Genomic DNA, 72089 nt, shown 5'->3' on the forward strand with positions numbered 1-72089 from the left:
AATTACAGAATACAAAGTGCACTCTAACTTTAATATAATAAAACTATTTTATTTTTAAATTGAATATAACATCTAAAAATTTAAACCTAAAAAAACTGAGATAATAATAATTTGAATTAATTTGTTATACATTAGTTATCTATATTTTTCTACATCATTAAAATATTATACATTAAAATATTATACATTAGTTATCCATATTGTGCTATTATCTTCATTTTGGGTATCCATTACACGTGAATTCCATTATGCCTCTTCTCTATCAGGACCATCCTTTGCATGCCAAAATTTGGGAAATTTCCACTAAAATCCTGTTAAGAAACAAAAAAAGAGCTTAATTAGAGAACAACATTCAAATGTAAAATTTGGGTTTCTGTTAAATAAATAAAAAGAAATAAACAAACAAAAAGAATAGACCAGCCCCATCCCAATAAGAATTCAATTCTCAATCCCAATCCTAGCAATAAAAACTTATTAAGTACTCATACATAATTAGAAACTAAGAATACTAAAATTGCCATGAAAAGTTAATACAGTCACAACATTCAAAATCTAAACTCATTTAACACATTAAATAGCCTCTTAGACTAATTGATTACCATACCCACATGAATACAATTAACATACCTCTGCACCTCAAAATGGAGAAGGCCTCCAAATCCAATGGTTTCAGTGGCCAATTTTGAACTTTTTTTCTGTTCTTTAAAAGTTTTTAAAGTTGAAATGTAAGCCTCAACATTATTCTACAGAGCAATATTACCAAAATGTATTAATAAGGAAGCAATCTCATGTGAACTTATACAATTAGTACAGTCACTGGACATCGAATATTTCAATAAGATGCTTTCCTAGTCTTAAATTGATCTTCCCATATGAACCATTAAAGAATCAATCAACATTATTTAAGTAACTATATATAACATGTAACCTTGAGTTCTTGATATGAAATATCCTCAGTTGGATCTTCCTGTAGCATTTATGATCTCAGTGTCACAAACAACTCCACTAAGCGCTTTCTAAAACCAAAGAACAGATTAAGCATGAATTGTTTCACGATCCTTAGAGGAAGAGGGAAAATGGATAATTTATGTGATCTTAAAAACATTATTTTCACAAAACATGGTTGAAATTTCTTGAACATATTGCTCGACTTACTTGCAAAGAGATGACTCCGGTAGATGGCGAAGGAGCTCCATTAGTAGAGGAGCCTTGTAATTCAGTATAAATTTATCTGGACTGTAATTCAGCCACTCACTTGATCATCTCTTGATTCTTAGGACACAACACATTGGAGTACCTTTTACCATTTGAGCATGAAGCAAAAACTTGTATGAAAGTTCAGTATTCATATCAAGAAACCGGAAATGATCTTTGCAACCAAACTTCAAAAAATTTCTAATTACTTTCTTAAATTAATAGTTTTCATCAGTTGCTGTGTTCTTTTTCACCTAACAAAGTAACCAAAATTCAACTATTGACACATATAACTAGCTTTCATTGGACCATCTCAGTCTAATTCCAATAAAAATCTATTAAAACTTACCCACACAAATCAACAAGTTCAAGGCAATAACTGATCAACCATCAAACACAAATCCTAAGTTAGAATCTCAAGACAAACAATAAAAAAATCGATCAAAATTATCATGGAAAAAAGAATTGTACCTATTCAAACAAAAAATTTGGACAAACTAAATCTCCCAGATAATTGCGAAGTACATGAAGAATTGAGTAAGAGAACATAGACCCATACTTCACAATCTCGATCCTACAAAATCCTGATCCTACAAAATGCAACTTTATTTTATATATCAGAATCCCGATCCTACAAAATCCAACTTTATTTTGATTTATTACACCTAGCCCATCACTCTGTTCAAATGCAACTGAATTCCACAAGACATCATTAACATTCAATCACATTTTATAGTATCATAATTCTTTATTTGCACAAAATCGAATCAATAAAATTTCCACTTTAAAACCTACATGTTTAAAGGCCCAAAAACAATCCACAACCACATTAACAACCCAGAATTTTTTTATTTTTTTAAAATAAGAAAATTTGAAACAGTCCATAGAGCAAGGGAATGAACAAATCTACATTTCATAGTATCATAGTTCTTGATTTGCACAAAATTGATTCATGAAATATCCACTTTAAAACCTACATATTTAAAGCTCCAAAAAACAATCCACAACTCCGTATTCAACCCTGATTTTTTTTTTTTTTTTTCAAAATAAGAAAATCTGAAACAGTCCATAGATCAAGGGAATGAACAAAATCTTTCAATTAACTTGTCAAACTTGAGGTCAAATAACTTCAATCGTTCTCAATATCAACCTAAAAAAATAATATAATTAGAAGAAATCAAACGTTTACAGAGATCCAGTATCATAATTTTCTAATTAAACAGAAATCAAGAATAGCTGAAAAGAAATTTCCATACAATAGAAGAAATGAGAAAAAAAAATGAAGAAAACGACATGAAAAATGAAGAAAAAGATAAGAGCAGTTACCATAGAGACCAGAGGAAGTGAGAAATCATTGCATGTCAGGAAAACCAAAACAGAAGAAGACAGAAATCGTTGCATGCCGGAAAAACTGTCACATGGCTTACGAAGTAGAAAAAATGAACAAATAGAAATCACAGATCAAGAATAATTGAAAAAAAAAATTCCTGAGAACAGAAGGAATGAGAAATAAAATGAAAACTACCACATGAAAAATGAAGAAAAAGAGAAGAGCAGTTATCATAGAGAACAGAGGAAGTGAGAAAGCAACTGTAGACACTACAATAAATTGGTTTTTTAGTGGGGAAATAATAGTGGCGAAAACTATTTCCCCACTGAGACAAAAATATTTGCGGGGATTCACAACTTCCCCACAAAAGGTTGCATAATAGTGGCGATTTTTTATTTCCTCACAAAATAAAACATATTTACGGGGATTTTAGAATGTCGCCACTAATGATGCTATGTATTGTGGAGAATTATAGGTGTGCCTCTAAAATATAACATATCAATGGGGAAATATGAAAACTCGTTACTAAAATACAAAATATTAGTGGGGAATTAAAACGTTCCCCACTGAAAACTATTATCTTTCAATTAATTAAAAATTTTAATTACCATTATAAATATATAACCTATAAATTCAAATGACCAAGAAATATTTTTATATTTAAAATTATACATAGAAAATAAAAAAAACTAAGTAATTTAAATTATACTTTTTCCAAAAAATTATTTATGGATATTTACTTAAAATTACATTTTCTAAATTAATTTATTAAAGATTGTCTACTATATATATATATATATATATATAATGAGCATGGATAAATGAACATTATAAGTGCAACCAATTCAATTGAAGCTTATTTCAATTTTTATAAGTTTGGTTTATAATTATATCCTTATGTTTTCAGAATTATCACAGTTCTACTCTCCTCAAAACGACGTAGTATTGGGGTTTTTCTAATGTGTACTTTAACCTATCTCTTACTTTACAACTTCGTTCTTCCTCTAATCTTTTTCGTTATCTTCCTTACCTAGCCGCCAGATAGCCATTTTCTTCTGTTCCTTGCTAATGGTGCGTTAGATGTAAAGACCAGGAGTTATTGATGTCCAGATTTATCTCTTCGTTTTTGTCTTTTTTTTTTCCTGTTTCAGTATCTTTTTTTTTTTCTTTCCTAATTTTCTTATGAGGTAACAGATTTAAACAACCTTTCGACCAGTCGCAGATGCTCTGGATGTAACGACAATTTTTGTTTAGGGTTCCATTAGAGTATATTCAGTCCCTTCAGTTGAAGCTTTTTGAAAAAGCTTATTTACACCATTTTCAAGATCTGTTGGCGGTTAAGTTATATGTAAACTGATTTCGCTTATTTTTTTTAATTTACTCCTTAAATTTTCAAGTTCTAGATAAATTACTGGGTAATTTTGGTTTGATGTGTACAGATCTAAGAAGATGTTGTCAAAGGAAATGTTAGGCTATCTGATACCGTTATTATAGTTGTTTTGTTGTCTTATTCGACAGATTTAGTCGGTATAGAAAAGGTATATGTTGTTTCATGTCTTCAAGAGCTTATATGACATTTCTACATAATTTTTCTTTGAATATGACCTAAAAATTACCTATTTTTGTTGATGATTTCCCTTGAGGGAAATCTTGGATGGGGGTCAAAATTTTTGTTGTATTGTATTGTAATTTTTTTTTAGATTAATTACCATCTTGCTCTTGTTTTAGTAGTTATATTATTTATCTTTTATGGACAAGTTAAGTTCAATTCCAATTTAGCAAGTTAGGTATTTAAGCATAGGTTAGGTTGTAATACACAGACATTGCTGAAAATTTAATTAAATTTCTAGACCTTTTCTGTTTGAATGTACTTGCATTTTTTTCAATAATGTGGACATCCGTTTTCAATGATGAGCTGGACGATTCCTATTCTTATTATTAATTTACGATTAAATTCTAATTATTTTATTATTTTTACAGGTTATTTAAACAAAACCAACTTTTGAGGTATTGAATTTTGCAAATGATCAAATATGAACATATTAATTATAATGTACTATTTTTTTTTAATTAGTTAGTATTTCAATATTTTGGACAACATAATTTCTCATTATGTTGCTTGTTTGTAATGGATATAATTTATAACATTATGGTTAAATATTTTTCTAAAGTTATAGTAATTTTAATTATTAAATGTTTGTTTTTATACATGGAAAATTTGTAAGTAAATACAATATTATAGTGACAAAATTGGCGCCACAAAAGGGTTATACTACAAAAAAAATTTAGAAGAAACCCTGATATTTTAGGTTGTAATGACAAATGATTTGCACAAATGATTAATGCCAGGAACAAATATCCCTACAAAAAGTTCTTTACTATGACGTTATTTTTTCCATAAAATGTATACTTTTGTGGTATTATTGTACGCCAAAAAATACATGCTTTTGTGGTGTATAGGTGCGCCACAAATTACATGCTTTTAAGACGTGATATTCTGCCACAATACTTATATATTTGTGGCGATATTTTTTGCAACAAAAAAACTTATTTAGTGGCGTTAAGATTTTGCCACTATAAATTATTGTTTGTGGCGTTAGTTGTTTCCTCACTATATAATACGAAATTGTGGCAATCAATTTTGTTAGCCACTAAAAGCTTTAGTGTCGTGTTCCTAGTGGCAAGAATAATATCCGCCACAAACTACATTAGTGGCGAATTTATAGTCTTTTGTGGCAAATAATTTTGCCATAAAAAACTGTTTTTCTTTTAGTGAGAAGATGAAGCGATCCAGTTCAAAAAGGAGCACAACGATTTTAGGGGGTAGATTGAGAACGTGGTTTTGGGAACGGTTTATAACCATCAAAGCGAAGGAAAAAGTTATAAAGAAAAGTTAAAATATTAAAAAATTTGACACATCAGCTATAGACAATTATAAGACATGACAACTCAACACTGTTAACTACATTTTTAGTATTATGTATAGATGCCGGAAAAACCGTCACTTGGCTTACGAAGTAGAAAAAATGAACAGATAGAAATCATAGATCAAGAATAATTGAATTTTTTTTCCAGAGAACAGAAGAAGTGAGAAATAAAATGAAGACTACCGCATGAAAAATGAAGAAAAAGAGAAGAGCAATTACCATAGAGAACAAAGGAAGTGAGAAAGCAACTGTAAAAGATGAAGCGATCCAGTTCAAAAAGGAGCACAACGATTTTAGGGGGTAGATTGAGAACGTGGTTTTGGGAACGGTTTATGTAACACCCTGTTCCAATACCATGTAGATATTGTCCGCTCTGGCCCAATTCCAACACATTGGGTCTCACGGCTTTAAAACGCGTCTGCATGTATTGGATTCACATCTTACTAATAAGCCAAATCACTCCCTCTCTATTTTCGATGTGGGATTCAGTTCATTCCTGCCCACATCGCCATCCCTTAGGGCCACTTCTTGCTCAGGCCTTCTTACCCCGGCGCCACTCACTCCGGACCGGGTCGTTACAGTTTATGACCATCAAAGCGAAGGAAAAAGTTATAAAGAAAAGTTAAAATATTAAGAATTTGACACATTAGCTATAGACAATTATAAGACAAGGCAACTCAACACTATTAACTACAGATTTAGTATTATGTATAGATATTGTAACATAAAACGATTATAAAAAAACACAAAGTCAGAAGCCAATTTCATGAATCTTTTAATTTTCATTTTATTTTTTTTAGCTTTTGATTGAACTTATATATATATTCAATATTTAGAAAAAGAATTGATTATTTATTTATTTATTATCTTTCAAAAAGTAATAATGAGATAAATATAAAAACCTTGATCTTTAATTTTTATACAAAATTTAGCTATATCTTATAACTAAAAATTTAGCTAAAGAAACCGTTAATGAGGGATCAATGTGTGTGGAAATTAAAATTAAAGGGTTTAATTGGAAAAATAAATGATTAAAGGCTCAACGTATAAAACCATAAAACTTCAAAGGCTTAATTGTGGGTTTAGCATTTTTAAATGGGTGGAATAGTTTTTTTTTTTTTTTTTTTTTTTTTTAAGAAATGGGTTGAATAGTTAAATTATATGAACTGGATGATTTCTAATGGATTCAATTAAATTTTGAAACAAGCGAAAATACTGAATCCTAAAATGTGTATCACAAAGGTTCAAGTTCACATTATTATTTGTGCATTATTGCTCGAAAAACTTATTGGATAGCTTTTAATTTAATAATTCTATGTAACAAAATAAACTCATTTCCCCTAATTGCAATGAAAAAATGCATCAATTCAGCAACATGAATATAAATTGATACCATCATTGATGTTTAGATTTCTATTAGTATCGCCATTTATTAAACATTGTGATTGAAAAACTGAATTTAAGGCGAGAGTTTTTAGATGTAAGCTCTTAACAATCGATAAATTGGTATATATTAACAATGAATTGTTACTCTTAGGCAATAAAATAAAATAGAAAAATGAGTTTTACAACAAGAAACACAATTATATTTATTGGAATGGAGGAAAGAGAAGCTAGAATTATAATTTTGGAAATAAAAACTTAGCAAATTAGTAGTAGTTACGATATCATGGTCAGAATTTGGCAACTAAAAAGCCAGCACATGTGAATAAATAAGAATTGCAATTAAAATAGGGTGTGGTTACACTTATTTTCGATTGCAGTCTTGTGGTTTAAAAATTTACAAAATGGTACCTTGAGGTTCATTCCGTTAGCAAACACATACCAAATTGACTAACGGTGTTAAAAGTCAAAAAGAAAAGAGTTAATTTGGTCCTTATATTTATTTATTTTATAAATTAATCCCCTTTATTATCTAATTCTTACAAATAAAGCTCAAAATTAAAAATAAAAATCAAATACACCATCTTTTTCGTTTTGTTAATTTCTCCCTCTAAAATCAATTAAATTTCCAATCTCACACCACAAACAACCACTCAAATTACCATTCATCAGAATAATTTCATTCAACGTTTCCCATTTTTCCTATACTCCCCGGAAAACAACCTCCAAAATTATAATTCGCAAGAACAAGCACAGAAACTGGAGAGTTCCTGAGATTCTCCGGGATCGAAACCTGTTATCATTCAAAGCAACACATCAAGCGGTTTGTCAAAGAGTTTCGAAGGTACAGAGCCTTCAAACTCATTGAATCTAAGATCCAAATATTTCAACCACGGTAGATACAGAACAACTCTTGGAAAACCACTGACGAATCGATTATTACTCAAATCAAGCTCATGAAGCAGCTTAAGTTTCCGAAAAATGTTCGGAACAATGCCGCAAAAGCGATTGGAGCTGATATGGAAGAAAAGCCGAGTTCCCGTGGAAGAAAAGCCGCAATATCAGCATGATTAAGAAAACCAAGATATGCTTTTCAGACGAGAAGCCAGGTGATATTCTTGATGATGGTTATCGTTGGAGGAAATATGGCCAAAAAGCTGTCAAGAACAACAAATTCTCTATTTCTGGTATTAAACCAGGAAGACAATTATTTGTTAATTTCAACACATAATTCAAAGTTCCAAGTCCATACTCTCCCATATTATTTCATTTATCTATCAAATTCAACTTTTGATCAAATAGTTTCTCATCATTAATCACAATAAAGCTATTATTCAGTTGATTGGCATGTGGTGATCAAATAATCCTGAGTTCAAATCCAATTGACTCTAATTATTGATAGAATTTAATTGGATATAACATTAAACCCTATTAGGCCAAACTGTATCAAAGAAGAGATTCAATTGGATATAACATTAAACCCATTTGATTTCTTGATAAATTGATTTTAGAGAGAGAAATCAATAAAGAGCAGAAAAAAGAGAGAGAAAGAAAAGAAATTAAAAAAATGGAGAAAATGGTGTATTTGATTTTTATTTTAATTTTGGGCTTTGTTTGTGACAATTAGATGATAATGAGGGTTAATTTATAAATTAAATAAATATAAGGACCAAATTAACTCTTTTCCTTTTAACTTTTAACACCGTTAGTCAATTTGGTATGTGTTTGCTAACGGAATGAACCTAATGGTACCATTTTGTAAATTTTTAAACCACAAGGCTGCAATCGAAAATAGATGTAACCACAAGGTTTATTTTTGCACTTTTCCTATTAAAATATATAGTTATGTTTTTAATGATCCCAATTTGAATGGTTGATCACATGATTCATGATCATTAACTAAACTGAGCACCAATTTAAAAGCTATACATTGCTACCATCCAAACACTACAAACTGCCATACTTTTTAAAAAATCTCAAAAATTATATCTTTAAAAAACTAAGAGGATACTAAAGAGCTATTAATTAAAATTTAACATGATTTGGTACCTTGAACAGAGCACATGATTAGCGTTTGACGCTTGCCATTTATAATTGTTAATTTTAAATAAAAATATGTATATAAGTGTCAGTTTTATCAGTACTTGGATCCAATAAACTTAAACCATTGTAAACTTTTCTACGTACAAAAATCACTTAAATTAATAGTTTAAGTGTGTTTGATAATGGTTTTTTTATTAACCACTTAAATTTTTCTTTTTTTGGTAGAAACAAGAAAGGAAAGAACAAACAGACAAAAAAACACCTAACCTGGAATCAGCCTAGGAAAGTTAACCCCAATCCTATCCTCTAAAAGAAGAGAAGAAAGAAAAAAAGGAGGCTCAAAAAAGGTAGTAACGCCTAGCATCCCCTCATGACCAGCAGCCGCCAAGCGATCTGCAACCCGGTTTTGTTCTCTGAAAATGTGGCTGAATTCTAAGGACTCAAAGGACGAGGAAAGCCGTTTGATAGCTTTGATCAGGTTGCGGCTACTAAGACACATAGCATGATTGTCAGAAATCATATTGATGGCTTCCATGTTATCTGACTCCACATCTAACTTCCTTACACCCAGACTTTTGGCAAGCTTGATACCAGAGAGAATACCCCAAAGCTCTGTAGAGAAGGAAGAGCCCATCCCCAGATTCTGGGTAAACCCAGGCAGCCAGGCGCCCCCCGAATCTCTGAGAACACCTCCGGCAGCAATCTTCCCATTATTAAGGCAGGAGTCATCCGTATTCAACTTAACCACCTCATCATTAGGCCTGCTCCAACCAACTAGGTGGACATCTCTTCTCTGGGTGGATCTGGCAAGAGAATCCCCTTTAAAGCTCTCAGTAATAATAGAGAGTTTTTTGGAGAAGAACTCAGGTAAGTTAGGAGTAAAAACAGATTTATCACCAAAAAGCTCCTCGTTCCTCCACTTCCAAATTTGGTGACAGATGATAGCAAAGAAAATGTCACCATGCTCCATGTTAGCCGATAACTTCCCACTAACCCCCTCAGAGAACCATGCATGCTCCGCATGGGTAAGGAAGGAAGGAAGAATGTGGGGAGGGAGAATTTTCTTCCAAACCTCTTTACTCTTGTGGCAATCCCTAAGAGCATGACACAGAGTTTCATCATGGCCTCTGCATCTACTGCAAGCTCTAGAATCCACCAAATGCCGTCTGTGCCTATCCGAATTAGTAAGCAACCTGTCCTTAACTCCCAGCCACAGGAAACTCCTAATACGGTAAGGGACTCTAAGGGTCCAAATGGACTTCCAAGAAAACGAGAGAGGGTCGGACCTGTTAAGGGTAAAAGCTTCAAAGGCCGATTTACAAGAATAAGCACCATTTCTGGACAGGGCCCAGCAATGCATATCCTTATCATCCTCATGATTACTAATCTTCACTCCCCTAATTCTAAGGAGAGTATCCAGGCTAAAAAAAGGTATCAAATTTCGACCAAATCCAGTCCCCTTTAGAATCAACCACATCAGCTATCCTCCAATTGCGGAAATTATTAGGCGGGGGAAGGCTACACACTTCCAAAAGCGGTTTATCTCCAATTCAGATATCATTCCAGAAACTGATGGACTTGCCATTACCCACCTTAAGGCCAACCCTTGAACAGAACTCGGCAAACACAGCACTATCGCTTATTTTGTTAAGTCAAAATATTTAACTTAACATTTTAAGTTAAACATTATCAACTAATATTTTAATATTCAGCACTTATTTTTAATATTTATCAAACACTTATATCATTTAATAATTTCAGCACTTATAATATTCAACACTTAAAATTCAGTGCTTATTTTTTCAGTACTTAATTTTCAGTTTTATCAAACGACACCTTACTCTATGCATGTGGGCTTCCGGTGTAAATTATGATGTTAAATTAAGGGTGTTACTATTCATAGTCCCAGATTACTTGTTACTGTCCCATTTTGATAATTTTGTCATTGTTATATAATTTTTCAAAACCTTAAAATTGAAACTGTAAAAAAATGGATCCGAGAATTCTGGAAATGGACGATATTGAAGACATGGTAAAGTTCTAAAAAATTGTCCTTTTTCCACTAGGCAGTCGTGAAAACCACCTAAGCGATGGCTATCGGGTAGAAAAAATATGTTAGATCAGTCGGATGGCATGCATGTACCATTTGATCAGTTTTTTACAACCAACCGATCTAATATGGAACTTGAGGAGGTTCTTCATCTACCCTCTCCATATCTCAACAACAACGTATCCATAAAAGCTAGGAATCATGCTATCATCGATCGGACCGTCGGACACTTGCTCCGTCACGAGCCACGCACTCCTCAACGTTCCTAGAACGTTTGCTGCTCCCTAAAATTTTATTACACATATAACATATAAACGATTACAACGTTATAATAATAATTAAGGTAAACTAATAATAAAATAAACAAGAATGTAAATTATGTACTAGTTGACGACTTTGTAGTAACAAAACGGTCGCTTTCTCCCCTTTGTCACCTGGTGAAGTGACCTATCAGCTATCTCATGACTCGAGATACTTTAAAATATTTAACTTATTTTTTTTATAACAAAGTGATTAATTAACTATATTTTACATAAGTTTAAAGTCAATTAAATATTGTATCTAAATTTAAAAAACTATCGAATACTTCCAAAGTTCAGAAGGCCAATTTTTTTTTGTTTGGAGAAGTTCAAATGTCAAATGATATATTAGAACATCTGCAACAGCCTCTTAAGTTGGCTCTTAAGTCAAAATTTGAGGAGGGAGAATGAAAATTCATCTCTAACAGCCTCTTAGTAGCTCCTCAAATCACTAAGAGCCTCTCCATCCTCTCTATTAATAGAGAGCCTCTCTCCATCTCTTAATGCCTCCTAACTTCATTTTTTATTAATAATTTATTATTGATGTGTCTCTCTCCTCACACTATTGGTAATGTAACAATAAGGTCAATTACATGAATATCATAACTAAGTACAAAATTACAATTAAGTCAAATCACCAAACTTAATTCTTAATTTGTCATTATTCTCTATATATTATGATTTTACACCCTAATTTAAACATTGTAGACTCCAATTCATAAATCATAAACCGTAGAAAATATATTCTAGACTTTTAATTTATAAATTCTAATCCTTAAAATATATTAAAAGTACTGATTTTACTAGTTTGACATAAATCAAAATTATGACTTGACATATTTGTAAATAATTGTTAGAATATGAATTTCTGTGTAATTTTTCCTAAAGAATAATCTTAATAATAAAATAATAAATAAGTAGAAAATATAAAAAGCATTATTGGAGATGATATATCTTAGTAAGTCTCAAATCACTAAGGCTCTGTTCTTTATTACTGAAAAAAACTGAACTGAACTGAACTGAACTGAACTGAACTGAATGCTACTGAACTGAACTGAACTGAACTGAATGATACTGAATACTGAACTGAACTGAATTTAACTGAATGCTACTAAACTTAACTGAATGATACCGAACTTAACCGAATTTAATCGAACGTAACAATAATGATGATATTAGACTTTAAAATAATTTAATGATAATATTGGACATTAATAAGCTTATAATAATAATAATAATAATAATAATAATATTTCTACCAAAAAAAATAATATCAATAATAAATAAACATATTATTAAAGATTAAACTAAATTAAATATCAAATAAAATCTAGGCTCGATAAAATCCTATGACATTAAATAAAAATGAGTCTAATTTAAATTAAAAATATAAATTACATACAAACACAAATTTATATATAATTTAAAGCCTATGAAATTAAATACAAATTTTTATATGAATACACACTCTTAACTTTTTATTACAATTAAATATTAAGGTACAAAAATACCTTTAACGTTTTGGGTCCGGGGTTATTTTACTCCTAACGTCTAAATATGAATTTTCATATGAATACAAAATCTTGACTCAATTTATCAATGTTAAGGGTAAAATTGCTATTAGCTTCTAATATTAGGGATAAAATTGCACTATTTGAGATATTAAGGTAGTTGAACCAGTTAATTTTTTAGAGCATTGTAATGTAAACGTATTAATATAATATTTATTTACTTTTCGCAAAATTTGCAAATAAGTTGCACCAAATAATTATAATTATAATAAATAATGATAATATATATAATGACAAAACATAAATTATATATAAATATAATTATAATGAAAATAGATAAATTAATATATAATAAATTATAATAATTATAATAAATTGCTGAAATTATAAATAAATAATGATAATAATAATAAATTATATATAAATAATAATAATATATAATAATTATAATAAATAATGATAAATTATTGAATACTAAAACTGAATACTGAACTGAACTGATCTGAACTGAATTGATTACTACTGAACTGATTATTACTGAAATTAAATAATAAAGAACAGGACCTAAGAGTCAATTTTTTATATTATTTTTAGAGAGCTTACTAGTCAGTTGCAAAGAGTAAAAATGGGAATGATTGTTTTGTGAGAATAAAGAGTTAGATACCAAAATAAGTGAAGGGGGCAACATTTTAGAGTTGATTTAATGGCCCACCATTTCCGACCACCAATATCAGTGTTTCTTGCCAAGTGTCTACTCTATATAAACCTATACTCCTTCGTACCATAACTCCTCCATTATTATAACAACCATAGTCATCACCAACATCTCATAATATATATGTTTCATCATCATCCTCACAAATATTCAACAACACAACCATGGATTCCAAACCCAACTCTCTAAATTACAAACACAAATGCATAACCACACTCAAAAACCCAACACACCTCCAAATAATCAGCTGCTTAGCAATCCACAAATCCTTCCTATACGCAGCTTCCATCAACCAAATCAACGTCTTCGATTTATCCAACTACTCTCACATCAACACTTTCACCACCAACGATCCTACTTCTGGTTCCATCAAATCAATCGCTTTCCACAACTCCAAAATTTTCACAGCCCATCAAGACTTCAAAATCCGAGTCTGGCAAATCTCTCTCTCTCACCCATCTAACCAACCCCACCTCCTCTCCACTCTCCCCACCGTCAAAGACCGACTCCGCCACTTCATGCTTCCCAAAAACTACATCACCGTCCGCCGCCACAAGAAACGCCTCTGGATTCAACATTGCGACACCGTCTCCGGCTTAGCATTGCACGGTGGCTTCATGTACTCAGTCTCCTGGGATAAGAGTTTTAAGCTATGGAATGTGGAGACTAACCGGTGTTTGGAGTCCGTTAAAGCACATCATGACGCGGTTAATACAGTCGCGGTGTCGGGAAACGGCACCGTTTATACAGGCTCCGCCGACGGTTCGATTAGGGTTTGGGAGAGATTTGGGAAGGAAAGACGGCATAGAATGGTTGATGTTTTGGAGAAGCATAAATCTACGGTTAATGCACTTGTATTGAACGGTGATGGATCGGTGCTTTTCTCCGGTGGTTGTGACCGGTCGATTGTGGTTTGGGAGAGGAAGAGAGGCGGTGCTGCTGATGATGATGTAGATCGGATGGTGTTTGCGGAGGTGTTGTGGGGCCATGGAGGGGCTGTGTTGTGCTTGATGAATGTGCATGATATGTTAGTGAGTGGGTCATCTGATCGGACGGTTAGGATTTGGCAACGTGGGGGAGATAATGGGTATTGTTGTACGGTGGTTATGGAAGGACATGAGAAGGCTGTTAAGTCACTTGTTGCAGTTAATAAAAGTGGGTGTAACAGAAATAACAGAAAGATTTCTTGTTTGTCAATTTGTAGTGGGAGTCTTGATGGTGAGATTAAAGTATGGGAGATTTCAAATTAAAATTGATGAACAAGGCTAAGAGTAGTGATCTAGATCTTTAACATGGAGTGTATATAGTGTTGATTGATTAAATTAATAAAGTTTTTGGGAGAAAACAAAAGATTGTCTTATTGATTGATTAATCTAGACCTATATTTCTTTCTTCCTTTGTACCCGTTGTTCACATGGATTTTATATTATATCTACCTATATTAATAGTTATTACTATATCATAAGTATTTATTTCCTATATGACCATGGTTTTTGGGTTGGAGCTTCTGCCTTTTGTTCACTTGAAGTTGCTTTTTTGTTGTGGTTATTGGAAGTATAGTTATGATCTGTTGAGGATTCATTGACGGTAATGTTTAGAATGCTCTCTAGTGATATGTAAGTGACCAATTGATATTTTGTGATTGTTTTTTTTTTTTCTAAAATAATAATTAACGTTTAGTACATCGTGTTTGTATGAAGTTTTAGACATTTTTTGATAACCAACTAGTAGACGAACTAACATCTCATGGCAACAATAGATGAAAAATAGATATGAACAACTAAATCAAATAGACTATAAGTTTTTGGATTTTAAGTTTGATGCGTTGTGTCTTTGATAAATGATAACATCGAGATATTATTTACGGGATCAAAAAGGATATTTACCAAAACGACTGTGTATTCGGTTGATCCGGAAAGCAATGGCGTATCATGCAAGCCATCCGAGTGGCGGATCACCTAGATTCCACCACACGCTATTTGTAGTCAAATCTACGGGAGACCTGCCATCATGCCTCGATCCGTCCATCGAACGGTTGAGCCGATTCCCAATAAAGGCAATTAATAATCCGTTAATGAGCTAACAGTCATACTTGAATGTGATCAGTAACCGCCATTAATGAGGCATTAATGGAGACTTTCTTGTTACTGGGAGTTACGATTACATGACTATAAATAGCTTGCATCCCAAGTTATTGAGGGACACATTCTCGCTCTCCTAAACCCTACTTTTTCATTACAGTTTATTCACTACACATATTCTGACTTTGGCATCGGAGCTTCCCCCGTCGAACCCAACGACGCCCCCGCAAGGAAGGAATCCGGTCGAAAGTTCATCACCAGTTACCAATAAATTATAACTGCATATTTCTCATTCTGTTTGCCTTTTCAGTTTAAAAGGGGAGTATTTAGGTGTTTGGTCAGGGTAAATTATTAGAAGCACCCGGTTCTCCATGTCAAATGGAGAACCTTCCATACATATTTTGATACGTGTAATATTGACCCACACATTTTATAAGTGGTTCCACTATTTTAATTATTACGTGAGGTCACAATATACGTATCCAAATTTGAATTGGGGATCCTCCAAGTGACAGAAGACCCGAGACTTAATATAAGAACTCGTTTGGTTAGACACATGGTTTATCTTTTGTAGTTTAAATTAAAAAACAATACAATTTGTGAAATGAATCATGCAATTTTCAAATTTGAATTGATAATTACAATTATATATTTTGTTAATAAAAGAGTCACATGCATGAGGAATTACAATTAATGGAGTTTTCATATGTGAAATTAAAAATCAGATTTAGGCAGGCAGATGAAGGATTATTTAATAGGTAAGCAAGAACTTGAGGTACCAAATGGCAACACATTCGCCATTCCTTTGGAAGTTCATAGTGATGGCACCATGCTTTTTTTTTTTTTTTTTTTGTTAGAATTTAAAATAGATTAATCTTGCTTTTACTTTTGAGATATTTATTTATTTATTTCTTTTAATGTATGTTTGCGGACATTTTCATTCTATTCTTACATCACACATTCATACCTTGTTTGTCTGAAAAGAAACCTTCACATGCTTTCTAACATATAAAGCATAAATCAGTATGATTGATTGAGGAAGCTACGGTATATGATTAACACCTTAATTTGTAATTAACCTTTTAGCACTTACTTCTAACTAAATAGGAGCATGTGGTATACCACTAAACATAATTAGTGCGAGCATTTTTTCCCTAATTATTTTGTCTTACCCCTTTTGTGTTTGCGTAAGGGCTTACGCAGCTATAAAATTTCAATTATAATAAATATAATAAACTATTTTTTTAGATCAAAATGCATATACCACCCAAAGTTTCTCCACAATTTTTTTCTATACAAATTTCACTCAGTAATATCACAAAAACAAAGCAAAGAAAAACACGTGCAATACCAATTAAATTTTGGCTTGATTGGTTAAGTGTAACGATCCGGTTTGAAGTGGGTGGCGCTGAGGTAGAACACTTCAGCAACGAGCGATCCTAAGGGATGACGATGAAGCAAGAATGAACTGAATCTTACATCGGAAATGTAGAGAAAATGACTGAGGTTTATTAGTAAACTGGGAATCCAATACATGCAAATGCGTTTTAAAGTCGTGAGACCCAAAATGTTGGATTTGGACAAAAGTGGACAATATCTATATGGTATTGGGTAGTATTACATTAAGGCCTTCAAGTCGCTAAAGCTAGATCTTTAGTTCGAAACATAGCATACGAATAAAATTTTAATTGGAAAAAGATCCACCTAAAAGATGATAAATTATATATAAAAAAAACACATGCAATAAGTACATTCAAAATAACAAAAAGTACCTATATCAGTGGCGGAACTAAGGGGGGTTGGGGTGGGCTCGAGCCCCGACAGGCCACCGGAGAATTGAGGATTTTTTTTTTTTTTAGTAATGGTGTCTGATAATATTTTGATGAGAATTATATTGACTCTATATAGTATTATTTCAATGCTTAAAGGTAGATGAGATGGTTAAGAATGCTTATTTCTATTTGAGAGATTCTATGTTCAACTCTCTTTAACCTCATTTTCTTTTAAATTTTTTATATTTATTTTAATTTTATTTTTCAATAATTATAAAAACATGTTACCATTATTAATTAATTTAAATGGACTTTTTATTTTTATTTTGATAATACTTTTGAATTCATTTTTAATATGTCTTTACCATTCAAAAAAAAGTAAGCATATTTAATATTCATTTTGATTATGTTTTTACCATTAAAAAAATAAACATGTTTAATTTTCTATTAGTTCAATGCTAGTTTCTAAAAAATGATAACATTTTTACAGTTTTAACGCGTTGGAGGCTAAATTTTTTTTGTCCAGCCCTAACGGACTAGACTTTGAAAGTTTACCGTCAACTGCACGGTCAAAATTAGCCCCCCAAATTATTGTGTTAAAAATTATTGAATTTTACGTGATAATATTTTTGACGTTATAAAATTTTATTATTAAATATTTAAACCCTGGCTTAGTTTGGGTTCTGGTTCCGCCATTGCCTATATTATAGGGATAAAGTGCATTTTACCCCCCTAATGTTGGCAAGTTGATTTCCAACATTATTATTAGACACGGATATTTTGTTCTTTATTCTACACCAGTTGCCTACAGTTATTTTAAAAAAATCATATTTTTTGTGATTTAATAATGGAATTTGAGATTAATATTTTTAAATTCGATGAAATGTTTGAATTTTTTTTTTGTCAAATTTGTGCAAAACATATACTTTTTTATTTTATTTTTTTCACATCTATTGATATGGTTGTGATCTGTTACGAATAAGTGATAAAATGACGCAAATATGAAGTGTAGATAGCACGATTCATGAATGAGAAGACAATTTGATGAATTATTTCACAAATTAACTCAACTTGCCAACGTTAGGGATAAAATAACATAATTTTAGACATTCGTGATAAAACTGCTCCTAGGTGTCAACACTATAAGAATTTTTACATCTTATCCATATATTATATATAAAAACTTCCTATATTATATGTAAAAACTTCAATTTACCACAATACATATTTCACGGTTCAACAAATTTGAATAATAAAGTAAATTAAAACCCGTCTCTCTCGAAAAACCCTCCTGCGCCGTCGTCGCCTGTTGCTACCCTGGCAGCGCCGCCGCCGCGAGATTTATGCCGATGAGAGGGTCCTTCCATTGCCGGTGAAGGTTAGTCTCAATCTCATTTGAGTGTTGTTGTGATTTCGTTGCTGTTTGGAGTAGGATCGGATAGGTTCGCGATTTGACCTAGAAATCGATCCGTATCGTTTCTTCGTACCTGGAGGCGTAGGAACTTAGGGGAGAGGCAGACGAAGTAGTGTGTTGGGCGTGCCGGTGGGTCTGACTCCGGCGTAGGAGTAATAGGGGTCGGTGATGTGAAGGCTGTAGTTTGGGGATTTATGCTTGTGAACTGCTTGTTGTTTTGGGATTTCACAGTAATTTTGGGATTTATGCTTTGTGAACTGCTGTAGTTTGGGATTTCTGCTTTGTGAACTGCTTGTTGAATCCTTTTCTGTTAAGGGATTTTTGCACAGGTCTCTTGATTCCACCGTTTTGCTAGCGGATTGGGATTGGGGATTGCATTGATACTATTAATCTCTGGGGAATATGGACAGGGAAATGGAAAGATTGAGAATTGAAGGGGAAGAAGGGGGACACATTGATTTGATAGCGACGCCAGTTATAGAAGCAGAGGTGGATGCGGGTCTTCGATTCCTGGGAAGATTTGTGGCAGACAGGCCGCTCAATTTTTTGAGCATGAAAAACAGAATGGCAGTCTTGTGGAGACCGGTTAGAGGAGTAGAAATCCAAGAGGTAAGCTCTAACCTCTATTCTTTTGAATTTTTTCATCCAATTGATAGAGATAGGGTCATTGCTGGAGGTCCTTGGTCGTTTGACAATTATATGTTGATTATGAATGTCTGGAATTTTGGAGTCCATGTGGACGAGGTGAACTTAATGCATTACTCTATTTGGGTTCAAATATATGGGTTACCTGTGGGGACTATGTCTGAAATAGTAGGCAAACAACTAGGCAACTTTCTTGGTATCTTTGAGGAGTATGATATGAATAACAACTCTGGTATGTATAAGCAGTTTATGCGTATCAGAGTTAGACTTGATAGTGAACGACCACTAAAAAGATTTAAAAAACTAAGATGCACAGGAAATATGTGGGCTTTGGCAACCTTCAAATATGAACGTTTGGGGATTTTCTGCTATGTGTGTGGCTGCCTGGGACACACGGAACGATTTTGTGAAAGAATTTTTAACCTGCAGGGGGGAGAAATTCAAAGAGAATGGGGAGATTGGCTGAAGGCCCCAGTAAGGAGAGGAGGGGATCAAAGCGAGGCTAAATGGTTAAGAGAGAGTAATGGAACAGGGAGTCAAAGGGGGATTGGAGGAGGGAGAGGAGGAGGGCTAGAAGTAATGAGGGATATAACCAATATGGGGAGAGGGAGGGGGGTAAGGGGGCAGAATACACTAGTCGGGGGAAGAGAGAGGGAGGTTATGATTTGCCCAATTACAGGGCCATTCTTTAAGGTTACAATAGAGGAAGAGGGAGGGGTGATAAGGGGAGAGGAGAGGAGAGACAATGGGGAGGATACTGAGATGGAATTAAATGACATTCGGAAGAGAAGAAGGGAGGAGCAGGGGAAGGGGAAGGAGGGGGAAGGAGAGAATATACAAGTGGAGGAAATCTCTGTTCTTGGAAAGGATAAGGGGATTTTAACGGAAAATGTTTTGGCGAGCCCTAAAGGACAGGGCCGCCGGGGAGAATGAGTTGTTTAAGCTGGAACTGTCGTGGCTTGGGAAACCACCGGGCAGTTCGCTCCTTGAAGGAGCTTGTTTCTTCCCAAAGCCCTAGTATTGTATTTTTAATTGAAACACTAGTAGAAGATCAGAGAGTTAATGTAATAAAGCAGCAATTGAAATTTGAGGGAGCATTCCCTGTCAGCAGAAGAGGCCGGAGTGGAGGGCTAGCCCTCTTGTGGAGAGCAGGTATTCAAGTGATGGTTAAAAGCTTCTCAGACCATCACATTGAGGCAATTATTACTAATACGGCCCATGGAGATTGGAGATTAGTAGGCTTTTACGGCTTTGCTGACCGTAGTAGACATGGAGAATCGTGGGATTTATTGAGGAGATTGGCTAGGGACTCTTCTCTTCCGTGGGTAGTGATTGGAGACTTCAATTGCATCCTAAACAATTCTGAAAAGGAAGGGGGAGCTAGTTACCCTAATCTTTTAATGCAGGAGTTTGCCAAAGCGATTGAGGAGAGTGGTTTATGTGAGCTGGAATTGAATGGTAACCCTTTTACATGGGAAAGAGGCAGGGGTTCCGAGCTATGGGTTAAAGAAAAACTAGACAGGGCTTTTGCTTCAGCTGAGTGGTTGAACCGTTTTGATAATTTTCAGCTCAAATCCTGTATGTCAGGGTATTCAGATCATCTTCCGCTCTCACTTCACCTAGAGCGGGAAAGAAGTAAAGGCAGAGGAAAAAGATTCTTTTTTGAGGAAGCTTGGCTTAAGGAACATGAGTTCCAAATTCTGGTTCGAAGTCATTGGAAGGGGCAGGGGTGCAAACCAGTTCAAGAGAAGCTTGAGGGGTGTGTACAGAAAATGGCTGTGTGGGGAAAGGGTTTTAATATACGGTTCAAGAGTCAGATCAGAAAATGGAAGACCCAAATGGAGAGATTACATGGCAGCAGTGATAGGGAATCCATTGCCGATTACTTCCTTGCCAAAAGGAAACTTAATGACACCCTTGAGACTGAAGAGGTTTACTGGAGGCAGAGGGCTAAGGCTTTCTAGTTGACTGAAGGGGATAGAAATACACATTTCTTTCACGCTAATGTCAAAGCTAGAAGACAACAAAATGTTATTGCCTCTCTGCTTGATGAGAATGGGGGAGTGATTGAAAACCAGATGGGTTTAATGGACCTTGCGCAGCAATACTTTCAGGAAGTCTTCTCAGCTCCGATTCTGAATAGGGTGGACACGGTCGAGGTTATTGACACACTAATTGATTCCTCCACAAACGAATCACTTATTGCCCCTTTTGCTCAAGAAGAATTTAAACAAGCCCTATTCTCTATGAGTCCTAACAAATCCCCTGGCCCTGATGGGCTTAACCCTGGTTTCTATCAAGCATTTTGGGATACACTAGGGGGTAGAAGTGGGAGCAGCTTGTGCAAGGTGGCTCCGAGAGGGGGAATTTCCCAAGGGTATAAATGACACCACAATTGTCCTTATTCCAAAGATTGAGAATCCTCAAAGGCTCAAGGATTTTCGCCCTATCGCACTGTGTAATGTCATCTATAAGATACTTGCTAAGGCCTTAGCAAATCGTTTGAAAAAGATACTCCCTCAAATTATTGGTGACACAATCTGCTTTTGTCCCAGGCAGGTCCATAATTGACAATGTGCAGGTGGCCTTTGAAAGTATACACTTCATGAAGAGATTAAACAGAGGGAAGAATGGTCAGGTTGCCTTAAAAATTGATATTAGCAAAGCCTATGATAGAGTGGACTGGGAATTTCTGAAAGCAGTGATGATTCGATTGGGATTCCATGAAATCTGGATTGGGTGGATGATGCTCTGTATCACAACTGTGAAATACAAGGTGGCAGTTAATGGGGAATACTCGGACCAAATTGTCCCAGGAAGAGGGTTGAGACAAGGGGACCCTCTATCACCCTACCTTTTTATCCTGTGTGCAGAAGTCTTATCTAAACTAATAAGAAAAGCTGAAGATGAAGGGCTTATCTCAGGGTGTAGGATCTGTAGAAGGGCACCGGCTGTAACTCATCTCTTTTTTGCTGACGACAGCTTCCTATTTTTTGGCGCCACTTCAGTTGAGGCTAGAAAGGTCATGGACATCCTATCAAAATATGAAGTGGCATCGGGCCAGGCAGTAAATTTGAACAAATCAGGGATCTTCTTCAGCTTAAATACGCCTGAGGAGGTAAGAGCTGAGATTAAAACGATCATGGGGGTGAGTACTCCCCTAGACACATGCCGCTACTTGGGATTACCGTCACTTATCGGGAGATCCAAACGCAGAATCTTCACTTTTCTGATTGATAGACTGCGTAAGAGATTTGGAGCATGGGGTCTGAAATTCCTTTCCCAGGCTGGGAAGGAGGTTCTTCTCAAGTCTGTGGCCCAAGCCTTGCCAACTTTCTGTATGAGTACGTTTCTCTTACCCTTATCTATCTGTGATGAGCTGCAAAAATTAATGAACTCTTTTTGGTGGGGAAAGAAACCTGAGGGGAGGAGAAACATTCATTGGTTTGATTGGGGTAGACTGTGTAGATCAAAAGAGTTAGGTGGGATGGGCTTTAAGGACCTACATACGTTTAACCTGGCAATGTTAGGCAAACAGGGGTGGAAATTACTAAAATTCACAAATACTTTAGTGAGTAGAATGTTCAAAGCTAAATATTTTCCAAGGGAGGACTTAGTTATCTCTAAATTAGGCAATAATCCTAGTATGATTTGGAGAAGTATATGGGAAGGTCTTAGTATATTGAAGACAGGAATTAGATGGAAAGTGGGAAATGGTAGATCTATCAGAGCTTGGGAGGATGTATGGGTTCCTAATTTAGATGGGTTCTGCATAAACTCCTTTATGGTACCTGGACTGGAGAACTTAACTGTGGCTGACCTATTAGTTGAGAATGGGCGGGGGTGGGACTTTTAGAAACTAAGCGGGTGCTTTAGTGAAACGGAAGTACATGCCATCAGTGATATCATCCTGCCATACAATGCAGGGGAGGATTTGAGAATCTGGCATTGGTCAAGGGATGGACACTATAATGTCCATTCAGGCTACTTGTCTGGCATGGGTATGGTAGAGGGAGACAGAGTCCATGAAGGGTGGAAGAGGTTGTGGAAGTTGATGATCCCCCCAAAGCTTAAGCAGTTTATTTGGCGCCTCTGTTCGAAATGTATACCCACTAGGGTGCGGTTGACCCAAAGAAGAGTTCCCATTACAACTGAATGCCCTGTATGTGTGGAGCAGGAGGAGTCGGATAACCATTTATTTACTGTTTGTTGTTTCGCAGGTGACATTTGGCGCATTGCAGGAATACCTACTCCGTCCTTGGGAAACATGAATCTTGGTGAGTGGCTCCTACATGTGTTAAAGGACTCAAATCAAGATTTGATCGTCAGAATATGTTGTGCATTGAAAGCAATTTGGGACCACAGAAATAGAGTTCTCTGGCACATGAGATGGTGGCCGGCAGATACCAGTTGGCGTAGCAGTCTGGAAGCAGTCCAGGACTGGAGGGCCTACCAACAGAAGAAGCCGGGCACTAGAGTGGCAGCGGAGATTGGTGTGGCGGGTCAGCAAAACCGAGATGGAGACGACGGTCCATTGCAAGCGCAAGTGATCAGACCCGACCTGCAGACACTGCCGCCATCTGCCTTAAATCGGCAACAGGCCGTGTTGACTGAATTGCGCACCGTGGGGCAGATCGCAGTAACTCAGAGATGGACAACCCCTAGCCCAGGCTTTGTCAAATGCAATATTGACGGGGCAATCTTCAAAGAGCTAAGGAGCAGTGGTATGGGAGCGGTCATTAGAGACGAAAGGGGAGCATTCTTACTATGCAGCAGCAGTTTTGTCCCAGGTATGAAAGAGCCCCGTGTCATTGAAGCTCTTGCAATTCGTACGAGCTTACTTTGGCTTTCTAATATGGGCTACACATTTGTCGAATTTGAATCTGATGCTAAACTAGTGGTAGATGCCATTCACTCTGAGAAACAGGATATCTCTGAGTTCGGAATGATAATAGAGGAATGTCGAGTAGTATTAAAATCCACCCCATCATTTAAATTAGTTTTCATTTCTCGTATAGCGAACAGTGCAGCCCATTTGGTAGCTAGGCTTGCCTGTTCCAATGCTAGCGATTTCTTTTCAACTGTTGTGCCGGAATGGCTTGTGAACACTATTTCTATGGATGTGAATCCATCATCTATATGATCTTCTTCCTGGTTCAAAAAAAAAACAAATTTGAATAAATTATATATAAAAATGATAAATTTGGAACAGTAAGAAAATGTGTTTTGTAGGAGCCAAAACTAGAAAATCGGATTGACTATCAATGGAAGAAATAATAAAAATAATAAAGAAGTAGAGGATTCTCTAAACTTTAGATCAAGAAAGGCTTAAGAGAAAATATAATAAGGAGGTTGAATTGAATTATTTAGAATACTACAGTAAAACCTCTATATAGGAATACACTTGGGACCGGACTATTTGTATAACAATTGGGAGGTTATTCCTATATAGAGGTTGGTATAACAAAGACTCTCAGCACTTGGGACCAAATTTTTGTATAACAATTGAAAGGTTATTCTAATATAGAGTATTCCTATATAGAGGTTCTACTGTATTACTAAGCATATAATTTCAACCCCCTCTTCAGAACAATTATTAGATTCAATAAAATAATGGAAGAACATTTAGGACCTACATTAACGGAAAATAAGGTAATTAAATAAAGAAATAATATCCATAAAATCAGAAAAATAAATGCAAGGGTTAAGTTATTGTCACTTTCCGCCAAAACCAAATATCATATGAATATGAGCAAAAGACAAAAAGTTTATTCTTTACTTGAATTCACACATTTATTTATCTTAATTCTGGCTCAACAAATGAATAGCTTTGATTCCATTTTCATCCTTTCACCATTGCTTTTAGGGTAATTAATTTATTCGTCCCTATATTTTGACAAACACGTTATTTAGTTCCTATATTTTCAAAAACACATAGTAAGGTCCCTAACCTTTTTCTCAGTGAACTGCTTAGTCATTCTATCTGTTTGTTAGATTTTTTACCGTTTATGACTTCGAAAATGACTAAATTGCCCTTTACTATTTACCTTCAAACTTCAGAAGAGGAAATCCAATTTAGAAGAAGAAGCTATTTGTATGGAGAATAAAAAAAGAACAGACTCAATACTTACGAATTTGAACGATTAAGAAGAAAATCAAGAAGAAGAACATTCAAAGTTGATTTCAGATGCATTAGAGTTTAAAGGAAAGGAAAATAAAGGAAAAGAAGAACGGCAATCTAACTTGACTAACAGAATTTTCATGAGAGTCTAACGGCGGGAACTAAACAGTTCACCGAGAAAACGTTAGGGACTAAACAGTTCACAGAGAAAAATGTTAGGGACTTTACCGTGTGTTTTTGAAAATATAGGGACTAAACAGTGTGTTTTGTCAAGATATGGGGACTAATAAATTAATTACCTTGCTTTTATCCAAATATTCCTCTCTCGAATTACCAAACCAAAACTATTTTTAGTAAATATTTATTTTCATCCTTTCACTATTGCTTTTACCTAAATATTCTTGAGTAAATACATTCATGTTCTTTCCATGATAATGCTACTATCCAAGGTGTAAATGGCCCGAACAGAGCCCAATTCTAGATAGGCTCGGTATTGGCTCATAATATACCCTCAAACTGAGCTTTGACGAGTTTTGATATAACCGAATCTAACCGAACTTTAACCAAATTCATCGTAAATGCATAGAATAAGTGACGTATGAGATAAAAAAAAAAATTATACATATTCTACATGAATTTACAATATTAAAAAAAAAACAATCACGTTTTTTGTGTCTTAATTTTCTATTTGAGCTTTCAAAAATCTGTTCTATTTACTTTTTGTGACACCAAATTAATTCAATCTTGTGTCATCTTCTTGCTTTATTTAATAGTTGCTTAATTTCTCATATTCAATATACAATTCCAATTTAAAATCATTTGTCTCCCGATACTAAACCTAAATTTCCCCAAACACCATTCGTTCGTCATCAAATCAATATTAAGCTTTTATATTCAAGATGTTCATATCAACGATCTTTTGTTCAAGACGCTCTCACACTCGTAGAATCAAAACCAACTTCAACTCAAGACTTGTCGAAACTAGCCATATATATATGAAGACCCCAAGTTTATTGTTTCAAATTGCTTTTGATTCTATTTGTAGCATTTCAATTCCGTTATTTCATTTTCACATTCCAAATTGCTATATCGTTCGTACTTTACGTTACAATTAACATCTACAATTGATTTAACTATTTTTATGATAGACATAAATTGAATTGTAATTGCTTCCATGTCATTAATTTCTTATAATTAACTATTCCTATCAATAAAATTGACTTTTCCGTAAAATCTGTGTCAATTTCGCTTTTTTTTTTTTTGGCATTTATTATCTTTCTAGTAAAGCTTGTATAGTGGTACTAGGAACCCAAAAGAGAGACTTTCTCAGTCATTGTGTCTCTCACCAGCCGTTTCGTTTAGAAGTCAAGTTATTCACGCATTTATTATGTAATAGTCTAAATTAATTGGGAATTAATTTCTCTGGCACGCCACGCACTCAAATCCACACGTGACAAGATTGGGGTTGACGATATTACAAGCACTAACAGTAACATAAAAATTCTCAAACTTTACACCACACTGATACTTGAAGTACAACAACAACAAAAAAAAAATCATTTAAAAACTTAATAAAAATATAAGGCTTAATACATCATTTTCCCCCAACCTGTCCAAAAAGTTTGATAGACCCTAAATTTTCAAAATGTTCTAATAGCCCATTAACCTGCTTAAAATATCTGGATAGCTTCACCAACTTGTTTAAAATGTTCGGTTGCTAAGAAATAAATTGCATGAGAAAAATGTGTTACACGCACCTTCAAATGTTATTACATAATTTACTTGCTAAATGCGCATACAACACATCTTTCACATTCAACTTAGTGATTCCAGACCTATTTCAACACATGCTACCAAACTAGATACTTTCAACTTATATAACTTTGGACTCTTCAACTTTCTATCACAAACTCAATACAAGCTTCCAAAACATGGCAAGTTCCATTGAGGTTCACCTCATCAACAGACCCGAATTGGAGCATTTCCTATTGATGTTGATTCTAACAACTCAAAGGAACACAAACATACTATAATTAGTTCGCATCCTAAAATTTAAATTGAGCTCAAAATAGCTGATACCTATGGAGAAAAGTGGAAATTGTACTTGACATCCACCATGATTATTGGTTCTCATTTTATGATTTTGGTTCACATTTTATAAAATGAGAAGTTCTTTTCATAAAATGCAAATCATTTTGGTTCTAATTAGTGTATTGCAATTGTCTTCTTTGTTGAGATTATATGGAAATTGAGTTTCGATTCTATTACTTTATGTTTTCTTCATTGTGCTTAGTTATTTTTGAATTTGCATTGAAGAGATTTCTAAAGAATACTCCAGAGATTTCTAAACATGATTTTTTTAGAGTGGCGTTTGCTCTTCTTTAGTTTATATTGCTTACAAGGTTGTTGCTATAATCCTTTTGGTTAAATTATATACTAATTTTGTGATAATGCTTCAGAAAGTGCATGTCGTGGAAGAATATGGGGGTTTGAAGAAGAAGATGAGTTGAAGAAGAAGATAAGGGATTTGTGAATGTATTTTTGGAATAGTCTAGTTTGGTAGCATATATTTAAACGAGTCTAAAAATGTAAGTTGGTTACATTTTTAGATTCATTTAAAAATATGCTACCAAATTACACTATTCCAAAAATACCCTCAGAAACCCCTCATCTTCTTCTTCAACCCATCTTCTTCAAATCCCTCATATTCTTCCCCGACATGCACTTTCTGAAGAATTATCGCAAAATTAGCATATAATTTAACCAAAAGGATTATAACAACAATCTTGTAAGCAATATAAACTGAAGAAGAGCAAACACCACTCTAAAAGAACCATGTTTCAATCGTTGCAGTATTCATTAGAAATATCTTCAATGCAAATTCAAAAATAACTAAGCACAATGAAGAAAACATAAACTAATAAAATCGAAACTCAATTTCCATATAATATCAACGAAGAAGACAATTGGAAGAATTGTAATACACTAATTAGAACCAAAATAGTTTGCATTTTATGATTTTAGTTCGTATTGAATGAGTTGTGAAATTATATTTGGTTCTCAATTTATGATTTTTTATTACATTTTATGAAATGAAAAGCTAAATACCAACCAAAATCATAAACATAAAATGAGAAACTAATATATTTAGCTACAGGTCCGTAATTAAATAATTAATTACCCAAATATTGTTATATACAGCATAAAATATGCTGACTACATTAATTTATACATCTACAAGTGTTTGGGTTGCTCCCACAGGGCAGTTTTATATCATCAAACATGAAAATTGTAACATATTGCTCGAATGATTCAAGACAAACGTAGTCACAGATACTTGCTTATGAATACTGAATATATTAGAGGTGACAATTATATACACGACACAACAACACGCCACGAAATCAACACTTACCCGATTGAGTTGACACGATCATGACACAATTTTTTTTAGATTAAATTAAAGTTAGACTCATTTGACACTAACCCGATAATGATTATCACCCTTAGAATATATCGAGCTCTATGCGGCAGGGGATGTCATTATATACTGCAAATGGAATGAAGTCTCACCCTAGTCCTTGTTCTACAGTCCTAACAGAACCAACTCCATCTTACCTCTTCAGGTCACACTACTTTTCGATCTCTGTCACCAGCCAGATATTTCTCTAGTAACCAATTATGTCAGGATTAGGGATTTCTGACAGTAAGATTAGGGCAGAAAAGATCTTAGGAGAAGAGAAGAATAGAGAAAGAAGAGAGAAGGTTAGAGAGAGATCGAGATAATCAGAGAAAAGAGAGAATAGAGAGAGAATTCAGAAGAAAGAAATAAAGATTTCATTAATCAATTTGCATAATGAATTACAGACTCATTCTCTTAAATAGGAAAAAAGGAAAAGGAAAGTATAGCTAGTCTCCTAAATTCATGCCCCTAATAGTTCTAACTTACCTTAAATCATCCTATTCATTCTAACCTACCTTAAATAAGAATAGGAAATATAACCTACCATAAATAAGAATAGGAAATATAGCAATTCACTCTAAATAGGCCTAATAATTGCTGATGTGGCAGCAATTATAATTTCCCACAGCTGTAAACATTCCTAAATAACATCTATTAAAGCTAAATACCACTTAATGTAAAAACAATTAACCACCTAATAATACCTAAATAATCCCTATCTATAATCGTGACAAATTACTGCAAAGCGTATAAGTCCCAACAACAAGAACTGGAGTACCAAATCATATAATGATAAATTGGGTGAAATATAGCTAGGTTAAGACGGAGAAATCATCTCCATGTCTGATGTTTTCTGCCAAAACTAGTATTTAAGATCTGCTTTGCATCACAATAAGCATAACTATTGTTCTTTAATGTACACGTAGAATCGGTATTCATCTCACACAATGTCTAATCTAAGAGAATCAGTAATCAAATTTCTATTTAGTTTTGCCTCATTCAATTTCTATGGCTCTGGAGATGCACGACCATACACAGACAGGAAGAAGAACGTGTTTAACATGGGTAAGATTAGATTATCTATTTAAGAAGAATGAAGCATTTTATTAGTTTTAGGATTTAATGCTGACCCAATTTGCATCTGCTGACATATGGATAGTAGTCCCAAAACTTAGAAATATTGATATAGCAAAACAATCTAAATTTCACCATGACACTGTTTGGAACAACTGACAACATCACTTGAATCAATTAAATTCTTATATCAATTACAATTCTATCACAATAGCTTGCTTTCTAAAGAAAAGGAGTGAATTCCTTAGTATTGTTTCTTTCCAAACAAGAGACTTTATGGAAACAGAATTCAATTGAATTGCATTCTTCCTTCAAAATCTATCCAAATGGAAGTTTCCAAGCAAGGGGTATAGATTGATGGAGTCCATATCATCATTATCAGCAACTTAATTTCATGGAACTTGAGGCATTAAGATTATTGTTCAGAGTTTTCCAGAGTCGTCAACAACAACAACAACAACAACAAAGCCTTAGTCCCGAAATGATTCGGGGTCGGCTAACATGAACCATCATATAAAACCGTGAAAATCAAGTCGTGTCAGCGACACAGATTCGCTCCCTCCACTCCGTCCTATCCACTACCATATTTTCCTCAATTCCCAATAAACTCATATCACTCTCGATCACCCTCCTCCAAGTTTGCTTAGGTCTTCCCCTACCCCTCACCACTACATCCCTTTGCCACTCTTCGGTTCTCCTAACCGGCGCATCAAGCGCTCTACGTCTCACATGGCCAAACCACCTTAGTCGGTTTTCTCTCATTTTATTCTCAATAGATGTGACCCCTACTTTTGTCCTAATTATTTCATTACGCACCCGGTCCTTTCTCGTGTGACCACACATCCATCTCAACATACGCATCTCCGCCACCGACATCTTATGGATGTGGCAGTGTTTCACTGCCCAACACTCCGTACCATATAACAATGCTGGTCTAATTGCCGTCCGGTAGAATTTTCCCTTCAATCTATTAGGCATGCCGGGATCACAAAGGAAACCCGTAGCACTCTTCCACTTCGACCAACCAGCTTTAATCCTATGAGCAACATCTCCATCTACTTCTCCATCCGTTTGGATAATAGATCCTAATTACCGGAAGCAATCCGAGGCCTGAACAACTCTCCCATCTAGGATGATTGTCCCTGCCTCCCTACTCCTACGGCTGCTAAACTTACACTCCAAATATTCTGTCTTACTTCGACTCAACTTAAAGCCTCTAGATTCTAGAGTTTGCCTCCATAGTTCCAACTTCATCTCCACTCCTTCTTTCGTCTCCTCAACCAACACAATATCATCTGCAAACAGCATGCACCATGGTATACCATCTTGAAGTGAACTTGTTAGTTCATCCATAACGATGGCAAAAAGAAATGGGCTTAGTGCGGAACCTTGATGCACTCCAATCGTAATAGGAAACTCTTCAGTCTTCCCAACACTAGTACGTACACTCGTGCATACTCCCTCATACATGTCCTTTATGATGTCAATATATTTCCGCGAAATGCCTTTCCTTATCAAGGCCCACCAAAGTACTTCCCTTGGTACCTTATCATATGCTTTCTCCAAGTCAATGAAAACCATATGCAAGTCTTTCTTCTTATTTCAATAGTGCTCCATTAATTGTCTCATTAGATGGATGGCTTCCATAGTTGATCTTCCCGGCATAAAGCCAAACTGGTTTTCCGAGATCTTCACCGTCCTCCTTAGCCTTTGTTCAATCACTCGCTCCCAAAGTTTCATAGTGTGACTCATTAATTTCCAGAGTCATATAGAATTGAAATTCTCTTTGGAGAGAACTATATTCTACTTCATAGACAGCTTAGAAGATTTAGGAAACTCAACATCAAATACCTATACAAAGTTAATGCTCAAGAATAAAAAGGAAGGCCTTTTCATCCATATGGTTTGGACCCAACATCTTAGAAAAGTCTCCTTGTAAAAAGGCTTGCTTCAAGTGTATAAGGCTAACCACATCAAACCAGAGTATCAAAATCTTCTCTATTGTGAACCATCTGATCCTTGTGCTACACCCTGTTTACCTCATCCCCATAACAAACTAAACTGTACAAAAGACTCCGCACTAGTGATTAACTCAATCAGTTTTCCATTTGGGAATAGAATGCTAACTCCATCTTACAACTTTACATGTATGCTGTTATTCATCATTTTTTGTTGATGTTACTGTGCATATTTGTGGTCTGTTAATGCGCTAGTTTGCTGTCATAACCTGAAATATGTTTTAATTTGCTGTAAGAATAAGCATCTATGCCCAATTATTAACACGTCTCAAATAGAGAAGGCAGTTATGCATTAGTGTAGTTATATCTAGATCATTATCCAGTCAGTTACTTCTAATGTTTAGAATTTATGCAATAAAGAACCTGCAGATGGGAAGTGTATTTTTCATCAAGTGCTTCCAGCAATTAGCTTCAAGAGATGAGGGGGTTCTCTGTAATGAGATTTGGATTTTAGTCCTCATAGGTTCTAAGGAAGATAGGTTTATCTAGGCATTTGTAATGTTTGATATTTGAACAATAAAGATTCTGCAGATGAGGGAGTGCATTATCCTTCAAGTATTTCCAGCAATTAGTTCTCTCTAATAAAAACTTGCATTGTAGTCACTATATGTTCCGAAGGAAGAAAAACCCGTCGTCACATAACTAGATCCAGGCCTATAACACATGCATTTATCTATGATATAATTCCTTGCATCTCGTGAAATATGTATCATAAGTTAGTTTCTCTTTCTACAATTACATAATAGTTAAATGACACAACGGATGGTAACTCATATGGTCAATCTACATGAACATACTGTGCTATAAGAGCTAAGCAACCAGTCCTCCCCTACACAAAATTTCCAGCTCTGGAACTGTGAATTACAGGCACCTGGATATACGACACAATGAGTTGTATATTATGCATTTATTGTTTGAGATTAAAAAAAAAAAAAAGCTAAAATGTTCGCAGCTTTATGCAAACACACAAAACTCAGTAAATGTCACCACAATCATCAAGGAAATATTCCAGTAATTCAATTCTAATCAACTAAACAAACTAATTAAATTTCAAAATTCACTTTCAATTACCCAAGCGAATGCTCATATTTTGACTCAAAAACTATGAAAAGCAACACGGGCAACGAATCACCAAGATACCTATTAAGTCTTTCGTCGAAGACGCTTCCTGAGCTTCTTGTACTTGTGCTTATTCATCTTCTTCTTCCTCTTTTTCTTCACACTATCGGCCCACATGGTCCTCGCATCATCAGAGCAATTTTCACTAACATCAGCCTTAATGGCGTTCAATTGATCAGACCCAGCAATGGTAATCGGGTAAATATGCCCAAACGGAAAAGAGGGGTAATAAAATTGAGAGGGTTTGGTGGGGTTTTGAGGTATCAGGTTATTCAAGACGGACGTCGAATCCCAGAGAGGATTCGAGTTGTTCGTCAATTCTGATAGACCAGTTCGAAGGACTACGGCAGGTAAGGGCTCGAAGAGCTGTGGGGATTTGGATACCGCAATGAATCTCAGAGCGGGCGTCGTTTTCCTGGCTAGGTTGTTAACTAGGCTACCCATTGGGGATTTGGGGGTTTGCGTTTAGCATAAGAGTTCGAAAGACGTGATTTTTATATAGGTCTCACAATCCGATTCAGAGGTGAATTGAATTGTCAAACACAACGACGCCGTTTCCATTGGCCTTAGGCGCTTTGTGTCGGGGGGCGGGCGCAATCCGAAACGGCGTCGTTTTCTATTCTGCAAATATAGAGCATAAAAACAAAAATGCCCTCACGCAGGATCGAACTACGGACCTTCAGTTTACAAGACTGACGCTCTACCACTGAGCTATAAGGGCAGATGCTAAACTTTTTAGACAAAAGATATATATAGTAAGCACATATTGAAAAGTGTATTAAATTCAGAGTGGGGAAACAAGCGGGACGGAGATGGAGGAAGAGAACACTTTTGATCCTGTATGTAATTTCCACGAATTGTCTAAGCAATTGAATTCATCTACTGTGTGCATAGATTCTTAGGTTTCTGAAATATTTCCATGATATTAAATTTTCTGCTTTTACTTATTAATTTATTATAATTTTTAGGATTTAATCCATGCCATTTTCAAGCTCGTGTGGAGCAGAAGAGCCCTCGGTTTGTAATTCCATCCTTACTGTTGAGTTTTGCTTTTTTATTTGATTTCAATGTTTAATTTTCGCGGTTGTGTTGTAGAGCGCGAGAAAAATGAAGGAACTGATGCCATGGACCGCGAGGTATCGTTGATGCTTTGCTTCCTTTCACGCTTTGATCTTTCAGTTTTGTTATAATGTGGAACCCGTCAAGATTTTATTCCTCATTTGATTTTTAACATTTAGCATTTCAGCTGAATCTGTTAATTGATTAATGGCTGTTTGAAATTGTCGTGAAAACTGGTGCGTGCATTTTGGCCGATGCACAAATTTGAGAGCACAATAATGTTTTGACGGAAAAGGAAGGATTGAACTTAAATTCATAATATTCTATTTCGCTTTAACACTGGATCATCTGTTTTAATGTCCTTATGATAAATGATCCTGTGCAACGAAATCCCATACCGATAAACAATCAATTTCTTTTTTTCAGGTTACTTCCTAAATTCATTATTGGATAACAATGCTTCAAGTTTCCACTTCTATTTCGCTTCAACTCCGACATTTTTTAATTGGTTGCTCTTGGAGCATATGTGTTTTTAATGAAAAGTTTTATGTTTCTGAGGCACTAAGAGGCATATTGAAGAATTGAATATTCATGTTTCCAAATTTCCACTCCAGAATGCTTAAAAATGCATGTAATGTGATTCTTGAATGCCTTACTGTTACGTCTCTGCACAAATGCCAGGACATTATTGTTTCTGTTCATGGAAGATTTGTTACAATTTCTATCATTGTCTTTATTCCTAGTTATATGAAGATACCTTTTTCTATATTCTGGGCATTTAAATATCAGTGGATGGTGGGCATTTGAATATTGTCCAGTGGTTCTCTATCATGTGGCTTTTTGTCTTCTCTTTCTTCCCTCTCTCTCTCTGGATCAAACCATGAATAGATATTTGTCCTTATATTTTCTTTTCAATGTCTCTTTTACTTTCCCTTGTTGAAGGACCTTAAACTCCAATTACATTACATAGATGACATGTCTAGGAATTGTCCTTCAGAAACTGTGGACCTCTATGCTTGTCTGTGTGTTTAATTTTGAGGTATAGGGAATTAAGGGAGCGCTATATGTATACTTGCATTGCATGTGAATGGTTTTAATTGTTTGATTTTGTATTCATCAAATGATCACAGATTCCCATAGCAATCTCCATGTTTGATCTCACAACATTCCTTATTCTACTCGTTTTCACATGTTTTCTCACCACCAGTTCCTTATATCGTTGAGCTGTGTAGTCTCTATATGATTCAATTTATGTCTATGTTCCCTGTGTAAAAAGTTTGAAAAGGTAACGTTAAACAAAATCAATCCATCCATCCATCCATCCATCATCGTTCACTTACCAGTGTATTTTACACTATGAGAATTTAGGATCCTGTCTAACTTTTTCTCCAAACATATGAGTTTGACAGTTACAAAAATTACTTGACTCTTGATTCTATATTTGGTCACTGAATAACGTTGGTGCAGGTCGGAGTTGGAACAAACAAGAAGGTCAGGTCCACTTCTGGTATCTTGCATCATTTGTTTATTCTTTCAATATGTAGACCCTTTCCAGTCTTATTTGTGTTTTTTCTCATTCATGTTCTCATTTATATTTTCTTGTTTTATCATGCAGCTAATTCAAATGCCTTAAAGCTGAGCTGTGAGCTCCTTCGAGTTTTTGTTTCAGGTAAAACCAGGTGAAATTTGATAGCTTTCTCCTTTGTACGACAACAGAACTGAGGGTAGTTTTCTGTGTAAAATATTCTGATGAAACACTTGTACTGATACAGAGGCAGTACAGCGAGCTGCTACAATTGCTGAAGCAGAGGGAGTCGGTAAGATTGAAGCAACTCACTTGGAGAGGATTCTCCCACAGTTACTATTGGATTTTTAGAGGATTACAAGGCATATATTGAAATGGTTTTTATTTTCCTGTTCTTTCCCTTGCATGACTATGCAAACTTTTCAAATTGCAAGAACTAGAAATTGTGATTTGCTAACAGAAATACATTCTTTATACCCAATTTGCTGAAGATATCGACAACCCTGATCTTGCTTGAAATCTTGTGGCAAAAATGTGGGTTTTTTTTTTTTTTTTTTGGCAATGAGACCTCTTTCTCTTGAGTTACATGATTCTGAGATTTAATATGATAAATTTGTACAAACCGGATTTTTGTCAATAAACTTCTTTACAACTTGTTTTATATTTGAAACATAAATGTGGATAGTGTACACTGGGGAGAAGTAATTGCAGAAGTCAATTTCCTTAATTTTCAGGTCTGCTCTTCCACACCTTGGCATTTTCCTTTGGGATGTTGTAATTTATGACTTGTTCTCTTCTTATCTTTCTTTTCATGATCATCTAAAGCGAGAAAGCTTGATCATTTATGGCTTCTCCTGACTCCTGGGTATTTTTCATTTTTGCCTTTTACATGATTTCAGTCCAGATCATCATCTTGTTTGTTCTGGTACCGTTTAGTGTTTTCTGACTCCGGCATTTGCCGCAAGCCGGAAAACCGGCTGCAGACATAAATTCATGGCCCAGCTATTGATTGGGGCCAATTAAAGTAGATTACCTTAACAACATAGTTGCACAATTTCTGCTATACATTTTGGAGGAGGCTCGTTTTTACTTTTGCAAACGAATAATGAGTTAGGGGTATTCAAAATTGTGTGGATTATTATAATGCATTCAAACTCAACCTATGAGTCTTTATTTAATCAAATTCAATTATTTAACTATTTTTTTTGAATTTTAAAAAACACTAATCATATTGTCCAGTTAACCATTAATCTGTTAACCAATTATTTTAACCAATTAAGTATTAATCAGCTAAGCAATTAATTCGGTTAGTTTTTTTTTTTTTTTTTTGACAACAATTCGGTTAGTTAATCTTTTATTTTAGGTTTTTAACCATTAATAAATATAAAAAATACTCTTCCAAGAAAAATGTAAAAAATAAATAAATTATATTCTATAGTCTTTTAATAATTAAAGGACATATAATTATCTAAATAAAATCGTTTTTTCTTCTCTCCTACCAAAAAAAAAATTATCTAAATAAAATCACAATTATTTTATATGAAATAGATATTATATATATGACAAAGTAAGCTTAAATTCTATCATATATATATATAACATAAAATTATAACAATTATTTTATATGAAATAGATATTATATATATGATAAAGTAAGCATAGCTTCTCTACCATATATATATAACATAAAATTATAAGTTATATTTATAGTAAGTTATTAAAATAAAATAAATTATTAATGATATACATTGTTTAATGTTTTTTTAATTTCTCAAAATTGGTCTTTAAATCTTAATATTTCAATTTTCAAACATACATGTATAATTAAAACATTAAATAAAAAATAAAAATTTATATAACGTAAAAAAAATAAAAAACACTAAAAAATCAACTATACATATCTAACATAAACTTTATACATTTTATATTAGAAAGCTATTTTTTTATTAATAAGAATGAAAAATAGAAAAATAGCTTTCCAATATAAATTAATATCCGTAATAAAAGTAGATTCTGAAAAAATAAGATAATGAATGCCAATAATTATTTTCTATTATAAAAGTAAGTATAGAAGGCACCGGTTAGAAATAAAAATGATAAAAATAAGGTAAAATTATGAACCGAATTATAAATTATATATATACTTCGATCTTTACAAAATAAACTAAAAGAGGATAACACCAACGATGCCCTCACGCAGGATTGAACTACGGACCTTCAGTTTACAAGACTGACGCTCTACCACTGAGCTATAAGGGCTGATGATTTTGTTTTGGACAATACAGTTTATAAATATATGAATTCCATGAAAAGTGTATTAAAATGCAGAGTTTGGAAACAAGAGGGACTGGAGAGGGAGGAAGAGAACACTCTGGATCCTGTATGTATATTTCCGCAGACTATGTAAGTAACTTAACTTATCTACTGTGTTCATAGTTTTTATGTTTGCATGAAATGAAAATTTCTGAATTGACTTATTAATTTATTATAATTTAGAGGATCTAATTCTTTCCATTTTCAAGCTCGTGAGCAGAAGAGCCCTATCAGATTTTAATTGTTTGATTCTGTATTTCAAGTCACGTATATACTTAGTCTGATAGATAATCAAACCTTGCTAAGAACGTGCTAGTTCAATTCCAAGGAAGAATTTTGCTTCCACACCATATCTTTTATAGTAAAACTTTTATTCGATTGGTCCTTTAATTCTTGAATCATTGCAACTGAAGTCTTTATGAATAATACATCATCAAACACACAATTAACCCTCTAGCCTTATATCTTGATACTGTCCCATTAGGTGCATACTTCACCTTAAATATCAATTTAGATGAAATTATCCTCTTATCCTTTGGCAAAGTCACTAATTTAGATGAAATTATCGTCTCGTCCTTTTAACCAACCTCCCACAAACGAGGGAGAGATACATTCTTATGGCATATATAGTTGATGATTTCTCTCGACTTTCATCTACCTTAGAGCATCCACAATGGTTGTCAACCATTGTAGTTTTTAGAGGTGTAGTGATAAAATTTAGTAACAACTCATTAGATGATTGTTACTTTTAAAAATTTATGGGGTTAAAAGAATTTATTAATTATAAATAGAAATTAAAATTGTAAATTTTCAAGTACTGAAACGTAACTTTCTGCATCTGAAAAAGCAGAATTTAAAGCCACAAAGGGCCGCTTACTCGCCAGATCTGACGCGTGTAAGCCATGCGCCAGCAAGATCTGATAATTCTGAGCTCTCCGTGGCTTTAAATCTTGGATTTTAGGGATAAGGTTACTGTTTGTAACCAAAATAAGTAAGAAATCTTTTTTGGTTACATACTCTCTAATGGTAGATTGTAATTTCATATGGGAAAGTTACAACCAAATCTCTACTATTAGAGATGCTCTTATTGTTTCATTCTAAAAATCAAGTGTCTACTTTTCTAGACGGATTTATTAGAATGGTGTCAAATAGTTTCGCGAAATTTTTAAAAGACTGAGAACAAATAATGGCACATAATTTGTAGAAAAGCCACACAATAAGTTTTCCATTAAAATGGTATACTGCATGATAAAATATGTATTTACATTCCCCAAAAAATGGTGCAGTGGGGCGTAAACATATGCATTAGCAGAAATTAACATGTCACTTTTACATCAAGCTTCACTTAACCACAAAATATTGGGGAGAGGCCATGATGCGGGAAACACATATTATAAATGTTTTGCCTACCATCATATCCAAGTGGATGAGTCCATACTTCTTATGAAAACATGATCTTAGCAACTTCTAAGCCTTTGGTTTGCTTATGTTAGACTTTTCGCTGTCAGACTTTTCTTGCAAAGTTGCTGTTAGAAAATGACCAATCCATCAAGTAGACATAAATAATGCATAATTGCATTGATTTATTTGTAGATAAAAAAAAATTTATTTAGAGCCTCCAGCTGGCTACATAAACGGCATGAAGGGTCGGCTTGGTGAATTAAAAAGTCATTGTATGGTTTAAAACAAGCACCGTGCATAGAATTCACTAGCAAATTGATTAACTTGGAGTTTCAAAACTCCTATTGTGAACAGGCAGATCCAGGATTTGAGAGAGCGGGGGTAAAACTTTATATAAAATTTTTTTTTAGACAAAATAGCATTAATTGAAAAATATATATATATTTTAATACATAATTGCTATTCAATACAAAATGTTTTAAAAAAAACCTTCTAATACTAAGTAGATCGATAATTACGAGGTAGCGATTGACATCTACGATCTGTCATAGCTTGAAAACGATCTGCTGGCTCTACCTATACTGCTTCTTTTAGGGTTAAGGTGCAAAAATACACCTAACGTTTTGGATCACGAGCAATTTTACCCCTAACGTCTAAAATTGTACAATTTTACCCCTAATGTTTGTAGCCAAGAGCAATTTTACCTCTAACATTAATAAATTGGATCAATTTCAGATACTATTATAAAATACAATCATTTTTTTTCTTTATTTTGCACCAATTGCATATCAATTTGTTCTAAAAAATGATATAATATTTTTTATAATTTAATAATAAAATTGAAGATTAATATTTTATAAATTCGGTGAATTTTTGAATTTTTTTTTGTCTAATTCGTACAAAAGACAGTATATTTTTTTCTTATTTTTTTCATATCCCAACATATGTTTGTGATTTGTTACTGATAAAATAACACATGTGTGAAGTGTGGATGACAAGATTCATGACCGATAAGACAGTTTGATGAATTATTTCTCAAATTGACCCAATTTATCAACGTTAGGGGTAAAATTGCTCTTGGCTTCCAACATTAAGGATAAAATTGCACCATTTTAGACGTTAGGAGTAAAATTGCTCCTGACCCAAAATGTTAGGGGTATTTTTACATCTTAACCCTTCTTTTTATATCAAAAATCCGCAAGGCAAAACGACATCGTTTTGAGAGGAATTAAAACGACGTCGTTTTGGAATTAATTTTTTTTTTTATGTGGGGGTGGGGGGTGGGGTGGGCAAATGCCCCTTTGACCCCCTCTATCCGCCACTGACTGTGAATACTATTTATTTTGACGATGCATTGATTACTAGTTCATTAGAAGAATTAATAGCTCAACTAAATGCTAACTCAAGCTATTGTATTTACCTCTCTCTCAAGCTAAACGAGATGGTCGAACTCTTATTCTTCCATCTCAAGATCACATAATAAATCAAAACGGTTCTATTAATAGTTACTCTCAAATCAAAGTATTAAATTTTTTTTTCTGCATGTCAAAAAGTATCTCAAGACCTATAATATGTATTTAAAATGTTCTCTTAGGACCCGTTTAGTAAGATGTAATGGAATGCCCATTACATTGAAGGGTCATTACGATGTTTGGTTGCAATTGAAAATTTTATTGTATTAGAATGAGAAATCCATAGATTAAATTTTGTTTAACAACTATTGTAATTCCCATTACATAAAAAAATGGATTGAATTCTCATTACATCCAACTAGTAATCCTAATTTCTATCTTTAAAGTTTCATCTAACCTCTCATTTGTCAAATCTCACTTTTCATCATTCTCAAAAACGCAAAAACTAGAAAACCTAAAAACGAAAAAAAGCAAAAAAAAAAAAACATGAAAAATAAGAAAATGAGAAAATAGAAAAAAATGTGAAAATGGAAAACAAAAAAACGAGAAAAATGTAAAAAAAAATACTATGAAAACACGGAAAATTATATACTAATTTCACGATTTTCATGTTTTTTTGTTGATTTTAATTATGTAAATAAAATTTTGCGATTACATTTAACTAAGCAAACATAAGTATTGTAATGGTAATTACATTTCATCATTTTTTTTACCAAACATGGTAATGGAATCATCATTCCATTCCATTACATTATAAGTTTGATTACATTACAACTTTGATTACATTGCATTACATTACGTCATACCAAATGCACCCTTAGAAAAAACAAATTGTATTAAGAAAAATTGAGTCCAAATGGACAAGTACACACTCAAAACAGAGAAAAAAGGGTGACCACGAAAACAAGGTTTCAGCAGATAAATAAGATTGAGACTCGATTTTGAAGCCTTGTAAGTTCCAACTTGGAAACAATTTTAAAATTTAATTTGTACATTTATGTCTTAGTATTACAATGCAAATTGAATCACTTGAATTGGAGTTTGTCCGAAAGAGTTATATCCATAGAACTAAACACATTGAATCTGCCCAACTGAACAAAATAGACATATTTGCATTGAATCGTCAAGTTAGTCATATGAATCGGCGATTCACATACCTAAATGAGTTCTAGAACCCAAAAAGAAGCTTTACTCGCCAAGTCGGACACAAAAATTGACAACTTTTGCAGTTTTAAGCTAAAAACTCATCCCATCAATTTCTGAATCGCATAAAATTCGACACACAAACTAACTAACTCATTTAGAAAGATATATAATCATAAAAACATAAATGGTATTTTTCTGAAAAAACATAGTTTTATATTTGAAAATCGAATCATTTTAATCATCAATTATCCAAAAACTTCAATTCACATGTAATCTCTAATGGAACCTTGACGATTATGTCTCAAAATCATACTCACCTAATCCATTTTACTAAGAGGATCAAGAATATATGTAAATCACTTCGATTGGTTGGTCGGATCTTTGCCCATGGTGGTCGAAAATAAGAAAAGAAAAGAAGATCAGAAAATGTTGAAGTTGTTAGTTATCTCAAAATCACGTTTCAAGGAGTTGAAAAATCGGTTTACGACAATAAACCACTTAATACCACATCTTCAAAGCTAAAAGTCCATTATACCCGTAATTAAAATTTGTAAAATTTAATCTCAAATGAAATTATCAAAATCTCCTTCCTTTATACACTGAAATTAATATTTTAAATTGATAGATTTGAGAATGTTACCGGGTAAAAATATCCACAAATATTTTCCATTAAATGGAAAATGTATAGAATTCAAGAAGTATATTATACGAGTAATTCAAAAATAAATAATTAAAGATTTGAACATTACTCGTTAGTACTCCAACCTTTTCTATTCCTACCCTTACCTTGAGTGTTTTTTTAAACTTTTTGTTTCATAAACCATTCCAAATTCTCCTCACGATCTTGTAGTCTAAAAATTTCGGGTGGAAAAACCTCAAATAATTATATATTTGTAGGTAGGAAATGCATAAAGTAGCCGTCTCTTTTATCTTTTCAGTTTGGGTCCTACAATTCACTGCAATTTTTATTTTTATTTTATCTCTATTAGGATTGAATATTCATGTTTTAAGAATCAAAGATTCATCTTTTCCTTCAGCTTTCCACTTTTGACTCTGTCAAAACCAAATGGGTGGACCTCAACATGACTAGGATATGGGGGGCAGCGGCAGCCACATTATGGAGTCCACCAATTAATTCCCTACTTGGAAATAAATGTGATAATGTTCCATTAGATCATATATTTCATTTCCAATTAGAAATAATATCCCTGATAGTGTTACTTAAACTGAAATTGGATAACGATTTTTCAATTTTAAAATTACAAATAGATTGATTAAAAGTTATCCGACTTCTTCACATCATGCGTTACATAACAATATTAGAGTTACAGTTTTGTCCTATATCCGATAAGAAAGTCGATAAGATTGTCCGACTTTTTTTTGTTAAAAGTCGTTCTAAAAGCAGCACGATTCTTTATGTTTTTTTAGTGAGAATTTTTACGATGTGAAGAAGCCAAATAGTTTTTATCTGACATTTTTACAATTTTAAAATCAAATAATCTTTAATCGGATTTCTTGTTGGAAGCACTACACTTTTATGTGTTGCTTTTAGGTGGAAATATCTACGATGTGAAGAAGTCGAACAATCTTTATCCGATTTCACCATAGTTTGTAGAATATTATCACTGACATTGTTTTTATACAAGAGCATTTATTTCAAACTTTGCAAAAGAATATCTAAAAGTAAAATTCAGATCTTGAAGAATGCAATTTAAATGGATAATTCATTAGTACTGTTTAGATTCTTGAACTATGCAATCTTACACCCTTCAAAATAACTATTGTTACACATTCCCCTGCTAGTACACCAAATAATGATTGGTAAATCCATAACACAATTATACAAAACAAAAAGAAAGATAATAAGCATTGTTTACATGCTTTTGTTATTCAGATATACCCTTATCAAACACAACTAGTGCTTAATCTGAGACAACATACACCTAATATCTTTGCTATTAGGCCTCTCTTTTGGGTCATCCACAGTACAGAAGCAAGCAATTTTCAAAACAAGCAACATTTGCTCATCATACCCATGTCCCAACAATTTTGGATCTATTGCTTGTGTTGGGACTTCTGAAGTAAGCACATTTCTCATCCATTTAATCAAGCTCATTTCTCTCGTAGTCTGGAAAAAATCATCAGATGGAAGCTTCCCCATCACCAGAACTCCAAGCAGAACTCCATAGCTGTATATATCACACTTATCTGTGAACTTAAGTGTTTGATGATATTCTGGTGCTATGTACCCAACTGTTCCTGCAACATTTGAAGTTGAAACATGTGTATGAGCATCAGGCATTGCTTTTGCTAGCCCAAAATCTGCAATTCTAGCTTCCATATCGTCATCGAGGAGAATGTTAGCTGGCTTCAAATCTCTGTGGATGATTCGAGGACTGTGACTCATGTGAAGATATTCAAGCCCTGATGCTATTCCCAGTGCGATTCTGTGCCTGATTGGCCAATCTAATTCTCTTTTACCTTGTTGAACTTCGTTTAACATGTCTTGTAGACTTCCGTTTTTCATGAATTCGTAGACTAGGTAATGGCAATCGGGACGAGATACATGAGCGAGAAGAGGAAGAAGGTTTCGGTGTCGAATTTGACCTACTGTGTTGATTTCTGATCGGATTTGCCTCATTTTCTTCCCCATAGCTTTGCTATCTTCTTCGCTCATTTCTGCTGCTTCTTTTGGAGGTTGAATGATTTTCTTAATCGCGATCAATTTTCCATCACTTCCGGGTAATTCAGCTCTGTATACCTCTCCACATCCACCTCTTCCGATGAGTTCTAGATTCGCAATTCCATCTTCTTTCTCTAAGAAAGATAGATACTCTGCTTTTTTAATTACGTGTGGACTGAAAATTGCAGGACCGGAGTCTTTTCCGCCGCCGCGAATCGTTGCTAATGCGAGCTTAAACATCACTGAGAAAACAAATCCCGATATGCTTCCGGCGACTGCTCCAGCTAGAAATCCGAGAATCCATCCTCTCAACTTCCTTTTGTTCTTTTTGCTCTTACGAGAGGTAACTGCTGATGGACTAGGAGCTTGAGCGGAAGGTGCAGATGCAGTTGCTGAAGCGACACTTTTGTTTGTGTTTGCTTTGTTTGTGTTGTTAGTCTCTGCCAAAATATAACGATTTGGATACGATTCAGCTTTGTTCATCACCGGCACAGCTCCTTCGAGAAAGCTATTACCAGATAGATCGAAGAATTGGAGATTACGAAATGAGCGTAACGATTTCGGGACGATTCCGGTGAAGTGATTGTTGGCGAGAGAAAGATGTTCGAGATTGGGGAATTGCTTTAAGAAACTCAAATTCCCCGAGAATTTATTGTTAGACAGATCCAGAACTCGTAGTCTTACGAGTTTGGATAATTCAGAGGGAATTGCACCGGAAAATCCATTGTTTCCGAGATCGAGAATTTCGAGTTTCTTGCAGTCAACTATCTGGTGAGGGAGGCGGTCAACGAGGCGGTTGTTTGAAACAGAGAGCTCTTTGAGCTCAGAGAGGCGGCCGATTACCGGAGACAAAAGTCCATTGAGGCGTTGAGATTTGAAGATGAGTCTGGTAATCTTAAGCACATAGGTGTTGTTTTTAGTGAGTCTCCTCTCGCAGAAGACACCAGGATTGTTGCAAGGAGTGGCGGAAGGGGCGCGTTGACCGGTGATTCCTAGTTGTTTCTGGATGATGGATATAGCTTTGACATCGGAATTATCCAGATCAACTCTTGAGTGAGTGAGCAGGAAGAAAGAGAGTAGAAGAAGAAAGGAGAAATGGAGGTAGTGAAGTTTCCAGGCCATCTCCGGGAGCGGTTTCCGGGCTGAAATTTGGTGGGAATAGAAAAGTTGTGGTTTTCAATTTTATAACATGGGCAAAGTTTTCGTTCTTCGTCTTCTGGTCTGGCTGATTTCAATGTGTTTTATTTTACTAAACCGAACCGCGTGGAAAAATGCTACTAGTGGGACCTTCTAATTTTTGTTGAATGGATTTTTATATTTTCCACGTGAATATTACTGTCTGATATGTTTAGTTTTTTTCTCTTTCCTGATAAAATATACCCATGATTCCTCGAGTTCGTTCATTTTTTATATTTTTTTAAACCATCCAAAACTCAACCAGACACATTAATCACTTAATTTTATAATATGTAATTTAAAAAAATGATTCTATGTAATATGGTAAAAAGCATGTATTTACCATTAGACTAGTTTTTTTAAGGAGTTGAATCTTTACATGAAGCAGTAAATCAGGAAGAATAATAAATAAAAGAAATAAATAAACAAACACTAAACAAGACTTGACAAGTATTACAATGCGTCACTCCATTAGTTAATCTAGAAACGAATGACACTTTAAATTTAGAATTTACTTTAGAATTCATTTACAATCTTGAACAATATTTTTATCTCAAGTCCACGCGAGACGAAAACAAGCTATTCAGAACCTCTTTCGCATTCATTTCGACCAAGACATTAGAAGGATTAAGAGATTGTAACCATATCAGGTTATGTCGTAAAGCCAAAGCACCTTAGGATCAAAAGTATCGGCTAACAACTCACTCCCGAATGCTAATATAGACCTGTCGGGTTTACGGATATCAGCTCCTAAACCACTACAATCTTCTCTATTAAACTGAACACCATCAATATTATACTTTAAAAAACCAGTTGGTGGCTTATCCCAGCAAACTAAACCATGAGCAGCAGTCAAAGACGATGAACTGGTGTTTGTACCCCGCTTGTGTTACGGATTCCTCCATCCCTCAATGGATCGAATCGACCAAGAAATAACAGCAACTTCTGAATAAGCAGTATTGCGCCAAATTAAGTAATTCTGTTGTGTCCAAATCGATCTTAAAAAACAGCAATTGATCGAAGGGAATCGTCATTTCCTGCCTTGCAACGTTCCAGAACCCAATCTCCCACAAATTCCACGTTAGGATCAAGCGGTTCCATGTTCAATTCTGCCCAACATTGACGCGCAAATTGGCAGCCAACAAACAAATGCATGTCGTGTTCAACTTCCTGGGCACAAAACGAACAGTTTGTTGGGACGGAAATGTCACAAGCATGTAGGTGTCATCTAGTAGGGAGTGATTTAGAACATAAGCGCCGGAGAAACCTTTTAATTTTGGGGGGAAGTTGGATGTCCAATAGTTGTTTCCAACCAATATTCGAAGGGAAATTACAACATAAGGTTTCAAGAACATGGTAACCAGATTTCGATGAATAAATTCCATCCTTCGTGAAATGTCATATCAGTTTATCTTCATCCGTACGTATTGAGATTGGGTTATTACATATATGCTTAGCTTCATTGGGCAGAAAAAGAGCTCGAACTTCGCCCCTATCCCAAACCTGTGTGCTAGAAATAAATAACTCATTAGCAATATTGAGACCAGGACTAATAATAGAATTTAGCACAAACCCATCCTCCCTTGGAATCCAAAGATCCAACCCCATACGAATACTATACCCATTTCCAACTCGCCAGCGAAAGCCTTTAGAAAAATATCACAAAAAATAAAAGAGGGAAATCCATTACATTATTCATTCCATTTTTCATCCCACATACTCATTCTCAAAACAAACACATTATTTTGCTCTAAATTGTACACGTGATCATAGTTAATTCCATTCCACCTCAATATTTTCCTATCCATACCTTACCTAAACTCTCGTTACAATCCGTGTAAAATAATTTTTTTTTATTATGTCTTTAATTAGAATCGAAAGTGTTGAAGATTAAGGAACTAAAAGGATGCAATCACTTATTGCAATGCTTGTATTGAAATTGTGTGCAAGCACTGCAACCCTGGGCGAAAAGAAATAAAAGCTTTACAAAAATTCCAATAATGAAAGTGTGCTCCAGTGTAGAACCTCACAAGGTGATATTATTTTCTATTTTAATAGAAAATAATATCACCTTGTGAGGTTCTACACTGGATCACACTTTCATTATTGGGATTTATTGTATAGTGTAATACTTTTGAGAAAATCTTAACTATTTATTCAAGTTCATCCATGTTCTAAGTTTTTACTCTTTAGTTTAGTTTGCATAAGTGAGGATGGTGGAATGTCAAATAAAATTAGCTCATCGACTTACACTTTCTTGGTTGATTTGATATTTGATTTTGTCTTAATCTTGAGACTTGCTTGAGGACAAGCAAGGTTCAAAGTGTGAGGAAGTTGTTATCACCGTTTTAGATAGGGTTTAGAATATAGTTTTATCTTTATTTTTTAGTGTTAATGTATATTTTCCACTGATTATTAGTGTGACTTTTATCTTATTTTGGTCTTGATTAGAGTTTTGAGCGATTTCAGACAGTTTCGGACCTTAAACGGAGAAAATTGGCAGTTCGATAGGTAGCTCGCCAAGCTACATGGACAAGCTACTGTTTTAGATAGGATTTTGTAGTATAGTTTTGTCTTTATTTTTTAGTTTTAATGTATGAAAGCCTAAAGTGAAGTTGAGAATGTTAGGAACGCGTTTGTCTAACGAACTTTAAAGGTATGGAAACGTTAAAATAATATTGCTAGGCAGATTGTACTAAAGTTGGGAAGATCATATAAAATAATTTGGGGTTTGAAAGAGGGCTTTTAAAACTGTGAACTTTGTTATGAATCAATGAGAAGAAATCAATGGTGTTTCATTAATGAATCCAAATTACAAATTGAAGAATAGAAATGAGCTGTACTGCTTTATATAGCAGCAAGATCAAATCTGTTTTCAGCTTTATGTAATGTGGCGGGAATGCTCTAACTAATCACTAACTAATTAACAAATCAGTTAGAGAGGTATAATAATCAACTATGGTGGAGTACATACTAAGAAAATGAGAAGTTATTTGCTATGACTGGTTGTAGCTTATTTGTGGTCCTGAAATACTTCAACATTATTTGTGGTCCTGCAATACTTCAACATGCCCCCCTCAAGAAGGACCGAGGGAAAAATTGATGAGGTTCATCTTGGACAATGCAGGAATCATTTGTGAATGGCTCAGTGATTTCGTGAATACATCTGCAATTTGATTGTGTGTTGAAACATGAACTAGGTTAATGAAGCCTTGTTTAACACATTCTCTGGCATAGTGACAGTCGATTTCAAAGTGCTTAGTTGTCTCATGGAGCACTGGATTCTTTGCAATAGCTATTGCTGCCTGACTGTCACATGATATCAGAATAGGTAGCTCTAATGAAACTTCAAAAGTGGTCATTAGATAGGAAATCCATTTAAGCTCAGCACAAGTGGCAGCTAAACTTCTGTATTCTGCTTCTGCAGAAGATTTACTGACCACATTTTGTTTCTTTACTTTCCAGGATATGAGAGAACTTCCCAGAAAAATACAAAACCCAGTTAGAGACCTTCTTGTTTCTGTACATCCTCCCCAATCCGAATCATAAAAAGCTTGTAATTTGAAAACCGGATCTGCTGGATACAATAATCCGGTATATAATGTACCTTTTAGGTACCTCAAAACGTGAATAGCAGCTTCAAAATGAATTGTGGTAGGATTTTGAATGAATTTGCTTAATTGTTGAGTGCTGTAAGCTATATCAGGTCTAGAAAAGCCAAGATATAGTAGCTTACCAACAATTCTTCTGTAAGCAGCTGATTCTGTGATTTGTGCTCCTTCTGATACAAAAGTAATGCCAGCTGGAAGAGGGCTTGACGCTGGTTTTGAGTCAGAAAGATTTGCATCTTTCAACATATCAGTGATATATTTCACCTGTGATAAGATAATTCCATTTGATACTCTGGCTATTTCAATTCCTAAGAAATAGGAAACCTCTCCCATGTCTTTTATGGTGAATAATGTATGAAGGAAGTTTTTGACTTCATCAATCTTCAGCTGGTTATTACTACTTATCAAGATATCATCCACATAGATTAACAACATAGTGAATGAATTATCTTGATGCTTCTTCTTTGTAAACAAGCAGTGATCATAGACTGATCTTGAGAAACCAAATGCTTCTAGTTTTGTTGAAAGTTCTCTATGCCACTGCCTTCCAGCTTGTCTAAGGCCATAAATGGACTTAACCAGCTTGCACACTTGACCCTTTTTGGCCTTAGAGTACCCCTTTGGTGGCAGCATGTATAACTCTTCATCAATGGTGCCATGAAGATATGCGTTATTGACATCAATTTGATGTACATTCCATGCTTTCATCACTGCAATAGCTAAAAAAAGTCTTACTGTCACAATTCTTGCAACAGGACTAAATGACTCATTGAACTCAATGCCTTGAATCTGGTTGAACCCTTTTGCTACCAATCTGGCTTTGAACTTGTCCAATTCACTATTAGCTTTGTATTTGACTCTGAAAACCCACATTGAAGCTATTGGCTTCTTCCCTGTAGGCAGAGCTGTAAGCACCCATGTGTTGTTTTTCTCAAGGGCTTGTATTTCTATATTCATTGCCTCCACCCAAGCAGAGTCTAATGCGGATTCTTCATAGCTGTGTGGTTCTTTGTACTTTGAAATTTGCACAACAAAGGCCTTTTGAGAATGAGAAAGTTGAATCACTTGCATGTGTTCCTGTAAATCAGGGTATAAGGAAGTTTCATCAGTTAATTTGCAATGATTAACATAATCATTCATCCACTGAGGTTGACATCTTGATCTACTTAAAGATGTCGTTATTGCTGATGAAGAATCACTTTGAATATCCGCAAAAGTAAGAGCAGTGGTTGTATCGGCAGGAATGGTTGCATCACTTGTGAAATTGTTGATGTCTGGCAAAATTTCACTTTCTTTAAAAGGAAATGTAGATTCAAAGAATTTGACATCTCTAGAAGTAATGAACTTCTTAGTATGCACATCAAATACTTTGTAACCTTTCTTTCCATTTGTGAATCCCATGAAAATGCCTTTGTTTGCCTTTGAGCTCATTTTATCTGTTACTAGTGGTGCTTTATAATAACACAAGCAACCAAAAGTGTGAAAAAGATCATAGTCAGGTTTAGATTTGTAGAACCTGTTATAAGGAGATTCCCATCCGAGTTTTCTGCTTGGAAGTACATTAACAATTGCCACTGCCATCTGCAATGCTTCTCCCCAGAATTGGTTTGGAATACCTGCATGTAAACATATTGATCTGGCCACCTCAAGTAGATGTTTATGCTTTCTTTCAACCACACCATTCTGCTGTGGTGTATAAGTACAGCTCCTTTGATGGATGATACCCTTTTCTCTGAACATTGCAGCACAATTATTACTCAGAAATTCTCCTCCATTATCTGATCTAATAGTTTTGACAGAAGCTGAATATTGGTTCTGAATCATAAGAAGGAAAGCTTCAAGAGCACTGAACACCTGAGACTTTTGCTGAATAAGAACCAACCATGTGACCCTTGTATAGTCATCTACAATTGTGAGAAAAAATCTTGCACCAGATGTAGATGGAGTGTGATATGGACCCCAAACATCTAAGTGAAGCAATTGAAAGCTTTCTGTTGTCTTGATTTTACTTCTAGTGAAAGAAAACTTGTGCATCTTTGCACATGGACATGTCTCACAGTCTGTAGAATTGCACTGCAAGTCTATGCTCTCAATATGACTTAATGCATCAAAAGCAGCATGGCCAAGTCTTAAATGCCAGATATCAACATAATTCTCAACTGTTTTAGCAGCAAGAGCTCTATTATTATTACAATGTATGAATCTTTCAATAATTTTGGGAGAAAATGAAGTCCTATCCAAAAGATAAAGACCATCAATTAACCAAGCAACTGCAATTATCTCCTGATTTTCTGAGTTTTGTAAAGAGCAACAATTGTCATAAAAAGTAATTGCTACTTTTTCCTGCTTTAGCAACTGACCAACAGACAACAAGTTATATTGAAAACCAGGCACATGAAGGACATTTTCTAAATGCAATTTGCTGTTTAGAATAACTGTACCAGTGTGACTTACAGGTTGATAGGAACCATTTGGTAGAGTTACAGTTTGAAGCTTCACAATGCTTTGTAAGTTGTTGAACCAATGCTTACTTGGGCACATGTGGGAAGTAGCTCCACTGTCAATGATCCAATAATCACCCTCAATGTGATTATCTCCTGAAAAACCAGCAAAAGCATTAAAATCAAAGCCCTGCAGAGGTGAATCTGCTACTGATTTTTGCTTCATGAGCTTATACATTCCATGCATCATTTTTGCCAATTGCCTGGAATCTAGATTTTCTTCATCACTACTGTCAGCTTCTTTTTCATTCTTGCTGGAACTTCCTCCTGAAACCGCTGCATTTGCTTTAGTACTTCCTTTCTTCTGTGATTTGTTGATGTCTGTTTTTCCTTTCCACCATTCAGGGTATCCAATCAATTTAAAACAAGAAGATTTAGAATGCCCTGACACATTACAGTGCTCACACAACTCATTACTTTTAATTTTTCTTGCTTCCCATGGTTTTGCTGATTTGCTAAAGTTGGCAATTTCAACATTTTGAGTAGGCATTGCTTCTCCTTGAGTTTCAATTCGAAGCACCATGGAATATGCTTTATATGTATCAGGAAGTGGATCCATAAGCAGTATTTGGTTTTTGACAGCATCATAATGCTCATTCAATCCCATAAGAAATTGAACCAGCCTGTCTTCTTCACTCATTTCTGCAATTCTTTTGAATGCATTACAAATGCACTCTTTAGCAGCTTCACAATGACAATTGGGAATAGGCCTTAACAAAGATAATTCATCCCAACTTCTCTTCAGTTTATTGTAATAATGCAAAAGAGAAAGATTACCTTGAGAAAAGTTACTGATTTCTCTTTTAATCTTGTAAAACATAGGACCATTACTTTGCCCAAATCTCCTTTTGAGTTCCTTCCAAAGTTCTCTTGCAGATTCAATGTAAATGAAACCCTCAGAAAGCTCCTTGGACATTGTATTTATAATCCAAGATGAAACAAGGCAATCTTGTTTCTGCCATTTTCTGTAAGAATCTGTTCCTGAAGCAGGGATCTCCTTATCTTCAGTAACAAAATGAAGTTTGCCTTTCGCAGTCAACACTCTGATCATAGCATTACTCCATGATAAGTAATTGTTGCTTGTCAAAGAAATGTTGATCAACACCAGCCCTGGATTCTCTGATGAAGAAAAACCAGAACGAGAGTTGCTTGTATTCGTCTTTGAATTTGTGTTTGCGTCTTCACTCGAAGAACTCGAAGATTCAGATTCACTTGAAACTTCATTCTCCTACCTTCTAGCTCGTGGAGGATTCCTTCTCTTTTTGTTTGCCATTGTTGAATTGTTGAATTGTTGAATTCAGAATAACTTGCAGCAAATTGATGTGTAAATCACCAATGCTCTGATACCATGTGAACTTTGTTATGAATCAATGAGAAGAAATCAATGGTGTTTCATTAATGAATCCAAATTACAAATTGAAGAATAGAAATGAGCTGTACTGCTTTATATAGCAGCAAGATCAAATCTGTTTTCAGCTTTATGTAATGTGGCGGGAATGCTCTAACTAATCACTAACTAATTAACAAATCAGTTAGAGAGGTATAGTAATCAACTATGGTGGAGTACATACTAAGAAAAGGAGAAGTTATTTGCTATGACTGGTTGTAGCTTATTTGTGGTCCTGCAATACTTCAACATTATTTGTGGTCCTGCAATACTTCAACAAAAACGAGCTTTCAGACATATAATGAGATGAAACAAAAGCCTAAAGTGAAGTTTAATATGTTAGAACAAGTGTGTGAAACAATTGAGGGTAGAAACGGGATGTAATCGGTCTAAAATGTAAAAAAGAATTCGTTGGGAAGAAACTATAATAACCAGGCAAAATGTGCAAAGGTGAATTGAGGTGCAAAAAATAGTTTGTAAAATGGATTTCCGGACATGGAATGATGCGAAACGAAAGGCTAAACTCAAATTCAAGATTTTAAGAACGAGTGTACACAAGAATCATGATCAGAATCATATTTTAAAAGCTGGAAACGTTAAAATGGAAATGCTAGATATAATATATAGAATGGACAGAATGCGTTAAAAACGAATTTAAACGCTAATTGACAATGAATAGAATAATCAATGATGGAATATAGTTGAATATGGAAAAGTAATTCACCTAAAGGTTATCAAACAAGATGATTTTTTGGAATAATAGGAATTTTGGCAATAGCCACAAAATAAAAGTAGTCAATCATGATTTGTGTTGACCTATGAAAACAATATTTTTAACGCATGAAGTGTTAAAAATAAAAATCGTCGTGAAAAGTGGTTTTAGGTCCCACTAGGTGTGTCAGAAATTGTTAGCAATATTTTGTGAATAAATGCTAATTTTCAACCTTGGCTCATGTGAGATGTGTGCGAACATGCCAGCAAATCAGATCCTTAAAATATGCTTATAAAAATGAATGAAATACGCACCTAATAACTTGGTTTTTTAAGGATCATGGCGATTGGACGGGGCTGTTGGAATTATTGAGCAAGAACAGAGGTTCTAAAGCTTAAAAAGGATGGATTTTCGGGTAATTATGAGTGAGTAAACAAATGGAATGGTTTAGTAATTATTTGGGAAACAAAGGATTAAAGTTTATGAGCTTTGTAATGGCACGAAAATATGATGGAATTGGAAGGGAATTCGGCCTATTTTGGTTGTTTTGAAGTGTATTTGATTATGTTTGTTTTGATGGTTGATTATTGGGTTTTTTTTATTGATTTTTGTTGGAGTTTGGAATGAAGGAAAATACTCTATTTATAGGTAAAATAGTTTAGTTATTTGTCTCACTAGCCTATGATATTCTTTTCTACGAACCCTTGCTCATCTTTGCTGAATTTTATGGTATGATGGAGCTAAAAAATAGTTGTTGTTTGACTAAATAAGTTTCGGTCTCGTCGTTTTGTATCTGTGCTTCTCCCATCATCTTTAATGAATTGTTCATGACTCGTCATAACTCCGATGAACCTCTAGAGATAGAATCCAGAGAGTTCGAATCTTTACTTTCTGAATTTCATCTTTTCTTTGTCAATCTCCACTGTTTGATATTCCTAAAAATTATTCAAATTTGAACTGTTGTTGCTTTCTCAAATATAGCTAATTTCCATCAATTGTATTTTTCATTTTCTTTTATTTTTATTTTTATTTTATTTCTGATTTTATTTTATATTTATATAATTTATTCTAAAATTTTAATACCAATACCAAGTTTTATATACATTAAAGAAAAACCCACGGCACCAAACAGACCCTAATTCAGTGTAAACATTCATCAACGCTGTGATTTATTATGTTTTTTTTTTTTTGGTTTTAAAAAAGAAAAGGTTTCATATATGAGGTGGAAACTTCCTTGAAGTTACTGAGTCAAGTCAACAACCAATTGGATTTGGGTCAAGTCAACAAACTCTCAAGCTTTTATTTATTAGTCGTTGGATCAAAGTCTCATTCTCCTACTTAGGCAACTTCATATTCCTCCCAATCCTCATCCAACTACCATTTAAAAAAAATACTAAATAAATTAAATTTAGGCCTTGTGCTAAGGGACAAATCAACACCATAATTACTCAAATAACCCTTCATTTAATTGTCTTTTTAACGACTTCATACTTATGTTTGCCTTTTCATTTTAAAGTGGAGAGGTGTTTGGTTAGTAGCCTACTGTTTATCTTTTATATCTGAAAAGCAGCATTAGGTGTTTGGTTAGTGACATTCTGTTTGCCTTTTACACCAGAAAAGCAGCATTTTACAAAAGCAGAGAATCTCTGCTTTTTAAAAAAGCAGCATTTTCCAATAGCAAACAGCAAACCGTAATAACAACAGCAAATAGCAAACCGTAACAGTAAACATCAACAGCAAACGGTAGGTAAAACAAACGGACCCTTAATTATGTTCAAACATTCAAATTAGAATTTCCATATATAAAATAATTTTATATATTTATGAATTGTGGTTCAGTTAATTAAACAAATAAAACAAAAAGAAATTAATTTTAAAGTATGTTTAATTCCATCGTAAGCTAGTCAATTATTGTTGTTGTTTGTTATTTGTTATTTAATATTTTATGTAGTAGTCAGTTTGATCACATGCACATTAATGAGCATGTAGAATTTGCTAAATTCACCGTTAGATCTAGGCTTATTAGAATCCTAAGGTGGAGATTCAAAACATCCTAAGGTTTAGATTTAATAAACATATATCTAACAGTGAATGAGCAAATTCTACATGCTCATTAAGGTACATGTGAAAATTCCTGGTAGTTTAAAGTGAATGATAAATGTTGTTCCGAAAAACTGAAATAAACATCCGTTAGATAAAATTTTCAATAAACAAAAAGGAAATACTTTCTAAACTTTTAATAATTTTTGTGTACATTATGTTAATGTTTTTTTTTTTAATGTTTAAACAGGCCTACTTGATAAATTTAAGCTCTGTAATTTGAACAGAATTTTCAGTATTAAAATATTAGGAATAGAATAGAAGAATGTATGAGAAATTCAGCTAAGCCAATTGATTGAATTCTGTTTTTAGATATTTGTCTTTCCTTCTAATGAAAAAATAAAAGTTAAAGAAAATATTACTATATTATATTTACATCGTCATCTCAATAATGCCAGCTTTGTCTGCTTCAAAATGTCAATATCATTTATTTATTTATAAATAAATGAAAATCAATATCACTGACTTTTTGCGTTCACTTGGACTTTTTTTTATCATACCATTAATTTAGAGTATTTTTTAAGTTAATCCGACTAATACTTTAATGCATTTTTCACAATATGTGTTGCTAAAACATGCATAGTCCGTCTAACTCGGGTTATAAAAAATGTGACATGAATTATTCATCATTAACGGAGATTCATTTCAATATAATATAATAGAGAATTTTCATTATTTTTTCATGATATTAAGGGAAGAAAATTCGGTAGAAGGCGCCTATCTTATAGACATCTCATTCTCATCTTTATCATATTTTCACGAGAATTTCTCGATAGAAATTCTTAAAATAATATATTTACATAGATTTTTAGATATTTTGCTATCGTGTCAGTTTGCTATCGTGTCAGGTCACCAGAAGCAGTTAGAAGATACAGTTCAGTATAGAGGACATCATCTTATTTTGTTATTTTTCTTAAACATTAAGTAATACTAAATATATATTTTTTTTAAAAATAAACATAAAATAAATAAATCATCCACACGAAGCACCATTAGATATAAATTTTGCTATCTATTACAATTGTAAAGGACAAAGTCACTTTGCAAGAATCACAAACCTTTCTCAAAGAATAACTCACCGTAGCTAAACCAACTTCTAATCTTGCCTCTACTTCCAGTTTATCTCTTTAATCATGGAGTTTGGATATCGTTGCCATGCATCACTTAACATTGAATTTGGAAAATTTTGCAATTCATTCAAAATATCAGGATCTCGCTGAAGTTATAAATAGTTCTAAACTCTCTATTAGTTTGATTGATTCCTTTAATTGTCTTTATAACGGCAAATCTCTTTCTTTTAAAGATGTATTGTTGATGGCTCCGTTTACTTATGAGAATTTGATTTTCGGTCATTCTCTAATTGTTTCTAATAATATTTATGTTCAATTTTTCGCTCACATTTTTGTTATTAAGAATTTGGCAACGAATGCAATAATCCTAAAAGTGGTGGAGTAAATAAGGATTTTACTACATTCCATTCAATCCATTTGTTCTCATTCAAGTCAATTTTGTAGTTTTAAAACACGACATGCTCGTTTAAGACGTAATTATATTCCTTTTGTTCATAAGTTAGTAAACTCTTGTGTTATTTTTTTCATCTGGTAATAAAAATGATTCTCTTTGTGAAGCTTGTTCCATAAGTAAAATACATAAATTTCCTTTTGCGATATCATTTTTTCATGCTAAACAACCTTTGGAGTTAAGTTAATTTGATGTACAAGGTCCAGCAAAAATTCAATCTTATGAAGGATATTCGTATTATTCTATTTTTTTTTCATTATATGAAATACTCATTTCACATTTTTGTCATAAGTATAAGGTATTCCACACTTTTCATTATTGAAACATAAGTATAAGGTATTCCACACTTTTGTCAAATTTCATAAGATTATGGAAAATTTTGTGGTGTGCCCATAAAATCGCTACATCGGATTTTGGGGAGAGAGTATCATGCATTAACTAAGTATATAATGATATCCTTAAGCAATCATTATTTCTTTATACAATATAACATAATAGCAATACAGAGAGAAAATACAGACATATTGTTAAAACCGATATTGCTATATTGAATCATGTTGACTTACCACCATCTTTTTTGTTATAGACATTTGATACTATTTTGTATGTCATTAAAAGGCTACATGCAAGCTTCTACACTTAATTTTGATATTCATATTATATTTCATTTGATTCCAAGCCTGATTATACCCAGTTGCGTGTGTTTGATTGTTTGTTTTACCCTTGGTTACATCCATACGCATCTCACAAATTGTTTAAGGACAACTAAATGTATACTTATAGGTTATAATAAATTACGTAAAGGATTTTCGGTGCTACGATCTAGTCTTGAATAAATTGTATACCTTATATCACATTTTGTCTAATGAATATATGTTTTTCCATTTGACATGTTGTATAAGAAGGCAACTAGTATCTATGGTCCGCAACAAGCTCCTTTACCAACACCAACTACCACTTTCCTGTTACTAACGCCCTTAACTACACAAGTTGCGATTGTTCAAACAAAAACCTGGACCACATCGAATAGAAAGTCCAACACCACTTTACCTAAACTTTTTTCTACAAAAAAAAAAGTTAAAGATTATAAATTATTATAATTGTTTGCATGTTAGCTTTATAATAATATCCATGAATGAGAGTTAGTTATTCTAAATGTCCTTAATCACTATTATTATTGGAATGATAATAAATTAAGACTAGTGTGAGGATTGATTAATGCTCTTAAAATGAAAATAGTGTATGGAAATACAAATTAAACTCACATGTTTATGTTGGAGAACACAATACTGGACTGACCTACTATGAGATCGTCACATGGATTAGTGTTATAAGTGATCTCAGTTATTGTAGTGTCATTTTTTTTTTTTTGATAAAGTGATTGTCGTGTCGTTGAATCCTTAGACATCAGGTCAATAGGTTCATATATGAAGAGTAATATGTTTTTACGCAATCAAGCATTACCGGTCAATTATAAAGGTTGTGATTGGACATAATACAATTCATGCAGAGGAAGATGAGTGAAAAATATGGAATTTGTGCCTCTCATCTCGATATGAGAGCAATATCAATGGATCACTCGATAAGTGAGATTGTGAAATGCATAGTCATGCTCAAATAAATTGATAAGGGTATCAATTAATTTGTTTTATAATATATTATATGGTTGAATAAGATAAGGATGATAAGGACCATGCTTTATGTTCAATCTAGATCGCGAGATAAAGGGATTATAATAGATTATCTCCTTCATATAAATTGGATAATAAGCATAATGCGTTGCTATAGACCGTTTATGACTTGTAGGAAAAAATGGTACTTGTTTTGCTACCAATATTATATGAACATACAAGGTCACACACAAAGAATGAATTAAGATGTATAGAAAATGTTCATATTCATAATATATGGATTGTGAGAGATTCGATGAATATTGTTTGGATTAGATATCCAAAATATTATAAGACCCAAAATTAAATAAAATATAAGATATTTTATTTAATGAATTTCAAATTTAAAATAATTCTATTTAAGTTAAAATTTCGAGATAATTGCAATTAAATATTTGATATTTATTTATGTTTTTTTTTCCTATATACACATCCATTAAGTGGACAATTAGAGTTAGATAATCACCCTTTTTTTTAATGTAATAACGCTCAGAAACTCTTGTGTAGGCAATTCAAATCCTGGGCTCTTATCGACACTATTTGATATTTATTTATGATTGTTTTTTTTCTGCCTATATACACATCCATTAAGTGGACAGTTAGGGTTAGATAATCACACTTTTTTTTAATGTAGTAAAGTTCAGAAACTCTTGTGTAGGCAATTCAAATCTTGGGCTATCATCGACATTCAATGCAGTGCTAGCACGTTATCTTGTAAGTTAGTTTCATCCATGTCTCTTATCCCTATTGATATTTATATGAATTTTTAGATGTTTAGTTTTATATTTGGTAGATTGTGTATTACTTATGAATGATGATTAATTATATTTCTTGTATCAAGTATATTAATATTTTGTAGATTACATTTTTTTAATTAAATTATACGATGAATTTTCAAAGTTCACTAAAAAAATGGAGCAAGGTGGATGGGCGATTTTACACGTGCATTTGTAAAAAAAAAAAATTGTTAAATCGAACTTGTTCAATTTTTTTTTTTCGTATATATATATATAACCTGGGTGGTCAAGAAATAATTTTTAAATACCATTATAAAACTTCTAAAAAATAAACTAGATTGTGTTTAAGATTCTTAATATGTAAAAAAAATGTGTAATAAAAAAATTGGATTTAGATAGATCAAACGAAGGTCCTAATATGCCAAAAATTTAGAAATTTGGAGTGAAGGAATGCTTAACAGACCAAAAAAATTTAGAAATTTAGATTGAGGACCTAACAGGAATGGCGTAACTTTTGACCCTGAAACCACCTCTGATTAAGTAATTAAATACAACCTCAATAAGTTAATTTTGTATTAATCCTATCATAATCCTCAATTTATCAAATACATAATAAAAGTTTAATCAAATCATCAATTTAGCACCCTACAACATCAAATTTTATGGTGACAGAGAGGGCCGTAACTATCCCTAGTCATGGTGGTTCCGGCAGCTGGAGGGAACCGGACCCCCGAGCCCCTCCCTGTATCCACCCCTGCTCGTGGGGACTATGTTTTTTATTATTTTATAAATGGGGATGGGGATGCAGACAAGAGAAGCCGTCTCTATCCCCACCTTGCTCCATTTATAACCCTAGTCCAACACCCCTAGACCCCACCTTGCTCCATTTATAACCCTAGTCCAACACCCCTAGACGGACGAACCTAGAGGCTCAACTATCACACTCTGTCGAATCAGATGGGCTGTCTAAACCCTTAAGATGAGTCGTCTATGACACATGCACAAGAAATTCCACTTGTAGTTAACTTTCAATAAGTAACATCTCCCACACTTAAGTCGTTTTCAATATTTCCCCAAGAACCAGTCACATATCTACAAGTGGTGAAGTTTCCTTGTTTGATGTAGAATGGTACATAGAGCTTAGTTGCATTACTTCACGAGGATACGTACATACAGTCATTTTACACATGATAGACTACAAGGTCATTTTTAATCTTACTTTAGTCTAGCATTCGTTTGGAGGCTAAATTAATGATATTTGGTAATGTGTGATATTCTCATCTCCATCTCCATTTATAAAATAGTTAAAACATAATCTTTCATCTGAGATAATAATACAATTAAATAAATACAATTTAAAGCATTAGTATACTTGATTAAAAAAGTACGCACCAAGTGCATGCGTAATATATCAATTTATCAAATATATAAAAAAAAACAATAAAAAGTTATCCACATAACCCATACAAACTACAATAACATGATAAGCACATTCTATATCCTGATCAACTTTTACTAAACGGGAATAATAACAACAACAATATCACAATGGTTAACGCTTTTAGCCACAGCCAGACAGCTTCCCATGTCAAGGTTTGTGGTTGCTTAATTACCTGTTAGATTTTTACCCACTTGTGTTTGTTCAATTAATTTCTACATATTAACAGCAACTAATGGCCAAATTATTCGAATATACAAATGAACAATTACAAACTCAGTTACTTTACAAGGATACAAGTTGCCGTACAGTACATTACAGTACAGTGCTGAGCTCAAAACCCTAACCCTGCACATCTCATTTCAAACCCATCGCAACACCATTGATTGAGAAACAAAACAAAAAATTGCTCCCTCCAAATTGGCGCATTATGAAGAAATAATAATCCTAATGTTGTCTAGATTCGATCCCCGATTCAGCTGCCGATAAGCTATAGGATTGCTCCTTAAGCAAGTAGTCACAAAGTTCCAATAGCTGATCTGCTAGGGGAGGAATACCAGGGTTCCGCCCGTCATTGTATATGTGGGCATTGAATGTTATCTGCCACACATCGTGTCTGAACTCCTCTCTGTTCTTGTATTCCATCTTCCTTACCTTATCCCTAATTTTTGACAGATCCATTGGTCGTTTCACTATGTCCAAATAGTCCGGAGCTTCCTTCTTAGATACTGGTTTTAAGAAAAGATACGACACTTCTAACCTATCTTTAAGAGTATCCACTATGTTTTCCAAGATGTTTGCCAAGCCAACCTGGAGTTAATTTTGTTGTAGTGAGTAGTGACCATCTAATAATTTAATAGAATAGAATGCACAACTTACTAAACTCTCTCCTACTCCCCCACTTCCTAAGTCATTTCTAAGCATAAGTTTCTGCCACAACAATTTACGGGTATGGAACATGAAATTTGACCAAAAATAAGGGTAAAATGAGCAAAACATGTACCTCTCCACCTCTACGACGCTTTGCTGACGAGGCCGGTTCTGCACTAAATCTCGCTAGTTCCGCAACAGGCCGCCTTTTTGTACCTCGATCCCTTTCTGGCATCCTTCGGCTTGCTCTGTAGTCCTCTAAGTAGTCATCACTAATTTCAGGCTGCTTCTTTTTCTTCTTCTTGGCTTTCTGCCGTTCATCTTCCTCCCTCTCCCTTCTGATGGATTCTTCATATATTCTGAGTTCAGTAAGCCCTTGCTCTGCAGCACTTCTTGGTTCCTCCCCATGAAACCTCCTCCCTCTCTCTTCTCTCAATCTTTCTGCATTTCTCCTCTTCTCTTCCTCTTCCCACCACCTCCTATCCTCTCGAACTTTTTTCTTGGTCGACTCTCCAGAAAAATGCAAAGTCTCTGGCTTCCTTGCCTTGTCAATACCTGACAGTTCAGCAATTTTTTTAATTTTTCGATACTCAAATCCAGTGCTTCCATCCTGACTGACCTGGTCCAAATCAATCAACTCTTTGGGGTGCTTGATAACTATTTTTTTGTGAGACTGCTCCCTGTCTTTTATAGCAGGTGGACGTATCACGATAGAGGGTTTATGAGAATCAACATGGTCTCTCTCTGTGTTTGCTGGTGGTCGTATAATAATGGATGGCTTATGAGATTCAATATGACCTCTCTCAGTGTCGACTGGAGGGCGTATCACAATCGAGGTCTTGTGTAATTCAACTTGTAAATCTTCAAGTTTAGCCTTGTTGGATATTTTTATCTTATTAACCTTAGCAATAGGCTTACTCGCAGAAACCATATCAGAACTGTCAGGCCGGATATCAGAACCGATAGGCCGCTCAGAACTTTGTGCAGTGCTATGCACAGGTTTATCAGGTAATTTCTCGGTGGAGCTGCATTTAAATTTAACAGGTACAACTTTTGCTTTCAAACTAGATTTTTCAACTTCAGGAACTTCCAAAATGGCTGTACTTTTTGACATGGGCTTTTTCTTTAGCAACTTGTGCTGGGACTTAGTTGAGGGCTCCAGAGAATTAGATTTTCCAGGGACCTTGTCCATAGCAGTAGGTTCCATATTTGTTTCAGGCTCTTCTCCATATCTAGGACAGTTCTTATTGGTCCTCATATGTCCAAGCTGATTAAATAAAATAGGTTAACAACAAGATTCTTTTGAAATCAAGAAAATCTAAGTTTGCAAATTATTTACCTGACCACATGCTCCACAGATAAATTTCTCTCTAGCTGATTTCTTCTCCTTAAAAACCTGGATTAAGCCAAAAAGTTCAATATTGTTTGTATAAGAAATTGCAGAAACTCAAAATAAAAGCTGTTTGCAACATTGTCAAAGTAAAAGGATGCAATCGAGTAATTTTTATTTTTTTTGAACAGAGAATGTTTATTACGGAAAAGTATATTCTTAGTTGAATCACCTAAAACAATATTCAGAAAAAAAAAAAAATTTACTTAGAGCAAAGAAGATTTTTCACAGTTGATGCAATGATATGAACTGAGCCTGACATATACCACAAATATCCAATGGCAATTTCATTATTAGGCCCAAGTGCAAGAAGTGCAAGAAGTGCAAGATATGAAAATGCCATTTTCACGCGTCATATTTCTTTCTACACACAATCAACTAGTAAAAAAATAACCCAAAAAAACAAAATGAAAAAGTACTCTGCAGACAGCCAAAAAGATAAGAAAGGCTAGCACCATATAGAGAAATACAAAAAGCTGGCATCTTTTCAAATGTCAGCATTTATTCTCACAATAACCATCTTCACCATTAAGGGCTTAACTAGTAATTCCTGAATCTCAATTACACAAACATTTAAATCCAGAAAGGAACTGTAGCTTTTACAGCGCTAAGAATACATTGAATGAGATGTTTCCAGGAATTTCCAAATAACTCTAACCAACTGAAAATACGAAAAGAAAATTAAACATTAAGTCAACCATGCAAGATGAGATGAATGAGATTACTTACCTTGAGTCCTGGATCATTCAATATTTTGACCTTTGGCTTAATTTGAGTGGTGACCAAATCCGGAGTGGTAATCTTTTTTATAGTTTTCACCTTATCAGATATCTTTCTAGCAAATATATTTTCCCCCTGAAAGTAAAAGATAATAAAGTTGCTAATGTCCATAAATCTACTTCCAGATACGGGTAGAATTTTTTTACAAGGGATATATATGTATGTATATATATACATGCAAAATGAGCTCGTTTACCTCTTTTGAGTCTCTAATGCTGTTCTCTTTTGGAACATAGTCCCCATTATGATTAACTTTATTTATTTTCTTAGTACGTTCAACAAAATTTGTTTTCAAAGCAGGTGTGAATTCATACTCCACTACTGCAGTTTTTGTTTTTTTCTTCTTCTTCTGCTCTGCCTCACCTGCAGCATATTTACATTAAGCAATGTGTCAAATACACATAACATCTATCCCACTAGTATGCTCACAAGTCTTCAATTAATTGCAGAAAGCTATATTTAGATTGACCATTTGAAACACTCAGCAAACAATTAATACATACCATCCATGAGCAACCTGTATAGCTCTGCTGCCTCAGCAGCTTCATCTTCAAATTCCTCTTCTGCCTGAGCTTGTGATGGGCGCCTTCTCATTTTTAGCCCCTTCACACCATCTGCTTTGTCATGCTTAGACTCATAATTATTCTCATCCCCTTCACATTCCTCTGCATCAAGTAAATTTTCCAAATCTCCAGCAAAGGAATCCAGATCACTATTTGCTTCAGAATCACTCTCATTTTCATCACCATCAACTGCAGACAGTGACTGAACTTGGCGATCCCATATTTCTTGACACTTCTCTCTTGTCTGTTGCTGCAGCTGAAGATAGGACATTCGTTGGCCACGTGCATACTTGCTAATTGTTGTTGGGTCAACCTTCACCCCTGATGCTGCTTGTTCACTTGAAAGCTTTCGTATCATTGCAATACGATGCCACCTAGTTTGTTTTGTGATTTGTTCCTCGGGAACATTGAACTTGAGAAGAACCTGTAAACGAGATAAACCGAATAAACGATCCAATCTTCATAATTTATCATCATTTACTTTTCATATTCGGCAACTATTACCTAAACTTAATATACCAAACTGATAGGTTGTGGGATAAAAGTCCTTGGTTATAAAGGCACAAGAAGGCTGGTGGTCTGATGGAAAAATTGCATTCAGACAACAAGATGCAATAAGCAGCATGAGAACAGAGTTAACTAGAATGCCTATTCAGCATTTAGCTTTACTCAGAAGGTTAGATGTAGTAGCACTTCATTTCTAATTTTCAATACACATTGAGCTTTGCCTTCATACAGGCATGCTTGAGTGCCATATGATCAGTTTCCAATTTCAAATTCCACAAATATTAGCATTTTCTTTCAAAACCCTCGAAAATTCCTAAACAAATTATTAAGATCAACAATTACACTTAAGGCTCCCCTCTCACCCTCCCCCAACCAATATGAGCACATACAAGAATATACAGAAGAGAGAGAGAGAGAGAGAGAGAGAGAGAGAGGGAGAATACAGTTTTCTGAACTGCGCAGAACAGTTGCTACTCTCATTTAATTCCATTGCTTCAATAATTCCCATTTCAGGAATTCAACAAATTTGAAGTCAGTTAATCCGTTTATTTGACACATCTCACCACAAGCTCATTCATCTCAAGCCCGAAAAAGATAATGATATAGCTAGAAGTAATACAACAACAACAACAACAACAACAACAAAGCCTTAGTCCCGAAATGATTCGGGGTCGGCTAACATGAACCATCATATAAAACCGTGAAATCAAGTCGTGTAATGTCCCAAGAAAACCTACATACCTCTCTTGCGGCTTCCATGCTTAGTCTACGAAGGTCAGCATCTGTCCCAGTAACGGTGGAACCTCCTCGACTAGCAGCTGCTTTTTTTTTCACGATTGCATTTGAGACAGGTGCTTTAGGAACCGCACGAACATAACTGAATCCCAGGCCCCGACCAGATGGATCACCAACTCCCGTAATTTCAAGACGCTCAATATTATCTCTATCCTGAAAATGCAAACAAAAGATAAATAGGCAACAGAATCTTACTTCTTGAACTAATTACCATAACATTACAGATTATCCAACTAATTATGGACATAGAAAATATCCAGTAAAGTGTTACAGATTGCCCCTGTAGAGTACAGTAAGCTGATAATAAAATTAGATAATCATGGATCAGAATTGACATCATCTAAATATCAATTTTCTGAATCTTAAGTACAACAACAACATTATCTCAAAATCTTATCCAAACTATTATCTAGGACAAAAGATTGATACAATGTAAAAGAAGCTTGTTTCCCTGAAGCTGTATAGAGGAAGAACCTTCAACATGTTGGAGACTGCGCTAGATCTCAAAAATCAACCAGAAAGAAATATAACCTGGTTTGTACAAGCAACAAAATTGCTGCTCAGGCTCCATGGGGTGATCTGCAGTTCCCTTTCTATGTGTGAGGCAGCAGCAAGAGCAATTGCTTCATCAGGAAGCTGACTCATTGCGGTTGAAACACTAGTCGGCAGTGTTAGCTTTGTAATTCCCAAGTGCTTAAGCCGATACAACCCGGCTTGCATACTTTCATAAGCACACACCTAATCCAAAAAGCAGAGAATTTACGTTAACTAAAGAAAAAATTACTTGCAGATGCAAAGCACAGTGCATTCTCTATTGTAAAGCAAAAAACACAGGAAATGCCCCTTCCATTTTTCAAATTGAAAGTAGATCCTTTTGAAACTCTGATTTATGTTTGTAGAAGGGAAACAAAAGATGCATGTATTCATATACAAATCATTTGATTGCCTGCCCACTAAGACAGCCCAGAACTGAAATACAAAATCATCATATGTACGATCTGAACATACAACTGGCAGAAGATATAGGGCATACAGTTCCAATCTATGTATGATGAAGTAATTAAAAAATTGAAGACTATGTTTTGGCAATTTTTGAAACTTATCCTACATTCCCTTTTATTTCTACAATTTGCATGTGAAACATAATTTCCTAAAAATATATTTATGAGAAGCAATGCAGATCTACAAGGTGAATCATTGCTGACAGTTTAGGGATGCATCAGGATTTTGCATCTCCAACAAAAAAAAAAAAAAAAAAAAACAAGATGTGCTCCTCAAAAAACTGTGGCGATGTCTTGCAACAGTACAGCCTAATACATTTAATTAAGACATCAAAATGTGATGAGATCATCTCAATAAAAACTGATTATCAGGCTTGCCTACATTCCTAGCAAAATATGGTCTCCACACAGAATCTTCCTAAATCCTTAAAGTTTGGCAGAAGTTAAATGTTAGTCTCAGTTTCACTCCAGGTTGTAAGAATGAGATTAGGGGCCAATTTTCAATCAGATCCTGATAGGGCAACCTGTTGACCTATGGCTCGTTATTAGAGAATCACTCAATTCACTGGAAGCTCTTGATAAGGTGTAGGGTTTTGCATCTCGAGGTGAAATCGTGCTATTGGATCATTGCAGTTCGTAACTGTATGTGGAATACCCTAAATGCTTCCTGAATTTTAACTTTCTAATACACTGAACAAATAAGAGACCATTGTTGGATGTAGTACACTCACACTAACCACATACAATATCTGTTCTTCTTGGTTTCTATTCTACTATAATATGTGCATGCACACGTGCAGTTGCAATTATTCTACAAAAACCACCCTAAACAACAGAAATGCATGCCAAAATAGGTTACTTGAAAATTGTGCTATGGAATCATAAATAAACATGAAGGAAGAGCTGGAGATGTATGCATTAACAGAGAGCACTAAACATCCAAGTTCTAGATTAATGGATAAAATTCATGAAAAAATCAGTTGTACTGCAATAAAAATCCTGATTGACCTTGATATAAAATAAAACTTCTTGTGATTTATTCATAAAGAAAAGAAAAACAAATAAAAAATAATTAGTCCAGTGGATGAGATCAAGAGAGGAGGGAAACAAAGAGGGGAGTGGGGACTTTCGTCGGAATTATTTTCTACAATCGTTAACGGAGAGCCTGGACTGGGAAGAATTTCACTTAGTTAAGAAAGGCAATGCCAAGCCAGGAACTGACGTGAGACGCAGGAATCAAGATGCTTTTGTACACCTAAAAAAGCCTTAGCCCAATCCACTTGTTGCCCACTTGCTTTTGCACCTCGATTCCGCATCTACAGATAGAGAGGGAGGAACTGGGGGGAGGGGGTGTAAAGGAAGAAAAACTGCAAATAATTGAACTTACATTCTCTGGCAACACCAACTTTTTCAAATCCTCCTCAGATGGAATAATGAAATCATGCTTCTTTGACCAAAAGAGATGTCCATTTGCATCTTTCTGCATGTTGCACACAGAACAAATATTTGTAGAACAAAACATAAAACAATCAGGAAGCAAAGATTCTAGTAAAATTAACTTAAAAATGGTTTCTGTAATCAGATGCTGATGCATACCCGCAATATAGCACATTCCTTCAGCTTCTTCCGCAAAATAGTTTCTGAAAGATTTGGAAACTGAGCTGACAACTCATCTGCACGGATCCAAGGAACTGCACCACGCTTTTCAGCAGCTCGAAACTCACGGTAAACGTAAACCAGTAACCTGTTTGTGATATATGCCTGAAGATTCTTAGATGATGGAGAAAATACCTCCATAAGGGGTTCCTGCAAAGAAGTTATGGATTAAACCAACTTTATAATTTGATATAGATGGATTAGAAATAGCATCTGCCATTATAAACTTCTATAAGACTTGCAAGTGTAAGAAAAAGGAAGTTTTAACGAAAAATGATATATTAGTTTAAAGTATTATGATACACGAAAAAGAAAATCATAGTCAACTAGTATGCTGGAGATACTGCTCCACTCAAGCTTTTCTTAAACATCAATGTCAACTAATTTAGTTTTCAAAGAGCTCCAATGCATAAAAGGCCATGTAGGTACAAGTAAAGATAGTTTTGACTTTGACAGAGTTAGTGGTGCCCATGGTTTTCAAACTAGAAATTTAGGCAATGCTATTTCCGTATTTTCCTTAGTATATGATTTGATTATTGTGAATACATGTTTTTAAAAGAGGGGCTCACATCTAGTAGCAGTTAAAAATGGAAGATGTTCTAGTTAAATAGACTCTCTTGACAAGGCCAGACATATCCATATACAAGGATTGTAAGTCATATCAAGTGAAATCTTACCCACTCAAGCACCTATTGATTGTTTTGGACGTTTGTATCTGAAGATGGGGAAAAAGAAAAAAGAAGTAGGTGAACCAAGGACTCGGCGGTGGCGACACGACCAAAGTCATCTATGGAGTTGCAAGAGATGTGTGGTGGGGATAGTCTATAGTGAAAGGTCCAAGAGAAAAAGAGATGTCCATGGAGAAAGAAGTCATGGTGAAGCAATGAGGTATACGAAGAGTAATTCAAGAAAAACAGGAGTGGCATAATAGGTAGCTTAAATGTTAAAATACAAATGTGTATGAAAACTACAATGAAGAGAAAGGAAGGAGGAAAATAAAATTGTAGGTAAAGCAATTAGTTGGATAAAAAAAGGGCGGCCCGGTCGCATTACGCGTCCCCGCTGAGCGAGGGTCCGGGGAGGGGTCCCACCACAAGGGTGTATTGGGGGCAAGCCTTCCCTTGCCAATTTAATTGGCAAGAGGCCGCTCCTAAGACTCGAACCCGTGACCTCTGGTCACACGGCAACAACGTTTTACCGTTGCGCCAAGGCTCTTAATTAGTTGGATAGGAAAAAAAATTTGGGAACTAAAAATGTAAAGATGTGAATCAAGTTAGATGTATATGAAGAAGGGTGATGATAAGGTCTTAATAAAAGATAAGGATATCAAGGAGAATTGGAGAAGCAATTATGTAAGTTCTCTAATGAAAGTTATTCAAGTATTATTAGGGATCTACCGATCTAGAAGTCCCACTTGAGGAAGCAAATGTCAACTATAACAGGAGAATCCTAACCGCTGATGTGAAGAATGCCTTAAGGAAAATGAAGACAGGAAAAGCTAATTGACCATATGGGATTCCTATGGAAGTACAGAAATCTGCCAGAAATCTAGTTGCATGATTCACAAAGTTTTCATAAGATCTACGGCACACCAATTATGATGTACAAGTGGAGAGAGTACGCTTGTCCTCATGTTCAAAAATAAAGGTGATGGGCAAGATTCATACTATGAAGATGAGGGAGAGCGAGCCAAGGTTAAGAAACTGTTTTAAGGTGACAGAAAATCAGCCCGTCTGGACCTGAAAAGTCAACTATTAAAAACTATATTCCTCATAAGAAGTTTGATGGAAAAGTACAGATAGTCGAGAAAGGACTTTCATATGATTTTCATTCGCGTACAAAAAAGCTCATAATGAAGCACCAAAACATGTTCTCTGGTGGGTGTTCCAGAAGAAGAAGATTTCTCATCACAAAAAAAGGGAAAAGAAAAGGAGAGGAAGAAGAAGAAGGTTTATGTCAGATACATCAATGCAACTAAGAACATTTACAATCAATCAAGCATTATTTTGAGAGTCCTAAGTGGGAAACCAAAGGAATTCCCAATATTCCTTGGATTACATCAAGGATCTGCTTTTCAGTCTTCTTCTTTTTTAACTTGGTAAAAGATGAGCTGACAAAGCATAAATACCATGGTGTATGTTATCCGCACATGACAGAATCCTTACACATGGGTATTAAGGAGGGAGCGAACAGGGAACAGAGACTACAATGAAGTACCCTAAAAGCAGAAGGATTCAGGTTCAAAATTAAATACTAAGTTAATGCATACAAGTCTGGAAGAGTAAAGCTAATGTAGATTCTCAAGCATCTCTTAAGGAGATAACGATACCTCCATGTAACCGACTCCATTATTAAGGATCTACTATTGATGTCAGCCATAGAACTAAAGCAAGATGGCTGGAAGGGTGAGATACAACAATGGTGTTATGTGATACAGAAAAGCTTATAGAATCGAAAAGAAAGTTTTACATAATCTTTGACTGAAAGTGTGGGTACACACAGATGTATAAGACAAATGGATGTATTCAAGAACAATTGGATGTAGTACCTATTGAAAGTTGAGACAACGAGGGTATTTTATGTGGTCTGGACATGTTTAATTCCAACCTGCAGACCAAGATTGACTTGGATGGAAGTTATCAAAAATAACTTTGATCATTGGATTTTCAGAAGAGCATACAAGGCACAAGAATGAATGTAAAAGAAGAATCCACACAACTGCTCCAATTATTGGACTAAGATCAGGTAGTTATTATTGCGAGCTCCAAAAGTCTTTTAGAACAAGATTATTTCAGAAACTAGAGCTTCAGCAAAGATTTTCAGTTGCTTTCTACGACACAAGTTTGTTATCAGTTTCTTGTTATCTTCCAAATCACTTTTTCTCATCTTCACAAACAGAACTCATAGCCTACTAATTTTACTCAGGTATAAATCAGTCATACAAACTACCAAACAAGCTCATTCCATAACAAAATC

General features: G+C 34.4%; 4 protein-coding genes, 1 long non-coding RNA gene and 2 other non-coding genes across 11 annotated transcripts in view; 2 read left to right on the forward strand and 5 right to left on the reverse strand.

Annotated features, from left to right (window-relative positions):
• The first annotated feature begins 13560 nt into the window (after nt 1-13560).
• On the forward strand, nt 13561-14792 carry LOC136232630 (protein JINGUBANG-like). The gene has a single exon (XM_066021924.1). It carries the CDS (start codon nt 13617-13619, stop codon nt 14700-14702), a length of 1086 nt encoding a protein of 361 aa, XP_065877996.1. The 5' UTR covers nt 13561-13616; the 3' UTR covers nt 14703-14792.
• Nucleotides 14793-32658: 17866 nt separating this feature from the next.
• Nucleotides 32659-33662, reverse strand: LOC136229412 (uncharacterized). Its single transcript, XR_010689101.1, has 2 exons — nt 33181-33662; nt 32659-32911 (listed from the first exon to the last, which is right to left on the reverse strand). It is a non-coding gene; the product is annotated as an uncharacterized lncRNA (long non-coding RNA).
• A 146-nt stretch (nt 33663-33808) lies between these two features.
• Nucleotides 33809-33880, reverse strand: TRNAT-UGU (transfer RNA threonine (anticodon UGU)). The gene has a single exon. It is a non-coding gene; the product is annotated as a tRNA-Thr (tRNA).
• A 46-nt stretch (nt 33881-33926) lies between these two features.
• LOC136229418 (protein MHF2 homolog) lies at nt 33927-36470 on the forward strand. Its single transcript, XM_066018186.1, has 6 exons — nt 33927-33998; nt 34128-34176; nt 34255-34295; nt 35686-35725; nt 35834-35887; nt 35991-36470. The coding sequence occupies exons 1-6, from the start codon at nt 33972-33974 to the stop codon at nt 36092-36094; spliced, it is 315 nt and encodes a 104-aa protein (XP_065874258.1). The 5' UTR covers nt 33927-33971; the 3' UTR covers nt 36095-36470.
• A 1460-nt stretch (nt 36471-37930) lies between these two features.
• TRNAT-UGU (transfer RNA threonine (anticodon UGU)) lies at nt 37931-38002 on the reverse strand. Its single transcript has one exon. It is a non-coding gene; the product is annotated as a tRNA-Thr (tRNA).
• A 5718-nt stretch (nt 38003-43720) lies between these two features.
• On the reverse strand, nt 43721-45916 carry LOC136229426 (leucine-rich repeat receptor-like serine/threonine/tyrosine-protein kinase SOBIR1). The gene has a single exon (XM_066018198.1). It carries the CDS (start codon nt 45818-45820, stop codon nt 43931-43933), a length of 1890 nt encoding a protein of 629 aa, XP_065874270.1. The 5' UTR covers nt 45821-45916; the 3' UTR covers nt 43721-43930.
• Nucleotides 45917-61462: 15546 nt separating this feature from the next.
• Nucleotides 61463-72089, reverse strand: part of LOC136229433 (transcription initiation factor TFIID subunit 1) — a 24897-nt gene continuing 14270 nt past the window's right edge. For all 5 annotated transcript variants that reach the window (XM_066018211.1, XM_066018221.1, XM_066018228.1 and 2 more), the window contains 10 exons: nt 69054-69263; nt 68845-68937; nt 66988-67194; nt 66403-66609; nt 65095-65578; nt 64788-64954; nt 64541-64666; nt 63761-63817; nt 62555-63688; nt 61463-62361 (listed from right to left, as the gene is read on the reverse strand). In XM_066018211.1, coding sequence (XP_065874283.1) covers nt 61999-62361; nt 62555-63688; nt 63761-63817; nt 64541-64666; nt 64788-64954; nt 65095-65578; nt 66403-66609; nt 66988-67194; nt 68845-68937; nt 69054-69263 — 3048 coding nt within the window. In that variant the 3' untranslated portion in view covers nt 61463-61998. The remainder of the gene's footprint in view (nt 62362-62554; nt 63689-63760; nt 63818-64540; nt 64667-64787; nt 64955-65094; nt 65579-66402; nt 66610-66987; nt 67195-68844; nt 68938-69053; nt 69264-72089) is intronic.

The sequence above is a fragment of the Euphorbia lathyris genome, chromosome 1, assembly GCF_963576675.1.
Source record: "Euphorbia lathyris chromosome 1, ddEupLath1.1, whole genome shotgun sequence".
NCBI lineage: Eukaryota > Viridiplantae > Streptophyta > Magnoliopsida > Malpighiales > Euphorbiaceae > Euphorbia > Euphorbia lathyris.

What these genes read in the sequence shown, in the direction of transcription:
- LOC136232630 (XM_066021924.1), top strand. Translation starts at nt 13,617, where the DNA reads ATGGATTCCAAACCCAACTCTCTAAATTACAAACACAAATGCATAACC.
- LOC136229418 (XM_066018186.1), top strand. Translation starts at nt 33,972, where the DNA reads ATGGAGGAAGAGAACACTTTTGATCCT. An exon ending in CTGATGCCATGGACCGCGAG is followed by an intron (nt 34,296 to 35,685) that starts GTATCGTTGATG and finishes ACGTTGGTGCAG; the next exon opens with GTCGGAGTTGGAACAAACAA. An exon ending in GAAGGTCAGGTCCACTTCTG is followed by an intron (nt 35,726 to 35,833) that starts GTATCTTGCATC and finishes TTTATCATGCAG; the next exon opens with CTAATTCAAATGCCTTAAAG.
- LOC136229426 (XM_066018198.1), bottom strand. Translation starts at nt 45,820, where the DNA reads ATGGCCTGGAAACTTCACTACCTCCATTTCTCCTTTCTTCTTCTACTC.